This window comes from Pleurodeles waltl, chromosome 9 (genome assembly GCF_031143425.1).
Source record: "Pleurodeles waltl isolate 20211129_DDA chromosome 9, aPleWal1.hap1.20221129, whole genome shotgun sequence".
Lineage (NCBI taxonomy): Eukaryota > Metazoa > Chordata > Amphibia > Caudata > Salamandridae > Pleurodeles > Pleurodeles waltl.
Genome location: NC_090448.1, coordinates 308,271,817 through 308,343,905, shown reverse-complemented (window position 1 = coordinate 308,343,905; position 72,089 = coordinate 308,271,817). Strand labels below are relative to the sequence as shown.

The 72,089-nt window shown below is 46.9% G+C and overlaps 1 protein-coding gene across 1 annotated transcript; it reads right to left on the bottom strand.

Moving 5' to 3' along the window:
* Nucleotides 1-21,246: 21,246 nt before the first annotated feature.
* RBM15B (RNA binding motif protein 15B) lies at nt 21,247-30,963 on the bottom strand. The gene has a single exon (XM_069206788.1). It carries the CDS (start codon nt 30,782-30,784, stop codon nt 28,286-28,288), a length of 2,499 nt encoding a protein of 832 aa, XP_069062889.1. The 5' UTR covers nt 30,785-30,963; the 3' UTR covers nt 21,247-28,285.
* Between the last annotated feature and the right edge of the window lie 41,126 nt (nt 30,964-72,089).

Sequence of the window (72,089 nt, the reverse complement as noted above, 5' to 3'; positions counted from 1 at the left end):
ATCAGATGATCATTTACACTGATGGTTCAGCACAACTGGCAGTAGGCAGAAAATACCAGTACTCTGCTGCTTGCACAGCTGTGAGTGGTGTAATGAAGGAAGGCAAGTTCCACCCTCAAAACACATACACACAACTCCTAGGGAACTGCACTGCACAACTAGCTGAGCTTAAGACTTTCCTCATGGCACTGGAACATACTGATCCTGAATTAAGAACACTCATAGTTTGTGATTTGTACCACTGTGTCCAATCCTTCAATGAATACCTACATTACTGGTAACAGAATTGATTCAGAGACTCAAAAGGGACCACCATTAAACAAAGGCTCCTGTAGGGGAAAGTAGCAATCTAAAAGAGACGCTACCAAATACTCATGTAGCACACACCATGGGCCACCAGCGTATAGGAATACATTTTGTTGGAAACACTCTGGCTGATAAAGCAGCAAAGTCAGCAGTTGCTACGGCTTCTGCTGCAGCGGTCACTCATTCCATGACAAGACTGGATGATGAGACTTTGGCTGCTGTGAAAGCTTTCACTGACAGCAAGCCCTTACCAAAAGCATACCCAGCTAAATATTCCTACCATCTAAGTGCTCAAAATATTGCTTTTGTCAGTATACCAGGGGTGGGTGATCGTCTGATCCCCAACTGAGACCAAAGACAAGAATGAGTTAAAGCAGCGCATGAGAGGGTTGCATCTGCCATGCAGGTATGGCGGCAACCATTTCCCAATTGCAAAAAAACGCTACTGGTGGCCGGTTCTATACAAATAGATAAGACAGTATGGGGGTCATTCCGACCCCGGCGGGCGGCGGAGACCGCCAGAAGACCGCACCGCGGTCAAATGACCGCGGCGGTCATTCTGACTTTCCCGCTGGGCGGGCGACCGCCAAAAGGCCGCCCGCCCGCCCAGCGGGAAAGCCCCAGCAACGATGAAGCCGGCTCCGAATGGAGCCGGCGGAGTTGCTGGTGTGCGACGGGTGCAGTGGCACCCATCGCGATTTTCAGTGTCTGCTAGGCAGACACTGAAAATCATTATGGGGCCCTGTTAGGGGGCCCCTGCACTGCCCATGCCTGTGGCATGGGCAGTGCAGGGGCCCCCAGGGGCCCCACGACACCCGTTCCCGCCATCCTGTTCCTGGCGGTTTTTACCGCCAGGACCAGGATGGCGGGAAGGGGGTCGGAATCCCCATGGCGGTGCTGCGAGCAGCGCCGCCATGGAGGATTCTTTGGGGCAGGGGTAAACCGGCGGGAAAACGCCGGTTGCCCTTTTCTGACCGCGGCTTTACCGCCGTGGTCAGAATTGCCCATGAAGCACCGCCAGCCTGTTGGCGGTGCTTCAGCGGCACTCTGCCCTGGCGGTTGAAAACCGCCAGGGTCAGAATGACCGCCTATGTCCTTTGCTGTAACATCTGCCAACAAATAGGATGGTCCACACAAAATATCCACCACAGACCCCCCCCCCCCCCTCCTAATTTCCAAAAAGCCTTCACAGTGTGTGTACCTGGACCATTGCAGTCCCCTAACACCTGATGGTGCACACAAATATATTTTAGTCACTGTTGATTCTTGCTCTGGATTCCTATGGGTATGGCCACAATGATTAGCTGACGCTTGAGCTATTATTAATGACTTGCAAGTCTTCATCCGTACATATGGAGTTGCAGCGTTCCATTCGGACCAAGGCCTGTCTTTGCCTCAAAGGCATTCAGGGACACCATGGCTACGATGGGGGATCCATCACCATTTCTCGCCACCCTATCACCCGAAGGAAATTTAGTGCTGGAGCAGAAAACCTGTGTCTTAAAGCAGTCCTTAACAGCAAGAGTACTAGGTATGTTTCGTAGTTAGCTTAACCACCTGTATAGAGTCCAGAGAGCACTCAATAATCTGCCCAGAAGGCCCTGGGAGGGCGTACCCCATTTGAGGTCTATTTGGGATATCTATGTATGTCCCAGATCTTGATGGTCTTGTCTCTGTGACGGCAGACACACCCTTTGACATAAATGAACATTTCACTGTCTTGCAGGAATTACAACAGTTCTGTGATGAAAATTCATCAGCATCTGTTGCTGCTTTGGATATGAGGAACAAACAAAAAACTGCAACAGGCTGGATCCAAAGATTGGGGATCTATGCATGAAAAGACTGCTGTAAAAAACTGAATTTGGCCTATCGTATAGAGCACCGGCTCCAGTCCTGGGAATACATGGTACTAGAACTGTCATACAAGCACCGTTGTCCCGTTCCAGAGAAAATTGCTTTGTATCCATTGATAATGTCAAGTTACAACATGTGGCCAGTCCTACACAGTATACCACAAAGAATTCCGAGCAGTTCCTGGATCCCTCTCACTGCCAGTCAGGATGTGCCTCTCCAAAATTTAAGCAACAATGATGACACTTTCCCGAGCCTGGGGAGCGTGGAAAATGATCTTTCATTAGTACCTGTCTCTACACCATCAACAAGAAATGTCCAGAGTTCCGAGTTATTTTTCTCCAATTCTACAAACGGATGGAATTGTTTACTATGAACCACCATGAGATACATCTGCCAGCTCTCCTTCACCAGCACCGGCTCCAGTATTTGCACAAACTGTTCCCTGATATTTTGCAGAAATCAACGATTCTTTTACAAACTCTTCAGCATATTCTGCACCTGTATCAAGATCACGTAAGCTGGTCAATTGACTTAAAACAAACTGATTTGCCCATGGAGTTATCTGTGGATATTTCTAAATTTGCTTGCCTTACTGATTGGTTTAGTCATTGTTTTCGTTTTACTGAATGTCCTGCTGTCGAACTGGTGGATGAGGTATTAAAACTTTACCTGTCTTCTCCTAAGATCTCTAGTGAACATTTCAGCTGTTCTGATTTCTGATGGGATTGTTTGGGATAAAGTACATTTTTAACATATACAGGACCCCAGGAATGATTCAAATTTCATGCGTTTAAAGTTTCAATTCATGATGTAATCAGACCAGGGGATGTTTCTGATGATTGGGATGTGAAAACACTTGATTCTATGCTTCTGAGCTTGACTATTACACTGTATTTGAAAGTGAAGAAATTTACCAAACAACTGCCAACTATGATGCGATGGTCTGTTACCATCATTATGGACATCACTATATACATAGAGCTAGCACCCGAGAACTGTTTTTAATTACACACAAAGGGAACATTGTCCAACTCCACCGATCGGGAGCTCAAACTTATTTGGAAAGGTTTGTATATTTTACCAGGCATTATGTTAAAAAGCTGAGTCTTATAATTTTAAATTGCATCCTACAAAGTTAGACTATCATGTTAACTGACTCCAAATTGATTTATTCGGCTTCATTTGTTTCCCAGTTGACTGTTAAAGGTTACGAACATTGATTGAAGTCATTAGACTTGAAGGGTGTGTGGGGAAGTAGACACTGGCAAATAAAGGAGCGGGAAGCTTTGTTTACTGCAGGGCCCTCCTGACCTTTAATAGTGGCCCCCTGGTGAACAGCATTACTGGACTGCTGTTCACTTGGCAGACCAGGAACATTCAGAAAACTGTAAAACAGGCATAATTTATTTACATATTACCTAAAGTAACAATAATAGAGCGTTGGTGGCAGACAGAAGTCACATGAAGGCTCGGTTTGTTGTCCCATCTGCTTTGCGTCCCCCTACACCCACTTTTCATCACCATGACCCTCGCCCTGCTGGCATAGGTGCAGTCCTCGGGCATGTCACAGACAGTACTTTGTTACCCCTGAAATAGTGCAACAAACAAGTTGTTTAGACCTAGCTAATCTTAAAGAAATGAATGCACTCAGTATCCCGTCCCCAGCAAAATGTTATAAATGGCAAAACATTCTAGATCCAACTCACACCAAACATAAAGGGATGGGAGGTCTCACTCTATCCTCATCCTCCCTCTACATGAACTGCTCACACACTACACAGAGGCACTGAGGTATATCTGACAATGTGGAATTTCCAGCCTTCTTTTCCTCCTAGGGACCCTCAGGCTTGAAAAAAACTGCCCTCAGCCACTAAATAGTGGCTTGCTTCATCATTGGACACGCTACTATGCCAAGGTGCAGACCAACATCCTGGGTGGAAGGAAGTGATTCCGTCACCACAGGAGATTCCTTTAATTCTTCTGGTGCAGGCTGAAGACAGGCAATCCTCGGAGGATGCACGACCTGGAAACTGTTGCAGTTGCTGGCAGGAGCTGAAGTTACAATGTTGCAGAAGTCGTCGTTGCTTCTTTGTTGCAGTTTTGTACAGTTTATGGAGCAGTCAGCAGCTGTTCTGTCGGTAGAAGATGAAGTATAGGATTCCTCCTAGAGGCAATCTGAATCTCAAGAAACACCCAGAGGAGAGACCCTAAATAGCCCTGAAATGGGGATTTGTCACGTAACTGGGTAAGCACCTATCAGGGCAGGTCACAGATGTCACCTGCTGGCACTGGCCACTCAGATGCTCCCAGAGGGCCCCACCACCTTGGAATCCAAGATGGCAAAACCCAGGGACACTCTGGAGGAGTCTGGGCACCTCCCCTGGGGTGGTAATGGACAGGGGAGTGGTCACTCCCCTTTCCTTTGTCCAGTTTTGCACCAGATCAGGGAGTGGGGGTCCCTCAACTGGTGTAGACCGGATTATGCAAGGAGGGCACCATCTGTCTTCCTGGACTTGAGCTGCTCAAGCAACAGGAGGGCAGAAACCTATCTGTAAGGTGGCAGCAGCTGGGGCTGCCTGGAAAACCTCAGAAGGCTGGTATGGCAGTACTGGAGGCCCATAGTGGAGCCCCCAGAATGCATGGAATTGTGCAACCAATACTAAAATCAGTATTGTTGTACAATTCCCAGTTGTTAGACACCTTACATGGCCATATTCCCTGTTACGATTGTGAAACTGGACATAGGTATCGACCTATGTCCAGTGCACGTGTAAAATGGCATCCCCGCACTCACAAAGTCCAGGGAAATGGGCCTAGATGACAAGGGGGCACCTCTGCTAGTGCAGGGGTACCCTTCACACACAGGTACTTTGCACCCAGCCTTTAGAGTTGGATGGCCTGACATATAGGTGACTTATAAGTGCAGTGGTGCAGTGTAATTGGCTGTGAAATGGTGCACGCACCATTTCCCACAGGCTGTAATGGCAGTCCTGTAGAAGGCTTTGCATGTGCTCCCTATGGGTGGCAAAAGTAATGCTGCAGCATATAGGGATTCCCTTGGAACCCCAATGCCCTGGGTACCTAGGTACCAAATGCTAGGGACATATAAGAGGGTATAAGTATGCCAATTGGGGATGAAATACTGGGCTACCAGTATGTAGTGACAAATTTAGGAACAGAAAGCGCATAAGCACTGGGGTCCTGGTAAGCAGGATCCCAGTGATAGTCAAGCATACTGAGAAAAACAGTGAACAATACTGACAAGTAGGCCACAAACCATAAGCACTGGGATCCTGGCTAGCAGGACCCCAGTGACACAGTCAAACACCATGAAAACAGGCCAAAAAAAATTAGGGTAACCATGCTATGATAGAAAGAGGCTACTTTCTCACAGTAAGGCACTGAATGGCTGGGTGTGAGGCAGCGAAATCTGTCATTATGTTGGGTTGTACAATTTAATCCTGAGAGAGCACATGTTGAGTATTTTATTTGTAGAGTTGTGCCAGCACCTAGTTGACAGTAAGCTGACTGATCCCACAAAACTTGCTGAGGAGACGGACCTCTGGGCTAGCACCAGAGTGTCCAAAAAGGTATATGTGGGGGGGACACCCACAAGAGTTGTCGGTGTTCCCAACAGAAAAAAGAGGAGGGAGAAAAACATAAAAATGAGTTCTGTAAAGGCTCCTAAAACACTTCCCAAGGGAATAGTGGTAACTAGTCCCAGTCTGATCCTAAGAAGAAAGGGTTCTTTGATCATAAGACAGGGAGGTTTGTATCTCAGCATGCAGAGTGCTCCAAGTATGGTCACTCTAAGGGCGACTCAAAATGTCCAAAGAGGGCACAGCCCCCACTGGTAGGGAGACACCTGGGTTGGCTAGTGACGCGCTCGGGGAGGAATAGTCCCATATAGCTTTGGGGAGCAGACAGAGGTAACTCTAGTGTCCTTGGGGGATGCAGAAATGGTGCCAAAAGCCCAAATGCCTTCTAATACGTTTAAGTATAGGCATTGGGCCAACATTAATGGGCAAAGTGTGGAGGTTCTGCGTGACACAGGAGCCAGCATGACTACTGTCAGTTATCAACTGGTGTCAGCAGATCAGGTCCTACAGAACACATTCCACCAAGTCATAGTCACTAACAATCGCGAGAGCCATCTACCGGTGGCTCTGGTTCCCTTTGAGTTGGGGGAGGTGGGGGGAGGGATGTGGTCTGTGGTACTCTGAAAGTAGCTGTGAGTCCTGCCATGCCTGTAGAGTTTCTGTTAGGCAATGACCTAGAGCACACTACCTGGAGCAAGGTAGAGCTCAGGTCTCAGTTGGAAATGATAGGATTGCCTGAGTGGGTCTGTTTGACCACATGGCCCATGGCTACCTGGGAGGGAAGTCAAAGGCATCTGGAGCCTGGAAGAATTGGCCAGACAGCTGCCAAGGAGAGGGGCAAGGGGCGCAGAAAACCAGTCCCAGAAGTTCCCACGGTGGAGGTTGACTGGGTCCCTGAGGAGGAGGCACCTGAGCCAACTGGGGAGGACATTGCTGTCCTAGGTGACCTTCCTGAGCTTTCTGGCTGGCAAGTTGAAGGTGGGCCCAACAGGGAAGAATTCTGCAAAGTGCAGAAAGAGTGTCCCACTCTTGAGGGCTTGAGGCAACAGGCCTCAGCTCATGAAGCAGGTGAAGCCTCTAGGGATCGCCTAATTTATTGGGAGAATGATCTCCTATATAGTGAGCCTAAGGTTCTGGGTACTGGGGCAGCACGTGTGCTGGTGGTCCCCCAGTGTTACCTCGGCTTCCTACTGTTTGGCTCATGACATACCCCTGGCAGGACATCTAGGGCAAGGCAGACCTTTGCCAAGCTTGTTACCCACTTCTATTTGCCCAGAATGAAGACAGCCTCAGATACATTCTGCAGGTCCTGTCCCACCTGCCAGGCCAGTGGGAAGTCAGGGAAAAAGCTGAAGGCTCCCCTGATCCCACTCCCAGTCGTTGGCGCCCCCTTTGAAAGGGTGGGCATCAACATCATTGGTCCATTGGACTCCGAGACAGCCCTAGGCAACAGGTTCATCCTGGCCTTGGTGGACCATGTCACACGCTTCCCAGAGGGAATCCCTCTGAGGATGGTGATGGCACCTGTGGTGACCAGAACCTTAACAGGGATGTTTACCGTGTGGGGTTCCCCAAAGCGATAGTGTCTGGCAGAGGCACTAACTTCATGCCTGCGTACATGAAGTCCATGTGGGATGCGTGTGGTGTAACGGTCTAATTGAGAGATTCAACAAGACTTTGAAGAGCATGATTACAGGCCTACATGAGGGTAAGTGGGATATCCTTTTACCATGCCTTCTCTTTGTTTACAGAGAGGTGCCCCAGAAGGAGGTAGGGTTTAGCCCCTTTGAGCTTCTCTATGGCTACCCTGTGAGGGGGGCCCCTAAGCATTGTCACGGAGGGGTGGGAGAAAGCTTTCAGGAAAAAACCACCCACCCCCCCTCACAGGATGTGGTTACCTACATGTTGGTCCTCCGCAACCAGATGCACTGATTCTGAAAGAAGGCCAAAAGACCCCTAGGACCCCCCTAAGGGTGCTCCGTGTAAACAGACAAAAGCCTCACTTTGAGAGGTCTGAAGTCAGCATGCTCCTTGTGACAGATGATGGTGTGGAGGAGAAGGAGTGAACCTCTGCTTGACCTTCTCTCTGCACAAGAGTGATGGGTCAGTGGAAGGTGTCAACCTTTCTGACTCCCTGACACTAGACCAGCGAGGTGACTGTTACCAGTTACAGGAACCGTTCTCTTCTCTGTTTTTTCTCATCCCTGGAGTCACTCACCTGTGTGTCTATGATGTTGACATGGAAGACGGTCCCCCTGTAAAGAAACAAAATGTCCAGGTTGTCAGACAGGGTGAAGGCCAGCTTCAAGGAAGTGGCCAAGATGCTAGCTTGAAACCTCCAACAGTCCTTGGTCCAGCCCTGTGGTGCTGGTACCTAAGGATGCCCCACCTGGCACCAAACCAGAACTTCGGTTCTGTGTGGACTACCGAGGTCTCAACTCGGTCACTAAGACAGACGCACATCCCATCCCCAGAGCTGATGAGCTCATTGACAGGCTAGGTGCTGCCAAATCGCTCAGTGCCTTTGATTTAACATCAGGGTACTGGCAGATCACCTTTACTGAGTGGGCAAAGGAGAGGTCAGCCTTCTCAGCCCCTGAGGAACATTACCAATTCTGGGTGATGCCCTTTGGCTCGAAGAATGCCCCAGCTACCTTCGAATGGTAGGTCAAAAGGGTCCTGGCTGGTAAGGAAGCATGACATTGCCATCTACAATGCCAGCTAGGATGAACACTTGCTTCACCTCCAACAGGTGGTCCAGGCCCTGCAACAGGTAGGACTGACAATCAAGGACAGTAAGTGCCAAATTGGACAGGTTTCCGTGGTGTACTTGGGAAACCTAGTAGGAGGTAGCAAGGTTCAGCCCCTCCAAGCCAAGATTGAAACAATCATGGCCTGGCAAACACCTAAATCTAAAACTGAAGTGTGGGCCTTCCTGGGCCACACTTGTTGCTATTGCAGCCTTGTTAAGTGATATGGCACCACAGTGGCCCCCTTAACTGAGCTGACTTCCAAAAAGCAGCCACGGTTGGTGATCTGGACATAGGCTTTTCAGAAAGCCTTTGATTCTATCAAGGAAGCCATGTGCACATCACCTGTGCTCAGGGCCCCTGATTACTCCAAGAAATTCATAGTGCAGATAGATGCTTCAGAGCATGGCATAGGGGCAGTCTTAGCACAGCTGAAAGAGCAGCCCTCAAAACAATTGTGAGCAGAGCGGCATAGAGATCCATGTTTGATTTAAACAGATCAACTGGAACCCCATCAGGGCCTGGTGCCTTACTCAGGGGTGCACTTCTTTTCGCATTTGAAACCAATGTCAATTCTACAAGATTTGCCACCCAGCTATTTTCTCACTCCAAAGTGCCTGCCTTTACAGTCCCATTTCCTTTATTTTCTGGGTTAGATATTGTTGTGAAGTGCCTAACAGTCCTCTTCAGGAATATGGCACATAATCTCACTGACTTTTCCGGTCTTCGAAGAAAGGACAGTTTACAGTACTCCAAAACAACTTATCATCCTTTAGCTCTGCAGCTTTACATAAATCATCCCAAGCTCTCATCCTAATTTCAGCCTTTTTCTGTTTAAGTGCTTGCTTATATTTAGCTCCTGCTAATCTAACACCTTCCATATTACGAGGAATAATATTTGTCGTTAACTTGAGTGCAGAAGCACGATTGTGCACTCATGGGAATACCAGGAACAGACAGGACGTTCCTTTGGGGGGCTTTTCCTACTCAATCCATGTGAGATTCCCTTACACAAATCTCCAACGCTGTTTAAAATAGACAATGGATCATCTGAAGAAGAGCGGCAGCCCAGGACTTCATCATTTTTTTAAATCACATTCTTCAAAAATACTGGGGGATCAATAACCTCCCATTGAAGTCGCTCCCCCATATTTATGGACTAGGAAACTGGGACCATTTGCTACCCTGACAAACTCTTAACCCCTTGGAATGCCAGAGAAAGGAAATGGGACAATGATCACTAAAAGGAAGGGTAAGGACTTCGAAACGCGATGACTACTGGACAAAGACTTGGAATAACCATACAAAATCAATTGTTGAGCCCCTCCCCCTGCCTATAAAGGTAGGGAGATTTTGCTTATTATGGCCCTGAACTTCAAGGGGGGGGGGGGGGGGGGGTGAGAAGGGGGGCGTGGCCAAGGGTCCAACATGGCAGACGCTTAACTCCGTGACTTCGGACCCAGGCCAGAAATATCTGCCAAGATTCCTTCCCAACGGCATTAGCTGCAATGCTTTGCACAGTAAAGAGACAGCAAAGGTATAGCTGAAATCTGGGCCTGGGGTGGTGCCCGGAAAGCAGTCCAGCTGGACCAGAGAGGAGTCGTCCAGCCTATTGTTGGGCCTCCAGCCAGGGGCTCACCCTTTCCCCCTGTCGCTGCACCCACTCACTGACAGAAGACGGGGACTGTGGAGGCGTCCTGATGGAGACCTGTGGTGAGTGGGCAGGTTCAGTGGAATACCGGTCAGATGCTGGTGGATGTGGTGGGGGAGACCCGCTGGAAACAGCGGGTCTCCACAAACACTGCAGGGCGGAGGCTGCACTGCGAGTGTGTACCGGGCAGCTCTGGATGGGAGGTCCTGGCTCCATGCCACCGGAATACAGCCTAAAGAGAAGAAATGTCGGCAAGAGCCAGGAGGTCACGACAGTGAGGAGCCGCGGCCTGCGGGTGGACTTCCTGCCTGGTTCGCTGCCCTTCCCCCTTACGTAAGGCAGCCCACTGAGACCGGCTGACAGCCAGACTCGGAGGTTGTGGAGCAGGTGTGGCGGCGGCCCGGTAGGACATTGATTCCTGCTGCTAGGGGGCAACAAGACGATCGGGCCCGTGCAGCTCGGGGGCCACAATGAGACAGACCATGACACACAAGAAAACTGCTGGAAATTGCTGGTCTTCCTGAGCACTGGGACACCGCAGAAACCTTGCTTAAGGTTGACGGGTGACAACGCAGGGAGGAATCCTGCTAAAGGCCACGGAGAGGTGGCCTAGTGTGCTACATGGACGGTGGGAACTAGGAGACAATGAGAGTGAGGGATTGCGGCCTGCAAAGGGGGGGGGGGGGAGAATCTTTCACCAGGCACTCTACCCTTCTCCCCTGGTAAAGAGGCAGACTGGCCAGCAGTTTGAAAAAACACAGGGAAATATAGCGGGGAAACAGAGGACACCCTGGTGGTGCTCCGCAGTATGTTGAACTAAGGGAAGCGACCTGCCTTTGGGCCCTGACATGAGACCAGCGGCCTTATCAGGAAACTGTTGCGGCCTGGTGACTCACAATCAACCGCAGAACCGGGGAAGTGGGCTGAGCCGAACTGCTGGATTGGGTACTCATCTGGGCCGGCCCATACCAATGGGTCCCTGCCCAGCAATAAAAAAAAAAGCAGGTGTGGACCGAAAACACCCTGAGGAAACCGAGGGGGTCTGGGTGCCTGTGGCTCAACATTAAAGGCCTAGGCGACGATGCTAAGCACCCTAGGAATCTACACAGGGGGTGGGGGGACAACTGGATCAGCGGGTGGGGCCCCCCTCGCAGTACAGTGACACTTTCTTGGCAAGATGGGATGCAACAAAATCAAGACTCCCAGGATGGAGGAACATGCGCGACCACGCCCCCTGCCCTCAAAAGACTCGATTGCCTCCACACCATCTGACTATGTCCCCCCACGAAGTCAGAGACTCCAGTAGACAAACTCGATATTATCCTGCAGGAAATCCACAACTCCAGAGTCAGTATGGAGCAACGACTTGGCACCATTACCACGGATATTAATTTGCTGAAAAATGATCAACACAAATTGGCGGATAGAGTCAAGTCAAGTCAAGTCAGCAGAACAGGCACTGGCCACCCTGCACCGACATAAGAGGGGCAAAGTACTGTGATTAAACAATTATGGAAACAAGTGTAACAACTTCAGGACTGAGCCGTAGGTGCTGAGGGCAGGGCACACAAAAATAATATTTGTATAGTGGGGCTACCGGAGGGTTCCGAGGGAGATCACCCCACACAGTACATCAAAACTTGGCTGCAATAGAAGGTGGCACCTGAGGGCCTGTCTGCTCTCTTCACGGCAGAAAGAGCGCATCGAGTGCCTGCCAGGAAACCCATCCCAGGGACCCCAGTACGACCGATAGTGGTGAAAATACTGAACCATAGAGACAGAGACATGCTACTGCGGGCGGCGCAGGAAACAACGGCTGGCGGGAAAGGAATACCATCCCCACAACAGGCCTGTGAAAGTCAACTGGAAGCCAATCAATTTGCTACTATATTGCGTGATCCCGGCCGTAAGTCCAGCAGCGAGACACTACACCAGAAGCTTTAAAATTACAACATAAATGGAGGGGGCAATTGTTCCATACCTCCTTCTCAGCATATGCCTGGGGAGCAGCCATATGGGTGTGGGTGGGGATTCTGTTCCTAGTGCAAGATACAAAAATTGATACACAGGGCCGATATGTGCTGATCAGGCGACTCCTGGATGATGAACAAATAGTGTTGGGGTGTTTTTATGCACCGAACCAAGAACAAAATGTGTTCCTTGCGTGCCTCTCCACAGTGCTATCGGATTGGCACCACCTTCTGTGGGTTATTGGGGGGGGGGGGGGGGGCAGGGCTCGAATGCAGTGCTTTATGTTTTCCTTGACTGCTCACACCCACCCCTCCAGAATACAGCACCGGTTCGCCAAGCCAGAGCACCGCGACAATGGGCCAAAGGTTGGGATCTCGTAGATGTATGGTGGAGCTGTAATGTGGATGCAAAGGAATATTCCTTTTACTCCCACCCACACATGCTTCATTCCTGCCTCGACTGATTCCTGTGCACTTCCCACTTGCAGTCTCATGTAGCCCGTGCCACATACTTACGTAAAACATTGTCTGACCCTAATCCACTTGAAATCCAGCTAGCCTGCAACCCACGCTATTAGAAGACACAGCATATCAGGAAACACTAGCAACTACTATAGACACATTTTTATTAGAAATCACAACCACTGCCTCCTCCACACTGATCGAGTGGGAAACTCTGAAGGTGGTAATACGGGGATCCTCCATTTCTACAATAGTGGGAGCATGGGCGAAAATACTGAAAGACCTCACGCACCTAGAAAATAACCTGGGTATTATGGAACAAGTGGCAGCACTAGACGACACAAAATCAGCACAATTACAAATGACACGGATCCGTCTTGCGTAACTCCTAGAATGCCTGAGGGTCATAGATTACAGATCTTACACACGAAGGGTACATGCAGAGGCAAAAAAAAAACTAGCACCCTCCTTGTCAGACTGATCAGTCTACAACAATCTCCTACACCTATACTAACGATACACTCCCCACACTTGGGAATAATGGATACTCAGACTGGCATTAATTATGCCTTTTGTCAATATTACACTGACCTTTATGGCGTGCCTCCACCTCTTGACCCTGATGCCATACACAAGTTTCTGCACCAATGTGCACTCCCACAGGTGACGGCTGCGGAGAGGGAGACGATGAGGGCTCCAATCTTGACCACTGAGATCCAGAGAGATCAGAGAGATGGCCTGTAATAAGACCCCCAGATCTAGTGGATTGCCGGTGGAATTTATTCCAAGTACACCAACCGCCAACTCCCCCCTCCTTGTGAAGTTATAAAATAGATCGCTTGAAGAAGGACTACTTCCTGCCACAACACGGGAAGCAATAGTGACTTTGCTTCTTAAACCAGACAGGCCCCCCTACACAGATGTCCTCTTATAGGCCCCTGTCAATCTTAAACACGGAATACAAGCTCCTCATCAGTAAGATCCCGGCACGTAGACTCCTCCCACTTCCCCCACGGCTACTGCACACAGATCAATGTGGCTTTATTCCTTGTTATGGCACATAGATGAATATCCGCTGACTACTTCAGTTAATGGATAAGATGAAACCCAGCAATCCACATGCCGGCTGCCTTTCACTAGATATACGGCAAGCAGTTGATACTCTCAGCTGGGACTACATGTTAGCATCCCTGTGAGCTTATGGAATTATCCCCCCGCTTTTATACGCTCGTTTAAACTTCTCTACACTGGTCCAACTACTAGAACCAAGACGGGCACGCATATCTCCGCCTCCTATTCCATATATCGTGGAACTAGACAGGGCTGTCCTCTATCCCCCCCCCCCTTTTTTTTTTTTGTATTAGCATTAGAGGCCCCTCGCACAACATCTTCGACATAGTGCAGGAGATTGGGGAATCGTGCTCAGTCCCACCACACATGCTTGCTCATTATATGCCGATGTTATGATCCTCAATTATAGGGATCTTAGTCAGAGTACGGAAAGAGAAGTGCAGATCCTTTCTCAGTCTGCGCTTCTCTCAGGGGTTCAAATTAATCCCAACAAATCCTATGCCTACTCTTTCCGGGGCACTTATGTAGAACATTCCATCTGATTTGGATGTACGACCATTGCAGTAGCACCTGTGTCCTTCCTTTATCTAGGTGTCTGGGTATACCGCGATCAACTAGATTTACTGGAGGGAAATTTAAACCGGACGATTACAGCACTCCAGTCCCAGGTAGATTTTTGGATCACTTTGCCCCTCTCTGTGGCAAAAATGGTGAGGTTACCCCGTGTCTTAAATAATTTTGTAAACCTGCCGCTCATGGTACCGCCTCGTATATTTCGGACATTGAACTCTTTGCTGATTGATTTAATATGGGGGGAAAGGGCAGCGCCGAGTCAGTCTGGCAAAACTACAGTTACCTTCTGACATGGGTGGCCTGGGAGCCCCAGACTTCAAGGCCTACTGTATAGCAGGCCAACTTCAATGGCTAGCCTACTAGCTAGCTGGACATAATATGGAAGAAATATATTGTACAACTGCAATGTTGAGGAAGGGCTTTGTACACCACTGGCTATGTCCTGGGCCCTCTAAACTACCCGCTGATGGTACCCTGCTGCTGCGCATGGAGTTAGCTTACTAGAAACTGGCTACGCGCTACACAGCCTCACTATCCCCATACGTGCCCATGCTTCCCACTGTGCGGACTTCCTATCCCCTCAGGAACTATCACAGTGGCTATGCTCCAAGTTTGGAATACCAATGACCCCGTACACTGGGAGACCTGTTTGAGGATGGTATGCTAATGCCGCACTCAGACTTTGTGCAAACACATGGCCTGCCGGAAACCCTTTTTTTAACCCATGCCAAAATATTGTCCTATGTACGCAACTATTGGGCACAGGATGGTACGGAGCCGGTGAAACATGAAGCCCTGCAGGCTCTTCTTACAATGAGACGTGGGAGGCAACTTATCATATGGCTATACAGAGGGCTCTGTGCACACCTCAACACATCTCTGGATCCACTCAAAACTAAATGGCCAGCGGATATAGGAAGATACATAACACCGAAAGAAGGGACCTTCCTAATCTAATACGCTAAAACAGTATCCTGTAACTCTAAATTCAAACCGATACAATTTTACCTCTTTCACCGCACATACCTCACTCCACATAGACTTAAAATGAAAGAACCATGCGGCAACAGCTCAATGTCCGTGATGTCACACTACTGATGCTGACCTTCTCCATATGCTCAGGACGTGCCCGTCCCTTTCACAGTACTGGTCAGCAATAGGAACAACCCTGGAAGAGACCACAGAGGTGACTGTGGACCGGACAGCTGCTTCCTTTCTGTTGGGGCTGTACCCTAGACCACAAGGCTCAATAGTGACTTCACAATTCATGGATCTTGCCATACTCTTGGCGAAGCGTTAGTTGATGCGGCGCTGGAAGTCGGCCACAGCTCCTTCCATTATCTCATGGAGTGAGGAGCTACTGCGCTCGTGCCGAAAGGTTGCCATTTAGGCACGAAGAAAATAGAGGGCTGAGACGGCGACCGATATCGCTGGAATGGGATACTCTGGTGGAAGTGTTTAAGACACAGAATGAGTCATAGAAGTTAATACACCAGGCTCAGCAGCGTCCTTAAAGTAAAGTCTTGGGCTAGAGAGGACTTGGAATCTTTAGTCTTAGACACTTACAGACCCGTGTAGTTTTTATCCTTGCCTGTCCCTCATTGTCAATAAGGACATCACACACCCAGGCCCCCATTTCATAGGTGAACATTTTCTGAGAGATCTAATAGTGCTGGGGACCCATATGGTTTTAGTCATGTAGTTTATGACAGCAGCAATGGGTGTGTGTGGGGGGGGGGGGGGGGGGGTGCTGGTTTTTAACACTGTTACATAACACAAGATTGGTTTGACATACTTCCTGGTCCGATGCTTATATCGCTCATCTCCTCTGCTGTTATGTATGATGTTACACCAGATATCTACAACGCATATCGGACCATGCTAAAAAAAAAAATATATATATTAGATTCATGAATATAACTAAGAGATTGAGGGCCTCGCCATATCCAGTATGCACAAAATTTCTAATTCCTCTGACCTGAAGATCTGTGATCGTACATGTTTGCCGCCCACCCACAGAACATTTTGGGATGGTAAAAACACTACTTATTAAACATATGTAATAGCCAAGTAGTGTTAACATACATTTGTGGCATCTAAGGGACACAAATGGTGTGGTGTGGTAGAACCAAAAGAGGCAAGCGCCTCAGGGGATTGCAGTCAAACGGCACTTTTACACACATAATAGGGGAATTCCCACGACAGACGCCCTTCTGGGAGGGATTAAGGGCATGCCCAACAAGAATAGTAGAAACCCCAATTGCTAAACTGTTTAAGAATATGGAGCGAAGAGATCGCATTCAAATACATTAAACTGTTATGTAATGTGACCCCGATCGCAGGGAGGAAATAAGAGGACATATATGGGAAGAAACACCGCCTAAATAGGAAGACTGGAAAAAGAGATGTGGATCGGTGTAGCATGGCTGCAAAGTGCATATATGACGATGCCAATGGTTATACGTTAAGTCTTGGGATACTTGAGGGTCGCACAGAGGGTTGTCACAGTCATAAGGAAAAATGAGCTGATGTTAATGCTGTCCTATGTAATAGTTTTTTTTACGCATAGTCCAACAACGATGTCTGTTAAATTACACACCACCTTGCAAATAAGTATATATTAACAAATGACTGCCCACTCCAAATGTGAACTGACCTGCATTATGATCAACATAAAAATTCAAAGAACATATTTGTAGGAGGCTACATGTGGCCAAATGGTTAACTCGTCAGAGGGGTTGTAATTTAGAACATTTCTGGTGAAATTAGGTGCAAGTCTCTTTCACGCACTACAAAGTTCCTAGACGACAGATGTTGCTAGACTAAGTCTAATGTTTTTGCCATTGTTTTTTTGCTTGCCTGGTGTGTACACCTATGCTAAGTGACGTGCTACTATGCAAATTTTAAAACAGAGGAGGGGGTCGGAGTTCATCCAAATGAGTCCTGTTTTTGCACAGAATTATCTCTGGTCTATTGTTATATCACTGGAGAAGATTATGAGGAACTTTGATGATTCCCAGGGTGGAAATTAATCAGGAGTGTGATTCTGATGCTAGTGGTTCGATACAGCACATATTAGCTACGTCTCTGATGGTCCTCTGATTAAGGTAGCCATTACGTCAACTTTTTTTTTGCAAATGTGATTATTCAAATTAATCCACTGTCAAAGGGTTCAATTTGATTCAGGTGCTGAGTACTTTGGAGTATACATCCTGCACTGGCAGGCGTTCGCAACTCCCTTTTACAGGAGATCTGTTAGGAGCACATGTATATTAATTTCAGCTTTGGGTATTGCATTTTAACCTGTTGTTCATCACGGTGTGATACATCAACTCTTTATTCTAGCTTCTTTGATTCCTAGAGTGTAAAGATCTGCTACCATCTGGAGTAGGAATCACATTAATGAAGAGTTCAGTGTGGGCGGAAAGGCTTTAAATATTAGGCCTTCATAGTAGTATTTTGTACCATGTTATGATCATGTGCCTTAGGAGAGATCACGTGTTAGGGCCATCTTGGCAAATATCCAAGGATGTGGTACTATTCTTAGGCGTATGTACATAACAATTTGTTGCCCTCCATTCCTCACACAACAATATCATACATGTCTAAACTGATCAGCATGCACTAAGATGATCTTGTACTCACTAAAGCAATCAATCAACTTCCTTTTGAGCAAGTCACGTCATAAATGGAACACAGTGGTGTGGAATTTAATAAAATATCTACTTGTCTGTGGGACAGGTTGCTTCTTAAATCTACTTGCCCTATAAAAAAAAAAAATCTGCTTGTCCCTTTGGTGCCATGTAGTGAGGCAACAAATTGTGGTAGCAATCTCATTATGTAAGAGCTCTGATAACAGCATCTCTGTGTATGCCAGAGCTACTACTATAGTAGTGCTTGGATACTTTCAATTTCAATCCCTTTTTGCCACCTTTCCACAGATCTACCTGGGGCTAGAGGAAGCAGTAAGCAATAGTTCCAGAGCTGTAATGCCTTTGAGTCTGCAAAAATACTAACTTGCATGTTTTAAGGATTCTCACCAGCTCTAATCTTTTCCCATAATGAGAAAGGTTGGAAATTTACTCCTGAGAATAGCAGAAGAAGTTCTTCCAGGGTTGGGGAAAAAGTGGTTGGAGGAAAAGTGAACTTGTAAACACTCAACAGATTTTCCCATGAGGAAATCGGCACCTACATATTTGCTTGTGCTAAAATACAGTGCAAATATTTTCTAAGAGTACAATTTCCTGACCCACTTCTGTAAGTTCTTGAGTTCATGAAAGCCACCAATTCAAAGACATATACCATGGGTGCACTATTGTGACTTTATTTAAGAATTGGGTCCCTAATTAGGTCTGGCGTTAACAAAGACATTTTGTTTTTTATTAAACTTCTATTTCCCTCTCTATCGGCTGGCTTTACTGTGAGTGATCGCATTTTGCTTTTCCACAAGAAGCATATAGGCACAAAGTAATTTTGTACAGTGCCAGGAACTACTGTGGCAATCAGTGGCATAACAAAACTGGAGATTTACCCCCCCCCCACCCCCACTCCTGCGAAGAACATGGAGCCCCCTTCCCTCTCCAGACTCACTCAGGGAAGGTGCGGTGCTGTGTTGTGCTGAGGGGCCTCCTGAAGGGGGCTGCAGGGCCTTTTTTTTTTTTACATCACTGGTGGCAATGAGTGCATTTTGAGAGTAAAAACTTTTGTTTTCTTTTTGCCAGTGCTTGTTACAATGGTGAGGGCATGGCAGCTCCCACAACAATTAAGTGTTAAAAAAGCCATTTCAAAACAAGACACGCACTGACGAAACCAAAAGACTCACAAAAAATGTCAGATCGGTTGGCTTTGCCAGTACTTGTTTATTTTCATGCTTCCTATAATCTTGTTGAAAATGGTTATACTGATTTTCCATTAGGAATAGTTTTTGGAAATACTAGCATGCTTCAACACATTTTATTAAGTGGCGCTTCAAAGAAATAGCACCTAAAGTTTCATAGTAGCGAAATGTTTTTTTCCCCTACTTGCATTTTTTTCTGAACATTTTATTATGAAAGCAAAGACTCATCACTCTTGCTTACAAGCTTCTGCAAATATTTGCATCTAATTAGAGAGCATTCTGGGAGCATTGTACTTTGCCTCATACTGTTAAACTGTTTAAACATGTGTGTACACTTTTGTTTGTTTTTACTGGAAGCACTGTCAGTAGTGCAGTGTGACCTTAACGTTTATTTGCAGTTCTTACCCTAATAATGAAGGCTTTTCATTACTGAACCATAAATACAAGTTTGAACAGCATTAAGGTATGGATACACACATTACCTCAAATGCAGACAGCTCCCTTCTCTGTAAACTAGCAGGCAAAGGGTTTGTGCTGCAGTGGGTTGGGCCTACTTGTCCCAATGACAAAACAGTAAACTTGTTGCCCTTGGCCCTAAACAGTGTGTGTCAGGCAATGGGAATTCCACATCCCTTGGACAGACTACTCCATACATCAAAAAGACATTTTTCAAAATCTGCTAAGGTGGGCCTGCAACCGCAGATTAATGGAATGGACAAATGTCACCAGTAAAATATCAATTAGGGTGGATAAAAGCTAGATTAGGTTTAGAAGATAGTCCGTGTAAGTAGCGGTTGGGTGGCCACCACAGGCGAGGGAGCAAGGGAATCAAATCTCAATCACCATCCCACAACCTTCAAGTTTTATGTTACATGTTATATAAACAAAGAAAGAGTAGGTTGATTTGTTACTCCACCAGTAACAAGAGCAGAACTACAAGCTCTCCACCCTATAACTACAATCACCAGTCAGAAGAAAAGATTCAAGCCCCCAACCACTCACAACAGAAGAAATCAGTCTTTAAGGATAACACGATTCTGGAATTTCCATTGGGGAACGTTATTACTGAATAGCAAAATCCATCACAGAAGCCAGTATTCAGCTGGTGGTGTGATTCACCGAGGGAGGTACCACTGCTTCCTTTTGACCACTTTGAAAACTACAGACTACTATCTAGATGGTACAGGCAGTCAAATAAGACACCTCAGTGGCAAGCTTCTCAGAGCATGCTCTGTCCTGCTGTCCACGAGAGAAGGTGTGCAGTGAAGCCAGACCAGCATAAAAGAGTAGCGAAATTGCCATGTAGAGACTGGAGAGAGGTATGATCCATGCCCAGGTGCCGGTATTCAAATACACCTCCCCTACCCCACCCCTCCCCATGGTTGGTATAAGAGCTGTGATATTTACACCATGGAATATCTATCGGTCATCCTACTGTTAACAATATATAGAGGTCATGGGTACACGCCCTTTTAATCATTGGCTTTCTTCAACCAGCCTCTTTCAGCCATTTACTTCATACTTTGTCAAGCATGTCTCGGGTCAGCCCACTGGGGTATACATCTCAACTAATCCTTTTGACTGTTTGGATGTGTTCTTTGGCCTTCACTCGAAGACTTCCATTGAACTATATGAAGACTCTCACTGTTCACTCATGTGTTGCCTTTCAAAATGCTTAACAGTGTAATTTCAGTCAAGACAAAACTAGGGGCGCCAAGATGCCCGTGTGAATATGTCATTAATAAAGCCATTAACATTGAAACTTAAGACATATCATATTGTGCAGGTTTGGCTGCCTTTTTGTCAGGTTTTAGCTGATGTACAAAAAGACCGCAATCACAAATGGTCTTACTACCTAAACTCATTTAAAATACATTTCATTCCAAGACGTAATTTGAGAAGGCAGAATTAGCAACGGCCAATCAGATCTCTCAATTTCCCAATAGTATTTACAAATGAAAGCATGATACATGCGTTAACTAATTTCACAATAAAGTACTCCACTGTGATAGCACATTTTGTGTACATAAACCAACTGCATCACTTCTAAATAACGAAATCTTTAAAAAAAAAAAAAAAAACATAATCAACGAACATATCAGAACAGCATCACGCTCAACACTATTTAAGCATCCCAAGCAAAAAAATAAGACACGGGGAAAATACGAAGTTTTTTTTCTGCAGACATTTTATTGTCATCCAACATCTTATTAGAATGCTTAACGTTCTCAAAAAGTTTAATTTAGTGAAACGACACCTGCACCTCCCAACCCCCTCCTCGTCAAGGGCATGAACCCTATAGCCACATGTTCAAAAGAAGAGTGGCTTGAAACGACAAAGGCCTGAACGCCCCAGTCTCGATTTCACAACCTGATTTTTGTGTTTACAATGTTGATGCCCTTTCTGATCTGGCGGATTAACTCCATCTGGCTGTCCCATAAAAAGCTACAATTAAAACAACTGCAATTTTGAATAAGGGGCTCGCCAGTCAATGGCGGGGGCAATCTGTGTATTTACAGTATGCTTCTTTACTATCATATTGCAGTGTTTCGTTCCTGCCGGGGGGAAAGGAGTGAGCTGGAAGAGGTTGATGGTGGAGAGGTGTCAGTCACTGAATCCCAATGTATGACTACCCACCCTCGCTCCAGCGAAAATGCTAACTGTGACCAAGATGGAAAAGGCATTGTTTAAACGGTGTGTTTGTATTTACTCTCTCCAGGAAAAAAAAGAATCAAAGTATTCTTGTCTGTCAACAAGAACAGAGATTGGCAACGTTTACAGTGAAACAGAAAACAATAAGTTCACACTTGGTAAATTACTGCGTGCAGTTTGAGTAGTGGAGGCCGAGTGGAGAGTGACGAACCTATCTGAAGGAGCTGTGCAGAAAATAAACTGTACTATATTCAGCACTAATCCTCTTCAAATGCTTTCAATTAACAAAAGGCAACAACATCAGATGTGAGGATGCAAGCGTTTGCCACAAAGTAACTTTCTAAAAATGCCTGTGATTCTCTCCCTCACGTTTAAATAGTCCATGATCACACACAGATGTAGTTTATAAGGCTTCACTGTCGGCAGCACTTGGAACCTTCAGTGGGAGAAGGGATAGATTTTGTGCAGCATGTTTCTTGAAGCTACAATCATTAGCAGCATTGTGTCCATGAAATGGAGCTTAACAGTTGGCTTCTGAAATGATACAATAGTAACGACTGAAGATTCAGAACAACCACCCCCTAACCTCCGAAACGTTGTCTCGCACCACAGAAGTTAACTTAACAGTGGCTTTATGTCATTTAAGAAGCATAAGCCAGCTCCTTTGGGGCACCATCCGTGTGAATTATGTGCTTGCGAACGACACAATCAAAAAAACATCATTTATTTTACTCAGACTGCCGATAACCGTGCAGGCTCTACCACCACACCACTAATGTGAACTACCGAGACCTGGAGAGTGAGTGTACTTCTACATCTGTGTCCACTAACTGCATTATTTTTTTATGTATAATGTCAAATGTGACTTTAAAAAAAAAAAGAAAAATTGACGGTGGAAATGAATCACAGACAATGCGGAAAATCTTTTTCTGTAACAAACAGCCCACTCACCTTCCAAAATGGTCACATTTACATTCACTAGGGAACTTAAGGTTAATATTCATTTTTTTCCTAGTTGTACTAGCATTACTGACTTGAAGATGTAGACACAATTACAACCGGATGTAGACACATTTACAACCGTAAAAAGGCACAAGTATCATTGAAAAGAGAACAAGAAACTCATTTGTAAAACAGGTTTCATTGGACCCTCCATATTTTAGAAATTCGTTTTTAGATTCAATAACAGAACTTCATAAATGAGCTATCCTCCTAGCCTTTCCATCAGCCACAAAGCCTAAACACTTAACGGGATTGTACAGTAAACTAATTCTCCTCAAGGCATGGGAGCAACTAATGCTTTCATATGAGTTATTGACATGCTTAGGCCAGGAAGTGAGAATAAAATGCAGTCCTACTTTATTAGTAGTATTTCAAGTACTTGGGAGAAAAGGTAAAACGACTTCACACAAAAAGTTGAAAATATCCAAGCAGCAAGTGTAATCGATTTTAGTTTCTCCTTCAAAGCTCACAATGTTTACACGGAATGAGGGGCAAGTGAATTATTAGTCATAAAACAAGCTTATCCAAAGTATGAATTCTAACCAGAAAAAGAGTGGGAAAACTGCTTGAGAATGTGTTGGTAAAGGCTAGAGATACTATTCTTTCTGCCGCGTTCCTCTGTAAACTGTAAGACGAAGGTCTAGTTAAAAACAGGTGGATTCACCCTATTCATACTATTAAACACGCTCTTTGTAGGCCATCAATGTTGACAAATGCCACAACTTCCGGTTCAGAATTTCCCGACATTACTCATAAATCGGGCAGATATTTATGGAAGTACCCCCATCAAAAGGCGCATGAAAATGGAATTATGTCACAATGATCGCCATCTGAATACTTCCCTTGTCCCTAGACACCATGTATATATATTTCTTTTTTAATCGCAGTTTACCAAACCGGGCCGCCAACTGAAAGGTGCCAATCTTCAAAACTGCTGGATTATGTTAAAACTGAAAAACGAATTGGTATGATAGAAAATGAGAGCACAAACTCCCAATTATTTCAAGGCAATTATATTAGACCGTCCCTCGAAATTACATACTACCCAGGCTTTTTTGGGGACGCTATAAAATCCATCTGTTGCAATGGTTACCATCCCTTGAGGTACTAGGGCTTTGTGACTTGCTATGCGTTTCTCACCTATTCCAAGCATCTTTTCTTAAAGCTTAAGAGTTCCTTTCCGCAGTGTGAGGACACCCACAAACTCCAAGAGGTTAAAATATACAGCAAAGTTGATGTTATTTCACAACTCTGTTGATTCCTATGGAAATTCATCAGGGCACTAAAGCATTATAAAGCAAATATTACTTGAAAGACTACTCCAAATAAACAAATTGGCTTGCGCTATACATAAATAGAAATAATTTAGTGATTTATCAATGCTTAAAAACAGCACCACATAATATTTCCGTGCACGCTCCCTTGACCAGGTTTTAGAAGCCATCTGTAGAAGAACCACCAATAGATGCCCTACACAAACATTAATGCACGCTGGCTACTTTACAGCCTGTAGAAGCCTTGCACAGGAAGAAGATCACTGAGCAAGAGACATAAAAAGGTTCTCCAGTGGACTCTATTGTCCTTCCGCAGGAAAGGAATGCCAGGAGCAAGAGAATGGATCACGAAGCCCAATATAATACAAATAAAAGTAAATCTAAACTGTCCTAAGAGATTGTAACAACTGTTTGAATGTCATGCATCTCCTATCTGTACTTTGAGGGCTGCGGAGTCCTAGTGGCTACAATACCCCACACAGTTAACTTCATATGCCCACCCACCCATCTGTTCATCTTTCAGTTTCGAAGCTCAGATTCAATACCTTTGCTATAGTTTTCTTATCCTCTCCCCTACATTTTTACAGAGGTTGCTGAAAAAGCTGCTCGTCGAAGAAACTGAGGACACCCTCTATTTTGCATCGAGAGAAGACGGTGGAGGCTCAAAACGGACCAGGGAGTAAAGTCTTAAAACTCACCAAAGCTCCCACGTACAGTTTATTTCGTGTTCAGAGCGAGACCGCCGCCAGGGCGCCCGTGGGGCAGTTAAAACTATTACAAAACAAAATGCAAGTTAAAAGCATCCCAAAACGCAGAAGCAGCACGTGATATCTCCTAAACTCCAGAACACGCAGCTCTCTTTCTCTAACCAGGAAAATAGGAAAGGTAAATATGTACCAAACAATGTCAGCGGCACTACGAACATTATGCATGTGCTGGCTCCTCCGAAATAAACATGCCGTACAAGCAAAAAAAGATGGGCCTAATGTAGGCTATACAAACAGGAAAACTATTAAATAAGGCGCAGAGTTCAAATGAGACACAGACAAGCCAGGAGGGGAGTTTATTTATCAGACCAGGTGATTTACTACAGAGCACAGTGGACCGGTGGCAGGTAGGAGTGCACGTAGTCTCCGAATCGATAGTCGGAAGCCGAAGCAAGCCAACACCAGAGCAGGACGTCAAACTGAACCCCCTAAAGTGCGAGCCTCCACTCTAGCAAACTAAACAAATCCCGCGGCAATTTCTACAATGGGACTCCAAGTCATAACTAATTATCTAACCCGCTATGCGTCTGCAGGAGACCATGTAAAACGCACTCCCCACGACACGAGGAATTACCTCTCTCACCTGAAATGTGGTGATGGGGGAGAAAAATAAAAAACTCTTCTGTCGCACACCTGAGTACAATGAATATTGAGCAAAACAAAAAATAGATGGGAGGGGTGCAAACCTAAGGCGTGTGATTAGTTCGTGACAAATGCCGTTCTTTCCAGCTAGATAATGGCCATTCTAGTCATTTAATAAAAGCGATTATTCTAAAAAGCTGCCTTTCATCGCAATAATGGGACCAAGGCTGTTTCTTGAACGCAGTTTGGGTTTTTGAGACACACAAATGCGCCCCTTGGATGATGTCAACGTGCATGCTATGCTGCCCAACACTTGAAATCCTGTGCAAATTTCAAATCACAGGTATCGTATACATTTCACTAGGACCACAGGTTTTTGCAACGGATGATTTACTCCAAGTAGTACTTAAAGAAAAAAAAGTGACGGGGGGATACCATGCAGTAATAGCTCGCACAAAGAGTTATTAGTTATTGCATGTTATTTCCCAATTCATAGTGGAAAAGTCAAAAGTGGAAAGAAAAAAAACTAACAGTATTTCCATTGTGTGTCTTTGGGCCTGATATTACCATGTGGCTTGAAATAAAGTTGAGTGTAGTACTTTGAGTACCCCGTTCAGTCACGTCTAATTATACAGCAGTAAAGTACTGCTGCTGTTTCCACCTTAGCAGCAATTTTCCAGGGCCCGTTACAGAAATTAAACAAAACACAAAAGGGTTCTTTTGCATTAATATTCTGGAAAGGAAGTGCGCCACTAAGTGAAGCCGAATTGAGGGTCTGGCAAAAGAATTGTGGCAACTGGTTTTAATATGTACACAATTAAGTACTTTAATTCGGTATGGTGTGTAATTCTGCTTACGTGCCACAACATACTTTTATTTTTTAATTACCCTCTAGCTTTCTATTCCAGACAGTTTAGCGCTTAAGTTTGACACATCAATGAACACATGGGCAAGATAACATTAGGAGCCTTCAGTGCTAAACTAGTGTGGGATTTCATGATGTAAAGGCCACCCGTAAATGTGTAAACCAAATACATAGGTTAAGGTTATTTTTGCTAGCACATTTCATGATTTGTAATGACATTTGCTGGCTTTGAAAGAACATAATGATGCAGCTTTTGGCTATTGTATACCCCTTGAAAACGATGGTTCCCAAACGTGTCTGGCGGAATGTTTGGAAGATCTGTTAAAAATGGGGGGAGGGACCGGTTAGTCTTCAGCAAAAAAAAAAAAAATCCAAAAATAACGTTTTTTTGTAACACACAAAATATTCAAATAAGAGTCGATTGTTTAACACTGGAGACAAATCGGCTATAAACGTCAGTGGTATACCAATTACACCAAAACGGTATTTTCGGCACAAGAAATATAAATTGAATGGGCATATCTTGCCAAAATGTTTTCAGAAAGATGCGTCAAGCTACGCACTTAAATAAATAGAAAATGGAGATCAGTAGGACACCTAAAGAAGGAACATGTTTCTATTATCTTGTGAGACAGCCCAGGCCTTCGAATAATGGACAATAGGTTTACGTGAAAGTATATCTGGAACAGGAAGGTGTAGCTAGATGCAATTTACAACACTGATTCCTAACCTTGTAATCTACAATCTAATATAACCCCTAATTCATGTTGCTTGTGATTCTTATTTAGTTCTCTTAAATTTTTTGAAAACATTAAGTACAACCACTTTGCAATGTGAAACTATGGCAGGCACGGATCAAGCGAAGGCCAGTGGAAGCAACTCGGGGTCATAAACATACAAGGAAATCTGCCCTAGGTGTGACCCCACCCCGACCCCCCAAGCATGTATGTATCGCCTCTCGAACTTCTTTAAAAAGTGGGTCGCCCGATGTGCCATTAATGTGCATATGAGTGAAGAAGAGATGTATAAAATAATGCAGCACTGCTGTGTACAGGAAACTGTCATGGTATGTGAGAACTAACTTTATACTCATTGTAACCGAAGAACATGACTACCCCCCCCCCCCCCTTGCACACACAAAAACAGCCTGCTGCGGTACTTCTGTGCAGATTAGAAACAGTGGAAAGCCTCCACCTAAACCAGAATCGACCATGCAGCTGCCCAGTATTAAATACCAACCTGCAAAGGATAATTTTAAAGGGTGGAATTTCTACGAGCAACTTAAAAAAAAAGGCCGGGCGGTACTTAGGTGGAGGGCACCCAGCCCATCCCACAGAGCTGCCAGCTGAATCATCTTTACTCTAGTGAAGGAATTCTCAAACTTTCATTGACTTGACCTCACTTATCTTTATTAACTCAGGCTCGACATTTGCATAATCACGTTGCCTCCATTTTCTTACATAACTTCGTTATGAATTTGTTGACTGGTCTGGCAGCCCCTGGTGCTCTGCCATCAGTCTTCTTTCGACCCGACTGGGCCCTAACCCCTGAGAAAGACGGCACCAATGTCCACAAACGCACTCAACATAAACATTCAGAAGTTTTGTAAACTCAACAGTTTCACGTCTACGAATACCCACAACATGTCCTCCTCTAATCACCCTGGGATCTACAGAAACACGTTTGGAATGGCCACGAACGACCATGACGTCCGCCGAGGTGCGTGCAATGAAAATGACGTGCGAGGTCAAACCATAAAAACTAGAAGACTAGGTTCATTTTAAAAACTCTTCAGTGACCCATGGTTTTACTGACAACGTTCCAGACAACTGGTTAAAAAAAGTGAACAAAAATATATATATGTATATATTACTGGACACATCCGAAAAGTCATATATATATTAAAAACAGATTGAACGAGCTCCATTCGCACGGTCAGAAGTTTAGTTAAGAGCTAAAAGTAATAACATTGGTTGGATGTCTGTTCTGCGTTTGGTTGGCAGCCGAATCTGCTTCAGAAATGGCTTGAGGAGTCATGGAATTATGTAGGTCCATAAGGTGTTAGGGTTATGCAGAGTCTTTGACAATAACCATTACCATATGTTCATCTTCTAAGCTGCCCAGTGTTCTTATGGCTGCCTGGAGGTACTGTTGAGAGAATTCGCATGGAGGGAAGGCATACAGCATACCTGTGCCCTCCCTGCTCTTTGCTCCACCTACGGGTAGGCTGATGACTCCAGCAGCCTGCTTTTGTTTTAAATACGAGACAAGGTTCCTAAGAAGACGACGCTGTAACCCACTATCGGCAATCGAGACCCCCACTGCACCTGTTCCTATAAAACTCTGGACTGCGAGGAGCACGGCATAGCCTCCAGGCGTGCCTTGTTTAATCCTACGGGTGACCTCGTCAAGCTTGGGTTGGTCAAGTCGAAGCCTCTGGGCGATCTTCAGCTGAGTGAGGTCAACGCCAGATGTATGGTCTTTCAGCAGAGTGGTGGGGAGACCTGCGTCTCCCTCAAGAAAGTGCATGGAGGTGTGGAAGCAACTGTTCTTCAGCACAAGGTGCCCGACCCAAGCAAGCGGTAGTGACAAAGCGTACTCCAATAAAGTTTTAGGCTTTTTGGTCTCCGATTTCAGTTCAGGTGCCGATTTGGGCGAAGCCTCTACAGTTCGATGATTGCGTTCACTTTCTTTCTTTTTGTGCTGGGAGGACTCGGGTGTGGGTAGGCGCTTTCTCTCCTCGAGGACATGTTTATTGTTCTGCAATGGGCTCTTTTGGTCTCTTTCGGGTACAGCATTGCCAACATGATTCTCTTTGCGGGCCCTATCAGGGCTACGTTCAGCAGTTTGCACAACTGCTTTGGTCCTTGTCTTATCGTCAAATGGTAAAAGAGGGGCCTTGCCACGGTCACCCGAGAGGCTCCGGCGTTTGCGCCTCTCTTCCCATGGCTTGGACACATTCCTTTCACCATCGCTCCCCCAGTGCTCCCCACTGCGACTGCGTGCCACCCGGCTGTAATTCTCCAGGTTGTTCCTACGTTCTAAAGTTTTTGTAGGGCTGGTCCAAACTCCCTCAGTAAAAATTCTGTCTCGGTCAGAATACAACAAGTGTGGGGGAGTTCTATCACGTACCCGCAAGTCTTGTTCGAGATTTCTGTGTCGGCTGTAACTCTCGGGTAACAACTCGTAGTGCGCCGGCAACAAGGCCGGCTGGTATTGTTGGGGATATCTTGTTTCCTCTGTTTTGGCGAAATCCACCCGAAGTCGGCGATCGGGCCCTCCAAGGGGGTAGCCTCGCATCTGTGAACATGCCGCCTGTGCAGCATCCAAGCTCTCGTACTGGATGTATGCGAAGTTATCTCCTTTTACGTAGTCAATGGTTTTGATGCTCCCAAATCGGTCAAATTCTCTTGCTAGAGCAGCCAATGACGTACTGGGACCAAGACCGCCGACCCACAGGCGGGTGGTGGGATTGACTTTACCATAACCAATTTTTATTGCGTTCCTGCCGATGATTTGGCCTGACATGGCAACCTTGGCACGATGGGCCATGTCTAAGTTCTGAAATTTGAGGAAAGCATACATCCCTCCCGCACCCTGAGGATGCTTAATAACCACCTCCTCAATTATGCCATACTTTTCAAAAGCACGTCGCAGTTCGAGCTCTGTGATTGCAGGGTCTAAGTTGCCAATGAACAAGTTCCTGGTTGCGCGACGGTCGTCTTCAGGCATGAGCTCCTCTTCGGGCACTGTGATGCTGTATGTGCGACCCCGCTCGTCGTGAGTGCCATAGTACTCCAGCGCTCTTTCCCGCTCCCTTGAAAGCCCAACCACCTCCAGAGCGAAGGCGGTGTGCCGTGGCAGCCTAGGCGAGACGGAGCGCGGCTTATATTGGTAGCCATGAGTGGGTACGTAGGCAGGCTCGGGGGGTGTGCGGCTCCGGCTCTGGAGGAAGACGGGTTCCACATTGACTGGGCGGTCGTAGAGCATCAGACGACCCCCCTTGGAGTGCCGAGCTTCCTTAGCATCCTGCGGGTGGCGAAAGTTCACGTAAGCAACGCGGCCCAGCTCGGGTGTGTGGGAGATCTTTACGCTGATGTCTCCATACTTGCCGAACTGTCGCAGAATAGCATCCTCTAGTTGAGCGTCGGCCAGCACCTGCGCTCCCAGCCCGCTTAACAGCAGTGTCTTATACTCGCCGGCCGGAGTAGTTGTGAGAGGGGTGTCTGGCTTAGTTGGCTTGGCGAGACGACCCTGAGATCGGCTAGGGAGCTGCTCTGGCTGGTGCTGTGATCTGTGGTTGGAAGAGTCGCCCCCGCCTGCAGCGCGCTCGTCGCGGCGAGAGGTGAAGCGGTCTCTGCTGCCGCTGCGGGTCGCGCCTCCTGTCCGGTTCTTACCCCGCTCCTCGGAGTTCTTGCGATACCTGCTGCGGTTGTTGTTGTCGGCGGGCACCTCCTCTCGGCGGCTGCTTACGTCACGCTCCCGGCCCCGTTCACGGTCTCGGTCCCGCGGCCGCTTGCCACTGGTCCGGGCCGGACTGCCGTCGCGCTCACTCTGCCGCTTCATGATGCCAATAGCCCGGCCCGTGGCTCTCACAGGCCCCAATCAGCCGCCATATTGGACAAAAGGAGAGAGCAGAGCAAGCGGTAGGACTAGCTCCAATCACAGGAAGTGACGCGAAACAACGCTTACCCTACAATCTAAAACGTCATCGCGCAGTCACGACGCAATGTCTGTCAACTCTCGAGTCTCAGAGTCTGGAAGCCGGTTCCGTGTTCTCTACGACCAGTAAAAATCAAGCCTACCACAGCGCATGCATGAGGAGGACGAACTTGCTCCACCCATGTCTACTTGTGTTGATCTATCTCACTGTTTCACTATAGAAGGCGGTGGAGAGGGGGACCGCAGAGCACGGCAAGTTGCCAGCTGTGCCCCAAGGCTAGCAACCACTGCACCGGGCCTGGTAACAGGGCATAGCTGGCCCAGAGCGCATTCACCCAGGAGAGGAAAACATCGAGCCTGGTGGAGTAACTACTTCACAGTAAACACCTACATGTTTTCAAGCAACTGAACTCGAATACGGCCCCTTCCGCGGTAGGTCCTCCTCACCCAGGCACATACATGACAGCATCTGGGAAGTCCTCATACAGACCGATTCTGTGGCAGAGAGGATGTTTTGTTTGTTACTTGTGTTAAAGCAATTGCCTATTTTTTTTATATTGTGTTTCATACGTACATTTTTTCCAAATTCTCACAATTGTTAGCATATGCAGTGCGCGGGGAAAATTAAGTAAATAGCTCAGGAGAAGATGGGCACGCTTAGACCCCATGTATACTGAACCAAGGTGCCGACCAATCAAAGATATATCAATAAACGAGTCTCCGGGGACACATATATATATTTTGGTGCAAGACGACTGTAGTGATACAGTCATTGTTAGTGCAGTGGCGGAACACTTCACAGACCCAGGTCACTTGTTAAATATTTTTAGAAGCTCTAAGAGACAACTATTTGCTCATGGGATCTGTCATGAATGTTACAAGAAAGAGAAGGTAGCTGACAGATATATATTATGTCCAACTAGTAGTCCGAGCTTCAGTGACCGAGGACTTTCCGAAAATGTAGACCTTTTACTTATAAATAAGTACACAGTGAGGGGTAGGTCTGATAACACAGAGGTTTTAAAACTTTTTTGCTCTGAGCCCACCTAAGCAAAATGTTTTGAAACCGGGCCCCACTCAAAAACTTTATGGCAAGGATTGGGGGAGCAGGAGGGACATGGCCGAGTGCAGGGGTCGGGGTATGAGATCATTTCAGGAGTACTTTTTCTGTAGCTCATGCACCACACTAAACATGAGACTTATAAAACAGCAAATTCATCAAACAAAAAACATTATTCACCCCAAAATACTGCTCCCCATAATTGGGGTGCTGTGAGCCCCTCAAACTTCTAGACCCCACTGCAAGTTCACCTGCTGCACTAATGATAACTGCAGTCCTGAGTAGCAGGCTACCTCCTCTACTTCTTCAACCCATTCCCTACCATGCCTGACCATCTCTCCAATCTTGTAACAGGCAATCTATCCATTTCAGGAAACGAGAGTTCCCACATTTGGTCTCCCTTTTTCTTCACGGTTGTCCTCAGTTCTAGTACTAGAAAGGAAACATACCTCCTATGCCCCCTTTTAAAAGTGAGACAGTCATAATTGTGATGGAGTGGGCCCCTCAGTCCCTTGGTCCCAAGTGCTGCTGCATCTGCTTCAATAATACTAATAACTACTGTTTTGCCAAGAAGCCTGTCTCATGTGTCCTTTGTTAAATACATGGACTGCTGTCTTTTCACACCCAACCTCTTTGCCATCTCTCTGAGGCCAAATGAAGATGCTTCTGCTTTAATTTTCCCCTTCCATTCGCCGTTGCTCCGAGGCCAAAATCAACACTGGTAAGTGTGCATTGGGCCGTAATGCAAGCAACAAAGGATAGTAGAACAGCCACAATTGAGGTTTAGTTGGTACTTCATAACACTGGGCACAGGTGCAACTGTACCTACAGCACCAATTATACTTTCTGTCCTTTTGTGTTAAAAAGCACAAAGGGTGGCCTAGGCTCTAATGCTTGCAAGGAAAATGCCCCCACTTACTTTTGCATGGTAAGACTGCCATAATTAAGCAGCAGTGGCCACTGGCAGCAGTACCTGCTGCACTAATGAATGGCCCTTTAAATTAAAAGCCACTTACATCATCCCCTTCCTTGGAGTATCTCCTTGAGGAAGCTGTCTCAGGCCATTCGTAAACATAAAAATTAGCCCCACACAATGCTCCAAAATGTGGGACATCTCGTTGACAATATCCATGACCGTTGCTCCTTTCCTCTTTCTCCTGGACCATTTGAGGCCAAGGAGTTACGAGGATTGGGGCTCTTTATCTGAATGCAACCCTGTTGGCCTTCTCCCTACCAGAGTCAGCGTTCCCCAAAACTGCCCTAGAACAGATAACTCTGGCTTAGAGGTACCTCTGCCTGAACGGTAAGAGTGGGGTGGTAGTGCAGAGAGTTAAAGAAGAAACAAGCCTGTAGGAAGCTGGCTCTGTATATACTATCTCAAAGTAAGAGATAGTGTGCACATAGTCCAAGGGTTCCCATGTGCAGACAGGGCAGAGGGGGGCTTCTCGGGCCAGCCACCAACTGGGCTAGGCAGGGGGTCGCCTGGGGGTCACTCCGGCACTGAAGTTCGGTTCCTTCTGGTACTGGGGGCTGCGGGTGCAGTGCTTGGTCCAGGCGTCGGGTCCCTTGTTACAGGCAGTCGCGGTCAGGGGGAGCCTCTGGATTCTTTCTGCATGTGTCGTCATAGGAGTCCAGGGGGGTCGTCTCGGGCTACGTACGTGGTCGCAGTCACCTGGGAGTTCTCCCTGTAGTGTTGGTTCTCTGGATCTCAAGCCGGGGACGTCAGGTGCAGAGGGTGAAGTCTCACACTTCCGGTGGGAAGAGTGAAGTCTTTAAAAGTTGCAAGAAAATTGCAAAGTTGTTGCTGGTTGTTGAGCAGAGCCGCTGCTCACAGGAGTTTCTTGGTCCTTAGATTCAGGGCAGTCCTCTGAGGCTTCAGAGGTCGCTGGTCCCTGTTGGATGCGCGCTGTTGCAGGTTTTCGAGTCAGGAGACAGGCCGGTAGGGCTGGGGCCAAAGCAGTTGTCGTCTTCCGTAGTCTCTGCAGGACTTTCAGGTCAGCAGTCCTTCTTCTTGTTTCAGGTTGCAGGAATCTAATTTCCTGGGTTCTGGGGGGCCCCTAAATACTAAATTTAGGGGTGTGTTTAGGTTTGGGAGGGCAGTTGCCAATGGCTACTGTCCTGGAGGGTGGCTACACCCTCTTTGTGCCTCCTCCCTGAGGGGAGGAGGATACATCCCTAATTCTATTGGGGGAATCCTCCAAACTTAAGATGGAGGATTTCTAAAGGCAGGGGTCACTTCAGCTCAGGACACCTTAGGGGCTGTCCTGAATGGTGGGTGACTCCTCCTTGTTTTTCTCATTATCTCCTCCAGCCTTGCTGCCAAAAGTGGGGGCAGTGGCCTTAGGGGCGGGCATCTCCACTAGCCTGGATGCCCTGTGGCACTGTTACAAAGGGGGTGAGCCTTTGAGGCTCACCACCAGGTGTTTCAGTTCCTGCAGGGGGAGGTGAGAAGCACCTCCACCCAGTGCAGGCTTTGTTCCTGGCCACAGAGTGACAAAGGCACTCTCCCCATGTGGCCAGCAACTCGTCTGGTTCTGGCAGACTGGCAGAAACTGGTAAGTCCAACACTAAAAGTCGGATTGGTATTCAGGGGGCATATCTAATATGCCCTCTGGGTGCATTTTACAATAAATTCCACACTGGCATCAGTGTGCATTTATTGTGCTGAGAAGTTTGATACCAAACTTCCCAAATTTCAGTGTAGCCATTATGGAACTGTGGAGTTCGTGTTTGACAATCTCCCAGACCATATACTCTTATGGCTACCCTGCCCTTACAATGTCTAAGGTTTTGCTTATTCACTGTAGGGGCATAGTGCTCATGCACACATGCCCTCACCTGTGGTATAGTGCACCCTGCCTTAGGGATGTAAGGCCTGCAAGAGGGGTGACTTACCTATGCCGCAGGCAGTGTGAGGTAGGTTGGCATGGCACTTGGGGGGATGGGGGTGTCATGTCGACTTAGTAATTTTCTCCCCACCAGCACACACAAGCTATGAGGCAGTGTGCATGTGCTGAGTCAGGAGTCCCTAGGGTGGCATAAGACATGTAGCAGCCCTTAGAGATCTTCCCTGGCATCAGGGCCCTTGGTACTTGGGATACCATTTACAAGTGACTTATCTGAGTGCCATGGCTGTGCCAATTGTGGAAGCAATGGTACAGTTTAGGGAAAGAACACTGGTGCTGGGGCCTGGTTAGCAGGGGCCTAGCACACTTTCAATCTCAACTTGGCATCAGCAAAAGGAAAAAAGTCAGGGGGTAACCATGCGCAGGAGGCATTTCCTTACAAAGCCTTCTTAATAGACTTAATTGATTGAGTCACTTAAATCCACGGCCTCTTGAATTATGAGTTTCTGCAACAGCAACGTTTACGGCATAATTGCAGGTTTATCGCATTTGATACATAATCCACAATTTGCTGCATCATCTGCAGATTTTACGAAAAAAAAATGGTTTTTGCTCAGAAGGAGCAAAACTGGCTTAAAATGTAGCCAAGTGGTCCGGAGCAGTGGAAATCCCACTTATCCCCACGCTGATGGCCGCCTACTTACAGCGGAGGCGGCTGATTACCGTTCACCATATTCTGACACACACACACACACCAATCCGACAGAATTCAGCCACAGACAGAAATCTGCCAATCCAGAGGTCAGTGATAAACTGGCGGTCCCAAAACCCACACCGTTACGCCAACAGAACAACGCCAATCAGATTATGACCCACTAATTTCTGTGGCGGACATTCAACGGCTGTAAACCATTGGAGGTACATACAGCCACGCTCACAATGGACACCCACATTCAAAACAACACTACATTGGACAATTCAAACAACACACACCGGACACCCATACACACACCACACCCACACCACTATAATACACACACCAACAGTACCCACAACCCTTTATGAGTACAAAGCATTGCTACCAGACAGATACCAAGACCACTGAAACAACTAGAGCCACATACTACTCACACCTATGCACCACTCACGCACTCCACATTACACACCCTAACACATTACCCAACACACCTTCACCAACACACCACACATAGCACCCATGACACCCCTGTTTCACAGAGGAGGAGCTAAGGGTCATGGTGGAGGAAATTGTCAGGGTAGAGCCACAGCTATTTGGAGCACAGGTGCAGCAGATATCAATAGCCAGGAAGATGGAGCTTTGGCGGAGAATCGTGGATAGGGTCAACGCCGTGGGACAGCACCCCAGAACTAGGGATGACATTGAGAAGAGGTGGAACGACTTACGGGGGAAGGTACTTTCCATAGCAGCAAGACACTAGCTTGCTATCCAGGGGACTGGCGGTGGGCCCCCACCTCCTCCCCCACAACTCACAGCATGGGAGGAGCAAGTCTTGGCAATACTGCATCCTGAGGACCTGGCCGGAGTTGGAGGAGGACTGGAATCTGGTAAGTCAACTCTCTACTATTATCACCCCCCCATACCTGCATGCCATCACACACCCTCACCTTCACTCCCATCACTCCACCACATCCCACACACTCCACCATCACATTTCACTTATCCCAAGCCCAGCCCTGCATGCTGTACCAATGCATGGACACCCATCACAGCCACTCATTACTAAAGCAGGCACACTATAGAGAACTAACAATCTCACCATACACTAACATATACAAGTGAAAGCTGGCATGGCAAATCTAACCATAGAGGGGAAGCCATTGATGTACAATATGTCAGACACATAAACCATAACACATCGTTTACATCCCCACAGGTACCCCAGCCAATGTCAGCGGAGAGGAGGTGCCAGCACTATCCAGCCCCCCAACAGAAGAAGCCCACAGTGATTACAGTAACTCTGGTCTTCAGGATCTGGACGATCTACCTGCCCATCAGGGACCACTGAACAGCCAGTTACCCAAGCCCAGTCACACCACCACAGAGCCTCCCCCATCTGGAAACACCACCACAGCACCCACCCAGCATACGCACACCTCTGTCCCCAGGACACGTCAATCAGCAGTGTGCACTCCTCTACAGGGAACCCAGGCCACACCTCACCCCCAAGACAATCAGGGACCTGTGGTCAGTGGCAGTGGGCACACCGTTTGGGGGACAGAGGCACAGGCTAACAGAGGAACTGGGAGGACTGCTGTACACCAGGGGGAGGACAGGGCCAGGGAATCGATTCTCCAGGAGGCACTCTCCGAGGTCCTGGGAGCCTATTAACATTCCCAGGACACGATGGGCCATATCCTGGACAACGTGCAGGAGAACAGGCAGCTGCAGGAGGGACAGTACCAGGGGATCAGGGAGGACATGCAGGCCATCTACAACACCTTGATCTCCATAGCAGGGGTGCTGGCAGACATGGTCAACATTTTGAGGCAGACAGTCTCACACCAGAGGGCCCCTGCCACTAGCCAGACATCTGAACAGCCTTCCACTTCTGCTGCCGCTAGTGGCCAGGAGGCCCCACCTCAGGACTCACAGGCCACCACCACCCCTCCTCTTGCAGACGGTGAACCACAACCGCAAATGTTCCCTGCGATTCAGAGAGAAGCCAGAGACACTTGTCAAGACTCCCGCCAGGAAATTAGACTCTCCTGATTGTCACCCTTGTGTCCCACTCAGGGAGGGGGAGGGGGTACGGGGGCAAATGCAATATGTGTACCATCAATCTCCCCAATTATGTTGTGGATTTGTCCCATAGCATAAAACTTGGCCTTCACTGTGTCCAAATCTTCAACCTGGGGGAAAACAATGTAGCTGCACATGTGTTTTATCAGGGTAGACAACACTCTTGTCAGCACTATTGAGAACATTGGCTGTGACATTCCTGCTGCCAAGCCCACTGTCACTTGGAAAGAACCAGTTGCCTGGAAATGGAGTACTGATAGCACTTGCCAAGAGGGGGGATCCCAGTGGGGTGACGAATAGCAGATATCTGGTCATGCTCCAATTGGGCACAAAGCTCTGTGATTGTGGGCCTGTCAAGTCTATAGGTGAGGATAATGTGCCTGTCCTCCAGTGTTGCCAAGTCCACCAGGGGTCTGTACACAGGGGTATGTCTCCATCTCCTATTCATCTGCAGCGGTAGGTATCTAAGGGACACAAGAGTGAGGAGGCTGTCACAAACTAAACATTGGAGCCACAATAGGAGTTTGCAATCTGTGAACTTGTAGTGGATCAGTGTGATTTGTCCAGTATGTGCCTATTTCTCCTGTGACGCAGCATGAATCCATAGGGCTGCCCCCCCCATGAAATGTCATCCGCCCATCCTGTGTGGAAAGGACAGGTGGAAGTGAGATAATTCCGGTGACATGCGCCGTGGCGGGAGTCGGTCAGAAACCACAGTGCAACTCCTCATTGGTTAATATTGGGCCCTGTGTGTTACAATGGCCAATGGTGATCTACGCCGGCGGTGACGGTATGCACTGCTGCAGACGTGACTGTCATTTTCTATCTGATTCCTCACTTGCTACCTGACCTTCCATAGGAGAGGACCTACACTGCATGTGCTGCTGTGACCAGGGTCTGGAACCTAACATGGCCCGTGTGACCGGGGAAAGGGACCCAGCCTTCACTTCGGAGGAGTTGGAGAGACTGGTGGATAGGGTCCTACCCCAGTATGGACTGCTGTATGGGCCTCCAGACCAACAGTTGAGTACATTGTGGGCACGATGCATGTGCCATGAATGCATGGAGTGTGAGTGTGTGTGTGTGTGTGAAGGCCTCGAGTAAGGGGGGTGGGTGGACGTCCTCTTTGCGGTGTACACGTTGTGTGCTGGGCTGTGTGTGTGCCAATGGTGATGGAAACGGGTATGGTGGGCCATATGTGTAATTGGCTGGACTGTTTGTCTAATGGTGTTTTCCTGTGTGTATTGCCTCTGCAGGTCAGTGCCCATCAAAAGAAGGGTATATGATGTGCCATCACCAAGGACGTGCGGACCCTGGGGGTCTATGGCAGGTGGAGCACCCACTGTTGGAAACAAGTGGGAGGACCTGAGACGCTGGGCACAGAAGATGGCAGAGGCCCATATGGGGATGGCCTTCCAACAAGGAAGGGGTGCCCCTCGAACCCTGACCACCCTGATGGCCCGCATACTGGCGGTGGCCTATCCAGAGCTCGATGGGAGCTTGAGGGCTTCACAACAGCCACAAGGGGGTGAATAAGGTGGTTATCATTACAACTTACTGCTGGCGGGGTGGTATCTGGGTGGTGGATGTGTGTTAGTGGGTGTTCCTAGGCCAGGCCAGACATAGCAGCGTAGGTCCTAAGGGATAATCCTGCCTACCTAGCTTGTAAGCACCCACTATGGTCAGGGCTGCGTGGGTCCCAGGTGTGCTGCAGTTGGCGGTGTGTGCCCCTCCTTTTGCCTTGGTGGCTAGCAATATCAGTGGTGGTGCAATGCATAGTGCGTAGGCCTGTTTCCTGTGTGTGAGGGTGCTGTGTACGCCATTGGTGGTGTTGGTGCAGCCATTGATCCAGTGTATCCTTTGTCTCTCTACCCCCTTTCTTGTTTTGTCATCCTGTCCTTATGTGCATTAGCATCATCTGGTGGAGGAGCAGAGGTACTGGCGACGGAGGGAGCTGCATCCCACAGGATCCAGGCGGCAGAGTCCACAGACGCTGAGGGCACAGTGGGACGGAGGGCGAGGGGAGCACCACAGCGGAGACTGGAGGGGACAATTCAGACACAGATACCTCCTCCGATGGAAGCTCCCTGGTGGTGGTGGACACGTCTGTGACCACCCCAGCTACCGGTACATCTGCCACCACCCGTACCAGCACCACCCTCCCAGCAGCCCCTCATCGAGTTGTCTGTGCCCTCTTACCCAGGAGAGTGGGCATCTCCTTTGCCCCAGGCACCTCAGGCCCTGCCCGAGTTAGCCTAGCTGCCCTGAGTGAAGAGGCTATTGACCTCCTGAGATCCATCTCTGTAGGGCAGTCAACCATTGTGAATGCCATCCTGGGGCTGGCAGCCCAGATGCAACAATCTAATGCATTCCTGGAGGGCATTCACAGTGGATTGGCGGCCCAACAGAGATCGATCCAGGCTCTGGCCTCCTCTATGATGGCAGCCATTGTCCCTGTTTCTACCATCCTCCCCTCCAACTACCACTTCCCAGCCCCATTCCCCTCAACCCCAACCCATCCCAAGCACGCAGCCAGACAAGCATGCACACAGGGCAACACCCAAGAGTGTCACAGGCAAACACAAGCACCACACTTCATCCCACAGGCACTCACACAAACACCATCCAGTTGCAGACACAACAACATCCACAATTTCCACTGTGTCCCTCTCCTCTGCCTCCCACCCAGTTACGTCCACACTCACACCTGCATGCACGACATCATCATCCACTACCTGCATCATCACAACACCAAGCAGAACACACACCTCACTGGCAGACCCCTCCACAACAGCCATGCACACGTCCCCTGTGTCCTCTCCAACTGTGTCTGTCTCCCCCTTCCTAAAGTACACAAACACATGCACTCAGACACCCAACAGCCATCCGCCTCACAACAGCACACAGCCCATGCACCTGCACCCAAATCCAGCAGACAAACACCTCCAACAACCACTCCCTCATCCTCCACTCCCATTCCTTCCCCCTCTTCCCGCCCCAGTGTCCTAAGAAACTTTTCCTTTCCACCACTGACCTCTTCCCTACCCCTCCCCCCGTCCTGCACGTATGGCCAGGGTATCACGAATCCAGCCAAGCATCTCAGCCACACAGTCACCGGGCCCATTTCCATCCGCACCTACTCGTGTTCGAAAGGATTCCATGCCACATATCCTGAAGGAGAAGGAGCCTGCACCAGCAGGCAAGAAGGGCAAGAAGGGCAAGGAGCCTGCACCAGCAGGCAAGAAGGGCAAGGAGCCTGCACCAGCAGGTAAGAAGGGTAAGGAGCCTGCACCAGCAGCTGTTACGGAGCCCCCACCACCAACCATGGTTGTGCAGTCATCTGAGGGTGCAGGGGCTGTGCAGGAGCCTCCAACCACCAGCACCACCACAGTGCAGCCATCCGAGGGTGCAGGGGCTGTGCAGGAGCCTCCCACCAGCACCACCACAGTGCAGCCATCCAAGGGTACAGGGCCTGTGCAGGAGCCTCCCACCACCAGCACCACCACAGTGCAGCCATCCAAGGGTGCAGGGCCTGTGCAGGAGCCTCCCACCACCAGCACCACCACAGTGCAGCCGTCTCCGTCGGCGGACGCATTGTGTTCTTGCCTCCATGGGCTGCTGTGCGGCCTGTCCACTCCAGAACCAGTGGTCAAGACACCCACTCAAGAGACTGTGGCCTTGCACTTGATGCAGGTGACAAGTGGGCCCTTGGACTTTGCCCTGTGGCCATGTGGCCCACACGAACTGAGGACTGGGCAGTGTCCCTTCTTCTGTACATTTGTAGATATCTGTTACATTGGCTATATTATTTTTATAATGTGTTGATCTTATTACAATCACTTTAGTAAATTTGTTTTGTCCTTGCATTATTCAGCCGCTTTAGGGCAATTGACTTGTTTTCTTGTGCAGCTGGTTGTGTGTGTGTGGTGTGTGTGTGGTGCATGTGTGTGTCACTCTCTTTTTCCTTCCCCCCTCCCTTGTGTGCTAGGCGTTCACCGGCGTTGGTGTTCGTGGTGGAGCAGAACGTAGAATATCCTCAGAAATACATGCAGTTCGGGTTCCATGGCGGCCTGGTTCTTCCCTGTGTCTCCATTGGTGAGTCCTTTCGCTTCTGAGCTCTGTTTCTGCCAGGCTTTTGATGCCGTTGGTACCGCCCCGGAAAAGGTGGCAGATTGTGCAGTCATAATATGGTGGGTGGAACTTTGACTTTCACCTGGCTGTAGGCGGCTACCGCTGTGGTGCCTGTTGTTTCCGCCCTGGTGGTCGGTGTGGTACATTGTCTGTCTTTCGGAGATCTTTCTGCCATGGTCATAATTTGGCGGTAGTTACCGCCGGCCTGTTGGCGGTATTACCACCACTTTATCACCGACCGCCAAGGTCGCAATGAGGGCCTATATTTTGTAAGAACTTTTTTTATTTCAAACACTGAATCATTTAGCAGCACCCTAGCTTAGACTGTGTGAAATACTATTTTAAAACAATGACTTACATAGTCACAGTGCTTTTTTTTTCCACAGACTGGGACCTCATAGCGCCATAAACAGGACCACTGGCATTACGTGACAGGCGGCCAAATTATGCATCAGGGTTGACTAAATTATGCGGCAAGAAAAGGCAAATTATGCAGCATAATGCAGCACATTTTTTGATAGTATTACTGTATTAATTTGTCTTCTTAACACTTGTTAACCCTGTCCTGGCACTTTCTGCTGCCCTTAATTACCATTTTAACACTCACTCACCAATAGCAATAAGCAACATAATGGTGGTCAGTCACGCTTTGCAAAAGGCCTTCCACTGCGCAGCAAAACATGTTACTGCTTTTTTAGTAACTTTTGAATTGTTTGAGCTAGAAACATTTTTTGCTAACATCTGCAAAATACGCAGCAGATGATAAGATTATGTGGCAAATGCAGCAAATCTGTAATTATGCGGAAAATGCCACAGCTGCACAATCGCATAGTTCCAGTAGCCTTGACTATGAATACAAAGGTCACTATAACTCAGTTCACCAACTAGGGTTCAATTATGTGTCGCTCAGCTTTAACACACACAGACATCTGCAGTGATGGTAGTTGCTAACAGAGGTTTCATAACTTAAAAGAGTACATTTATCACCTGTTAGTTTAGCCTGCATTTATTTTTCAATTTAGCTCTTAGTGCATTTTCTATATACCCAATTACTTGACAGTGAAAAACAAAACAAGACTATTTTGTTCCTTTTTTTTTTTTAGCCCTCTCCTCGGCCCCTTTTACCACACTCACTGAACCCTGCACCCACGGCAGTCCGATCACACTTCTCATTGTTTTTAAACCACTTCAAGGGCTCAGTGTAAACTAAGACAGCCTGGAAATAAACAAGACCGCACTTCCTGGTCATCTTCATTTAAATGTACTTGCAGAGACATTTGCTCCCCCGGGGCCCCATCCACAGGCCCCCAGGGGAGTGTGCCCCACAGTTCGAAGACCTCTGCCCTAATGGTATCTTATCACTGGCTGGTGTAGTAATATTAACAGTGTTTTGAAGAAGTTTGAACACCCAACTTACCCACATAAACAAGCATCCTACCCTCCCGTTCCCTTCTGTTATTCTAATCAAGGAAGATAGTTGCACCTATATACATGCCAACAACTATGGAAAATATATTGTACACTGAGGCCTTTGGGTCAGTTGTGTTAAGGATGAATTATGTGACGCTGTTGCAGACATGATTTGTGTTGTGTTATTGCATAAGGCAAAGCACCCTCAGGTGCTTAGGGAATGTAAGCTCCATGAACTCCTGCGAAGGAAAGCTATCCAGGACCCCAAGTGTTTTCAAATAAGACCTCCTGTTCTTTCCAGCCAAGATGAGTTTCTTCATTCCCAGAAGTTCCCATAATGTGTTTCTCCATGTACTATTCTCTGTGGCCTTGACTCCCCCATAAGGCTGGCATTGCCTGTCTGGCAGAGCAGAGGGCGAAGGTGATCACTCTGCTCCTTACTGAGTACAGTAGATAGGTTTGCCTGTTAGGTAGACTTAGAAGAATACATGCTGGGAATTGCAGGTTGTCAGTCAAAATAGTATTTGTATTAATTATTACTTCTTGCAAGTATTATTGGAGTTTGAGGCAAAACCATTATAGTTGTGTTATTCTCTATTCATGCATGGTGCACTGGTGGTCTCCTTTCCCAAACCCGGGACGTACCTCCTTGAAGTCACCTCTTACAGTCCACTGGCCATGTTGGGAAGCAAATGCCAGATCCTTAGCAAAATACTGGCAACAAGATTGCTGGAACACATGCCCAGGCTGGTTCCATCCGACCAAAACATGTTCATACCTGGCAGATCTACAACCCTCACTATTCGTAAGTTGCACAAACTTCTTGAAGAAGCCCTGCCACATTCTGCCTGCCTGGTTTTGATACTCTGGGTACACTGGGCTGTGTGTACATGTTTGTGATTCTACAAAAAATTGTCCTAGGCAACAAGATGTTGCAACTGATCAATTTCATATACACAGAAACAATGGCCAGAGTGAAACTAGGCCAACTGATTTCTGATTCATTCCTGGTTGGTAACGGTACGCACCAGGGGTGTCCAGTCTCGCCATTACTCTTTGCGCTGGAGCTGCTGGCATAGAGTTTCTGTCAGTTTGGGGGAACCTGTGGCATACACATCAATGGTGAGAAATATACTGTACAGCTCTCTATCAGGCCTCGTAAAATCTACTCACCCACTTGCTATGTCTAGTCAGATTTTATCAGGTCGAGCTATTTTTAGCACCTACTCTTCTGTTCTGGCGAGTAAACTTAATCTGGAAGGAATGGGTGTCCTGTTCATTCAAAAAGTGAAGGAGCAATAAAAATGTCTTTAAATCTTCTTTTTATCCTGACCCATTTGCTGGCTGTTCAAGGACAGAGGTCAAACATCAGTTTGTCTTTTTAATAATTGTTGCTTATCTTATCCTGGAAAATAGTGTTTACTTTTCTTTCTCTTGTTACAGTTAGAGGTTTTTGTCAAGTGTGCTGTCTGACAATCATTGTGAAACAAATGTCTGTACAACGTCAGTTTTTTTTGTAACACACAAGATTTAAACAGCTTGTAAATGAATAGTACACGTATTCCTGACTATGTCAGGAATTACAAAAGAACATTTGAATAATTCCTGAACACAATTCAGAAGTGTGATGCAAACAAAGATTTATATAGGAGTAAAACAAATCAGAACTCTTTACTTGGTGATGTGAAAATGACAAATATTTGCAGAAACTAGATTTCCAAACATTATACAATATACAGTTTTATCAGTAAAACCACATGTCAGTGAGAAATATTGGGCCATTTGAATCGAAAAATCTGCTTATTGCAAATAATTGTGCTACCACTTCATGCTCCAGGTATGTATTTATAAAAAAAATGTAAACATTATTTGAGATACTTTCCTGCTCTCGCACTGATGACAGTGCAGTTAATCCATTGAGGCAAGTCGGCGGTCAAGTGCATCCTATATGTGTCTAGATCTGTATAATATATGGAGCAAAAGTTTAGTCTGTTAAATCAAACAAAATTGCTTTTTGTACAGCAGACATGCTGAACTAGCATATTTGAAGTTGCTCTCATGTGTGGTAAAGGTGGCTCAGTGAATTAAAATATTTTTCCAGGATCACATAATTTGAAACCAATTTATGGGTCAGGAGCATTATAATTAGGTCAAGTATATTATTAAGTCAGTATACCTGCAGGTCTAGAAACATTTTTATGATTTTTCGAGGCCTGTTTATGCGTATGATTTCCTCATTTATGTCAGACATATGGGCCAGCATAGATGCCATAGCTCAAATCTTAAGTGCTTTCAAGCCCCGTTTTGGGGGTCAATTGGACAAAAACCTGCCACTACATCTGATTTTCCCAACACGTGACATAACAGTTGACACCTGCCAAGTCAAGTGGGAGCCTCTCATGTTACCATATCTGGGTGTCAACATCTAGCACACTGCTCGAGATTTACTAGACAGTAGCCTCATGAAGACAGTCTCCTCTCTCCGACCCCAAATTGCCTTCTGGCGCTCCAATCCCCAAGCAGTGTAGGGCTGACTTGCATTCTCCCAAGATGGTAATGTTGTAGCAGTTGTTGTACTTCTTTGCCAACCTGCCAATCCCCATTCACCAAAGCATATTCTGATGACTGAACAGTATGCTAGGGGATTTGATCTTGAATAAGGAGAAGTGTAGAGTATCCTTAGCCAAACTACAACTTCCCATGGACAAACATTACTACCTGGCAGCACAGCCCATTGGTTATATAGCCACAACCTAGTAGAGGTGGGTGCAAGAGAGGGGCAAAATACCCTGAGTCTCGTGCAAGAGTTATTCCTCCCTAAGTCGACATTGCCTATGTCCCCTAACAATCTGCTTTATGTAGCATATAGCAGTGATCAACGCACCCTGTAATCCTTCCCAAATGAGACACCATATTTAGCGGAGATTCCCTTGCGCTTGATACATATCTTCAGGGCAGCCGTGACCCGGAAGGGGATGAATACTTGGGAGTTTTTGGGGGTGGGAACGCTTGGGGACCTGTTTCGGGAGGGTACCTTGATCCCATTTGACATGTTGTCTGAACAGACCAGCCTCTCGGCGGGACAGCTCCTGACTGAAAGGTGCCTGATTTCCAAATTAGGGCGACTTTGAGAGATCACAATTTCTGAACCCACTTGCCAAACGCTAAACCAAGTATTATATTCAATGGGCTCTGGGTGGAGACTCTTCTCCTGAATTGCTAGGGCCATACTAGACAGGACTCTAAATCCACTATTTCCTCTCCAGCAGAAGTGGGGACTAGACAAAGGCATTCCGCTAACCCAAATGGAACAGAGCACTCACATACCCGCTTAAGGTCTCATGCAATGCACAATTTCAATACATACACAGTACCATAAAATCTACCTTACAGCGTCACCTTGCTGCCTCTGCTGTCACACCTCCTGTTTTGCTTCACTAATGACCGAGCTGAAACACTCATGCACTGACAAAAACTTTGGCTTCTTAGTACAAAGAAGACATTTATTATTTCACTTCGCAAGGTTCGTAAAAGAAGATTAGCATGCTGAGAGCACACGTTTAAAAATGGTCACAGCAATGAAGTGAAAACATGTACAAATTATTCCCCACTGCAATATACGCAGCAAATATATGTATCTATATTATAATGCAAAGCAAATAATGAATTAAAAAATATGCATCACCACAGCAAGGGCGCAACTGCTTAATCTCCCTCCTATTCAGCATTAGATCGCCAGATCCCAGAATCGATCGAGTAGAGAGAGATCAATTATCCTCACAGGAAGGATGACACACCCCAGTATCCTGGGCGTGCCTGAGATCTGAAAACACTCTTAGTCCCCAGTCCATCTGGTCTCTGCCTCTTATACTTTGAACAAACAAGAGAGGAACATTCTAGATCCTCACTCTCACTGCGGAAGTTTATTTATTAAATAAAATGCCGATTGCTTTAGGCCAGCTTTGAAAATAACACGCCAGGACTTGGCCACAATCCCAAGGTGCCACTTCAAAACAAGACAGTTCCCTGCCATCTTAGTACATTCTTATCAGCCTAAGCACTTGGTGGAAAAGATCACGCAAAATGAAAACATGAGCACAGTGTACAACGTGGCAAACTTTTTGCAGCTTTTAACTTGGCGGTGGCTAATGCTAAAATAAAGTCAATAGGCATAATGAATCTGGTGGTCATTAATGTGACGGTGTGCTGCTAGGCTAAATGCAACGTGGAGTCAGTGGTCAAAACACACATATCATTACACCCCCACAGCGGATTTCCTTCATATGTTTTGGGATTACTCAGTTGCCCACTTCTTCTGGGGCGAGGACTACACAGCTGTTACGCAGACTGTGGGTCACCAGGACCTCATCCATGCTGACAGCTGTTTACTGGGCCTATATAAACCCATAAAGGAAGGGTAGCAGCCACCAGCTTTATCAAGCTGGTCTAAATATTAGCTAGATGCACAATTATGATGCAATAGACAGCCCCATTGCTACCAGGGGTGTTACAGTGGGGCAACGGGGCGGTTTATTAGGCCACTGCAGAGTCCATGGCACATATGCAACACTACACTCCCTCCGCACACCTCTCATCTTAGATAGCATGTTACACTACTTATTCTTGACCCCACCGCACCTACATGACTGCCAGGGGAAAGCAGCCCCGTGCCTCAATGCACCACCCATGGGGATTACCTTACTATACCCGCCTAGCTTATTGCATAGAATCAGGCTCACAGTTGTGTTTTGTTATGTAGTTTGGATTTAATAATGCCATACTTGAGTTCTGCCCAATGGTTGTATATCCACATGCAAAGTCGTAAGCATGTTATGCCCCTGTGTTATAGCTATTGTAAAAAAAAACCAAAAATCTCATTAAAAACGTTTTTTAAAAAAAAGAGTCAGCGTTCCTGTATTCCACTCTCCCTACGTAGTCTGTGGATTTTGTAGGACACCAACTGCGTATGTGGGCTGGGATGTAGTATCAGTACAATGATGTTTTTGTCTGGTCCTTCGTTCCTGAATTGCTTGACCCTGAAGTGTGATGTCACCCCATTCTTTATCCGTAAATGACTGTTCTAGTTCCTCTGCCTTGTCACTGGATGGGGGCTGCTTTCCTGAGGAATTTGTAAATGTCATATAATGTGTTTGCCATCATGTTTGGTGATAAAAAAATTCCAAATGGTGTGAGTGGTCGGTTGGCTTGGGTCCTAATACATGGTTTGATCACCCAGAGTCTGATTTGTAGGTACTACGTTACCCTTTCTCTGGAACGCCATACTTGGACTTTAATCGCCCATCGTCTTGCAGTTTGCAATTTGCCACTCTATGTAGCCTTTTCCAATTAATGTCTAGGAGAAGCCCGGAATAGTGTCATTGTTGTGATGCTGTATTGAAAATAGGTAGGTGTGATCACTGACTTAGTGTTTCACCACTGTACTTATTAGTTGTTCAGTGTTCACAAGTTGCAGATTACATTTTGTATTCAGTTTAGCTGCCTATTGGCTTTATCGTGGCATTAGATATTGCAGTTGAGACATTGCAGATGAGCTGTGTTTTTCCACATGGCAAACTAAGCTTTTTTCTTTGTATTTCTGTCACCGAACACGAACAGTTCAAGATAAGAGAGCACATATTTTTTGTTTTTCTTCAGTGCAGGGAACAGTTCGGCCTTGGAAGGGGTGCCTTGAAAGGTTGGCCAGTTTTTAACATTTTTCTTCCAACTCTGACCTACAGTAGCCAGCATGTTTGAATATTTCCATCTGAGAGAGGAGGGCCTTTCAGAAGGGCCTTTCCCTGACTGTTTAAGCTATAAAAGAGATGGCCCTGCTCAGTAGCGAGGGAATTTCCGAGACCTCGGTCAGGATTGGACATCAGATGCCTGACATTTTCCCGTGAGGGTGGATATCTCTTTCTCGCAGTTGAACAGGGGTCTTCTTCTTGCTGGCATGAGAAAGATGAAGAGCTTGGCAGGCCCTATGGTGATTAATTTTTACTTTATCCTTTGCTTTGCAATTATGCTTTAAAATAATCACATATATTTGCTGTGTACATTGCAGTTGAGAATCAATTTGATATATTTTCCTTTTATTGCTGTGACTATTTTTAAACGTGTGCCTTCGACCTACTAATCGCCTTCATGTTTTTAGGAACCTCGTGGTGAAGTAATAATAAATGTCTTCTTTAAACTAAGAAGTGCATTCCAGAGATTTTTGTCAGCTCGGTCATTAGGGAAAGCAAAACAGATGCCCTTATACGCGTACATCCTGTCCCATCCTTCAAGTGTGGCTCAGGTGACTGGGGAAGAATACATCCCCCATAGTCTGTTCTTCCTGCCGAACCTGGGGTTCTTTCACAGATGGATACATGAGATGTATTGGTCTATAGAGCACCAGTGTTTCTCAGGGTTGGTATGTGACATTTCACCAGATTGCAGAGTGGTCAGTTAGTGTTATCATCACATTGCACATAGAGCAATCTTGGTACTCCCAAGAGCAATGGGTTTGAGCATTTGGTCTCCTCTAGTGGCTCCATTTAAAGGGCAAAGAGCAGCGGGGATACCGGGCAGCCCTGTTTTGTGCCTCTGCTCACCCCCCATTTACTCTAGGTCTTGCTATGGGGTGGGCCTACCCACTTAATGTCCAATTTTTGAACTTGGGGTGAAAGCCCACTTTATTCAATGCATCCCAGAGGAAAGGCCAGTGGACCTGATCAAATTACTTTTCAGGGTTGATTAAAAGTAGGAAGGTTGGTGTCCTGGCCTGGAAGCTTTGTTAAGGCTACACAATATCCTTTCAATGTTCTTGCTACATCGTTTTTCAGGTATAAAAAACGGTTTGATCCAGGTCTACTAGCCCCTGCATGTAGGGTCAAAGTCTGCATGCCAGTATGCCTGTAAAAATATTGAGTCCAAGTTGATAAGGGAGGTGCACTTGTATGAGGTGCAATGCATCAGGTCTTTATCCGGTTTATGAATAACGCAGTGACTGCCTGACGCATAGTGGGTGTAAAAAAGCCAGTCTAAGTGAATGAATTATACAGCCTGGTCAAGAGCGGTGCTAGGAGAGGGCAAAGTGTTTTTATAAAATATCACAAAGAAGCCATGAGGGCTGGGGCCTGGACGATGCATAGCTTGGCTAACCCTAAGGTGACCTCCTCCACTGCAATATCCTTCTCTGAAATTGAGGCCTGTTGAGTTGTATGGGATGAAGTCTGTACTCTGTTAATAGGTGGGATCTATTGAAGTTAATTGACCTGACGACTACATATAATGGTCCTCAGTGTAGAAATCCACATGAAACTGGTAGAAAGCTTCCACTATTGCTTCTTTTCCGTTTGTCGTGCCCCCCTGTTCGTTGATAATTTGTTCTATGGTTTTCTTCTCTATCCTGGCCCTTAAGTTAAAAAGAAGTATTGTAACAGCCTTGTTTCCTTTTCTATTATACCACTGAGACTGTAGGGTAGTAGAGTGTACTCTGCTCCATTTATATACAGTGTTTTGACTTGCTGTCTGGCCTGAGACAGCTGTTGCTTGACTTTACATGAGGCTGAGCACTTATGGTTAACTTCTAATTCTTTCACCCTGCTCCCCATTTCTAGCCTTTTGTCTTTCCCATCAGCATTAAATTTGGCTGCCAGTGAAAATAATTCTTCCCTCACCACCGCATTGAGTGTGTCTTAGCGGACTGAGACATAAGATACTGAGTGTTCTTTTTTATATGAGAAAGTCAAAAATTCTCTGTCTGACTTCTGTGGGAACTAGTTCATTTTTCATGAGGTTGCCATTCAATCTGAATGTTCAGCCAAGTGCAAGTTGCTAGTGCATCTGATGTGCAAGGAGAATTGGTGAATGATTGGACAGTGCAGAGACTCCATCGCTACATGTTGTGTATTTGCCACAACCTGCACTGTGCTAAGGAAGTGATCAAGCCTGTCATAAGTCTGGTGTAACATGGAAAAAAGTATGTGGTCCATGCTTGTAGGACAGCGTACCCTCCAAATGTCTGCTAAGCCTAGGTATCCTAGTCATTCTATCCCTGTCTTGGGTAAGGGCCTCGTCTGACCCCTCCTCTGTGTCGAACGATCTAGACTTGGGTCCATCACTATGTTTAGTTTACTTCCACCAATATATCAGGATCTGAGAAGGTCATCATTTGCAAACATGCTTTCATCAGAAACTTCTCTTGGAGTTCCCATTTCTTTCGAAATTACATTTTGTACCAGTCTCACTGGTCCATGGTTGGCCCAAGCATTCCATTTATGCTCATCATTCCTCCCTCCGCCCAACTCCACCATGCTACCTAGAGCGCTCTGCGTAGTCCTCAGGCCTTTTTCCTCAACAGTGGCATGCCGAGAGCTGTGCAGATAACCCCACCTCGCCCAAGCAACAGTAGACACGACGGGTATCCCTCAGTAGCAAGATTGTGTTCCTCAGGTCTCCCGCCTCCACATAGTCCAGTTGTAGTTTGTCTTTTAGCAGTTTATCTGCTCTTATGACAGCTTAAGCATTGATTTTTTTTTTTTATGGGGATGGTGGTCCATCTCCTTTGGCAATGACTTGGCGCCCTGGTCTCAGTTCTTGTCTGGGTAGGTGGGGATGACATCTGAGGCTCCTACAGGTCTAGCAAAGTCTGGGCTTCAGAGCGGGTGCGGATACTATGTGTCTCTCCCTGCCAAGTAAACATTAGTCAGAAAAGATGTCCTAAACAGTAGGACATCCCCTTCTCCCTCTGAAATGTTGTTGCTGGGCAAAGTAACCATCTCCATTGAAGGGTGATGGTGACAGGTCGTAGAATAGGTATAAATTTTCACCTTCAAAGGTAATTGGGTCCTCCTTGCATACAGCTGTCAGGATGGTCTGTTTTTGTCAATAGCAATGCACACATTAAGATGTCTGTTGTGCTGTCTTGCGACCGCACTGCCTGACCCACCTGGTGTGTCTTGTCTAGCTGTATATCTTCTTTTGAGAGTTTGGGTAGAATGTAATGATATAGCTTCCACAACTCCCTTTCCTGCTTCGCAGGTGCTCCCCATGTCCTTATAATAGAGTGCGGCTCCTCTTCCCTCGCATCATTGGCATCTTCCAAGGAAGAGACATGTTGTCTCAGTTCACCTAGGTCTCATTGCATCTCCTTCAGATCCTTTTGAATATCTTCCATTATGGCAGCAATGTCATAGCAGAGTTTACCAAATAGGTCATTCACAAATGTGTGTGCGAGAGGGTTCTTGGCAGAGCCCTGTGGTTGTCTTTGAGTCGAAGGATTGCAACTATCACCTCCATTGATATTCTGCTCCTTCTGCATTTCTTGATTTTTGCTGGCTGCCCTGGTCAGCATATCTTTCAAACTGATGTCTTTCTTATGCTGGTGGAAAGCCATAATTTTGTTGTGCAGTTTATCTAATATGGGCAGCAAGGTACCCTACCCTAACCTCGGGCGTCTGGCTGCGTCTGTGAGGGTGGCCATCAAGGTGCTGTAATGTCTTTATGATTATAACTCTAATGGCAGAGGGGGAAGCGCTGCTGCTGTCAATTTGTTCCAGGTCACCTTTTCACAGGTCCTATGCCTTCGCCCCCACACCCAGTCCTGGCTCATTAGAAAGAGGGGTAATGATCCTCGCTGAGTTTGTGAGTGTTCATTTACTTTAAGCCATGCAGGGGTCCCCACCTCCATACATGTTTTCTGGGACACTCTAAGCTTGGCTTCCAGTCTGGTGTTAGTTGCAATGGAGGTCTGCCTCTGTCTCTGGGTCAGCTGCAGGGATACACTTCCGAGTCATTCCATAGCCAGATGCTGGGAGCTCAGTCTTTGATACCTCATGCCACCTGAGCACGACTGTGTGTTGTGTTAACACAGGGTAGGTCTCTCTGTAGCAGCACTATATTTGTGTGGGAGTCTCAATGTTGAACCAGAGATAGAAAGGAAATACTCAGAGTGCTTAGCTGGATTTATATGGCTGCCAGTTGGCCCCAGTGTAGTACGCATTCATGTGTGCCTGCCGGTGGAGTACACAGGGTGCACTCTTCCTTAAAGTATTGGTCCGGTACTGCAACAGTAGGTGTAAGGATGGCTCTGCTTCTGCCTTCATGCAGGTCCCACCTCCCTTCCCCCCCGTATTTCTACCTGGCAGGCATCATCTTATCTCACCTCCACTTGGTTCAGCCCCAATGAAATGCATACTTTAGTACGCCTGCCAGTGCAGCGAGTAGGTAGGAAGCTTTTTACAGTATTAATCCAAGCACCCGAGGGAACGCAGCAGCACCTGCGTTTGCGTCTGCAGGGGTGATTCGGTTCCTACCATAACACAGATCCCATGAGCCTTCCCCTCTGCTTTGCTATGAGATGACCACCATCTTGCAGGGTCGGCTTCTCCATTAAGGTGGGAGAAGGGGTGGGGCTGGAGGGAGGGGGCCAGAGGAGGGCTATGTGCACACAAAGTGCGCATGTCTGTTTGGCTGGCCGTGTTGGGCCAGCCAAAAAGACATGCACACTTTGCATGTTCTCTATCCGGCTGTACAGCACAGCTGAGTGGAGAACATGTCCAAGCTTCCATTCCTAGTCTGAGTGGTGAAGCAGGCCGCTCAGAACAATCATAATGCTGCTGTTGCTGGTGATAGCAGCATCGTGATTGGCTGGAAGCCTGGGAAGAGGACAAGGACAGAGGGGAGATGAACGCGTCTCCCCCACAGGTAAGCTTTTTTTAAATTTATTTTCACCCCCCCCAAAACACCACTACCCCCACCACCCTCTGTTGCGTGGCAGCCACCACAGCTATCTTGTCTTACTCCATTGCCATCTTAGCACGCTCCATCTGAAAAACAATTGCATTTTAAAAAATATTGAACGAACACAATAGAAATCGAACAAATTTGTGCATGCCAGGTATCATTTATAAAGAGAGACTTTAATATAGGTATGCTCAAGCATGGGGAATGTGCATAGAAGTTTTCACCATTAATAACATTTTAAAACCTTTTCAAAATGGCTATTTGTGCACAGTCTTCAAAGCAGTCAGGACTAGAAAGGTATGCCACTATCCAATAATTTTCTTGTTTGCAAAATATTAAAATGTGTGGTTTGGGTACATTTCCCCAGAGTCCTGTACTACAGTATACTGCTGCAATACTAGACATTAGAATTGGTAGGAGTCTAGCTGACTGGACTTGGGAAGTGGAGATTCAGCGGGCTCATAGGTTCCCCTTTAAGCAAAACACCTGGTCCAAGCAGGATGGGGCAAAACCCAGGGCAATATTAATATATTTGGGTGATTTCTTTGCTCCGTTAGGCAATCTCTGACCTGGCACGTCCGGATTGAGAAAGATCCTTTGAAAGGGAGGGGGCATTTTTTGTAGGATCGGATTTTTGCAATTACAATCGAGAGGAGGTGGTGCCTCCAACAACTGATACAATATTTTCAAAATAAGGGGGTGCAGACTTACCTAATGAAGCCGGCTAAGCTTAAGATAGTTTATGAGGATAAGTTCTACTTTTTTACTTCTGAGGTTAAGGCAAGGGAGTTTTTAGAAAGTCTGAGCTCAGGCTAAGGTATTTTAAGTATGGTTGAATTTCAGGATATTCCCTTGAAGCTGTTTGCAGCTGTTTGCGTAATCATGTATATTTGATGTATTTCTATATATGTGTTGAATAATTCATGGTTGTTGGGGGGGGGGGTGAGGTTTTGAATGGTGGTGGTGGGGCTTCTTTTCTGTTCTTATTTTTTGGGAAGGGAGCGATTTTGAGTATATTAGTGAGGGGTAATTGAGGTTCGGGTGGGGGGGGGGGCAGGCTACCATCAACGGACCTGCTGGTCCATCTGCCTCCAGGAAGTGGCAAGGGTGGGGGCTGGATGAGGGGCTAGGTCAGTGGGGTGGTGGTGGGGAGGAGGAGTGGTAGGGGACATGGGTGAAGGTGGTAGAATGAACGGTTGAGTGTCACAGCAGACATGAGTATGTAAATAATAAAGATGTTGGAAATGTGAAACAGATAGTCCATTTTTACCAGCAGAGGAAAGAGATTCATGTTGCTAATTTTCCTCTTGGGTAGTTCATCCTTCATCTTGTTGCAAGATTAAACCAATATTTTGGTGATTATGAGAAGGCAGTGATGTTTTTTTGATGATGTTTCATGAATGGGCTTTCACGTGAAATGAAATGGTAGAGTCTACACCGCGTATTTGTCCCGTTAACATCTGTGGTCTTCTTGATAAGACTAAGAGAGGGAGGGTTGCTTTGGGATTAAGAGTTATGAAACCGGATCTGGTTTGTATTCGAGGCCCACATTCCTTGGAACAAACGTGGGCTTTTTAAGGATCTGGGCTTTTCACTTTTGGCTTTCATGCATATAGGAAGCTAGCTCTGTATATACTAAATCAAAATGAGATATAGGGGGTCATTATGAACACGGCGGTAAACACCGCCGTGTTCATGCTGGCGGCCTTTCTGTAGACCGCCAGCCCCCTTGAGACTTCGCCGGCCGCATAAAGGACATTCTGCTCAGCCGGGACATTGCCGACGGGTCCACATGGAGCCGTTGTCAATGCCTCAGTGCGGTGGGTGCAGCAGTACACGTCGCGCAGATCACTGCCCTTAAATCGGGCAGTGACCTGTGCGAGGGGGCACTGCATGGGGGCCCCTGCACTGCCCATGCCAAGTGCATGGGCAGTGCAGGGGTCCCCAGAGGGGCCCCGGAGCACCCCTACCGCAAGCCTTTCGCTGGCGGGGGAACCTGCCAGGGAAAGGCTGGGGGAAATAGGGTACGTTATCTGAGGTGGCAGCGCTGCCCTGTCGGATAATGTAATCCGCCATCGTCAGGTCTTTTCACCCACCGCCGGCATAGCAGTCTGAACCACCAAGTACATAATGACCGCTATAATGTGCACAGAGTCCAGGAGTTCCCCAAGAGGCTTGACAGAGGCAATAATAGATAATGCTAATCCTCTATTTGTGGTAGTTTGGTCGAGCAGTTAGGCTTATCAGAGGGTCGTTTGTTGTACACACCCAAGCAATAATTATAAAAACACACACACACAATGACTTAACTCCAGACCAATAGGTTTTTCTATAGAAAAATATTCTTTTGTTGGTGAAAGAAGCAGCACGGGGTGGGTGGAGGGGTGATGCAAAATTTGGGCTTCAGTTCCAAGTAGATGGAAGGGTCGATATGACAGGAATGAATTATGGGGGAAGGGAATTGTGGTAAACCAAGTGGACGTTTTTGCCTGTGAGGCCATTGGTAGAGAACGCTCTTCTCCCCGGGGTATTTTTTTCAGCAGAGTACAAGTATCATTTTCAGCTACTGCCTCTCATATCTTCATGCCCGAGGATAATGTATATGGTATGCTGCTATTTTCTTCTAGTGAGCTTATGCTGTTGGCAGGTATTAATGTGCTGCAGTAAAAAACTGCGATATATATTATTGGCTGGACGTACAGTACATATTCATGCACTTGAACTTTATGGATTAGAGGCTTGGAGAGAGGTTTGAAAATGCTACTTTTTCAGAAATATATTGATTGCTGCTATGCTTTTTGCACTCTGTGTTTCAGGGGCACCCACCCACAAAACCTTTTTACTACAGATTTTAACATATGCATAGGGATGTTAAATGTGATATAGTGTGTTACAGTCATCAAATATTAATCATTTACATGGATGCCTTGGGTCAATATTCTCAAATTTAGTTGGGTTTATTTTCTGCTGCTGTTTTTGTTGATTTCATGAATTAACTTTGTTCTGTGTAATAATGTGATAGCTGGGAGGAAAAAAAAAAGGTCAGAGCCTAGAGATATTATCATAAAGAGATATGAACTTCAACATAGAATACTTCTCAGCTTTTCTTTTTAAATTATATGCCTGTGCTGCATTCAGAGGAGCACCAATGTGTCGTAAGGACTCTTGTATCACAATGAGACTTTTGGATTTGGGGTGGCAGCACCTCTGGGTGTAGGCAACGAAGTCAGTCAGTCAGTCAAAATAACTTTATTCGGCGTGTTGCCATAAAAACTGAGTCACTTCCACACCAGTAGGCAGCTGTCGGGCCAACCGTCCCGGCTCTCTAGTAGCATCTCACCCAAACCCAAATGGTAAAGGTGATTTGTGGTAGCCTACTTTTCCTACCCTTTTCCCTCCACATACAGGTCTCTTACACACACAGGCAAGAAAAGAGATGCATCAAAGTTTTCAATACATTTATTGAAAAGACTGCAATCTACGAAAAAATGCATGAGCTGCAATGATTAGGATAATGAGGAATAACAAAATCAGGTTTGTGAAAATCAGAGATGTGAATATAAGCAACCTCGGCATATTGTACTGACATGAATATACAATTCCTACCTAGAACTTATCTATAACTGCTAGCGATAGCATGGCGGTGTAAGCCAAATTCTGTCAGTGCAATGTCCATGAGAAGCACACCCCTATTACTTTGGTACAAAGTCAGGCTACCAGTCTCTAGATCAGGCTCCGTAGAGACACAAAGGCTGAGGTTAGTTGCAAACCGACATGCAGTATGGATGGAAAATCCTGGCTGGAACCCCCTCTAATGCCTTTTGTCCTAAGATTTTTATATAGGGGACATGTTTTGTTCTTGCACAGAAGCCTGACGGGGGTATGTAACTAAGCAATGGAGTGTTTATGCAGTCTTGTGGTGGCAATACAAAATATTACCCTTTGTGCCTTGCATTCTGTTCCTGTTAACCCGGGGTAAAAGAGCACCATGTAAAATATGTCATCCATAACACTGATAGTGACTCTCTTGCAGAATAGTGACTGATTATGAAAATAAAAACATTGTTGCTAAAACAAGATGAGCTCAAATGAATAAAATCTAATAAATGAAAACAGACCATATTTTCTGAGTAAAAGGGCACAGGCTGTAAGTCTAAGCTAAGCTAAATACTGTGCCCAAGCAAGGACCTAAAATGGACCCAAGACAAATGGGCACCATGTGCCCAGTGAAAACCAATAAATGTTGCGTTTTACCACAAACAGGAGGTGTAACAAAGAACCTCTTTCAGTGACAGTTTTCTATGTGAAGGTTCTAGATGAGACATGCCACCTTTATTCAATTGAACATTATATTGAGTTGGAATAAAACAATTACATCATCCTATGCTCGAACAGCCCCGTCACACTTCACATTCAGTAACGTGTTCACATGAATTTACAAACCAGAGCATAAACTAATACCAGAGTGCTTCATCCCAGAGTGGTATTGAACTGAAGAAGTCAAAATCTTACAAAGTAACCTATCCATCTGGGCCTTATCCTTTGTCACTTTCTCTAGAGTAATCTTTTGGCAATGGCCCTCATTACGACCCTGGAGGTCCGAAGACCACCAGGGCCGCTGTGGTGGTGAATACTGCCAAATTAGGAGTTTGGCCCAAGCCAAACCTCCAAGCCTCCACCCGTCCCGCCACATTACCACGTTCCGCCGGTCTTGAGGTGAGCACCTCTAGCACAGCGGATGACGTGATACAGCCAGCATTTTTCTACCAGTTGCACTGCCAGAAAAAGCATTTCTGTCGCCAGGATGCACTCGCACACATACCCGCACACATACCCGCACACATGCCCTCACATACTCCCACACACAAACGCACCCCCACTCCCCCCACGCACATGCGTCATACACCCAATTCACACTAACATACATACACAAACACCGCACTCCTGCATGCATTCAATTCCGCCTCCCCAGCACATACATACATTCACACCCCCTCCCCCTCAGCACATACATACATTCACGTCCCCTCCACCGCATATACGCATCTCCTGCCCTCCATGTTCACTGACACAAACACTCACCCCCTCCCCGTCCACTTACATACACATGCACATGCATACACGCACTCACCCCTTCCATCTGCTCAATCGCACTCACCACTCAATCGCTCACACACGCATGCACATCCCCCTCCCCATCCACAAACCCTCACTCACCCTCTCCCCCCGCATTCACACACACACACACACTCATGCAGACACGCACACATACACCCCTCCCCTTTCAGACAGTCCATTTACCTCGTCTGTCTAGGAGGTTGTCCGGGAGGGGACGGGTCCTGGTGCTTCCACCGCTGGCAGCGCCTCACCAACTGGACACCACCACACCGTATTACAGGTTGTAATACAGTGTGCAGTCTCTTTTTGACTTGGCGGTACCGCCTATGCACCGCCAGCACAACTGGTCTCAGAATTCCACCCAATTTTGGGCAGAAGTCAGAGATCAGTCGTATTAGGGCAGTCTTAAGACGCCAGCACTGGCGGTATTTCGGCCCCGGCTTCTTCGGCGGTCTTTGGAAAAGACCGCTGTAGTCATGATGAGGGCCATAGTCTGTGAAACCACTACATAATATTCTGACCTTCCTGGTTCTTCCAGTGTGGGGCTATAAGACTATGGGTCTTATTTAAAGTTTGGCAGATATCTTACTTCACCACACACATGATGGATATCACGTCGGCCGAATTACGATCTCCATAGGATATAATGGGATCGTAATACGGCGGGCAGGATATCGTCACATTTATGACAGAGTAACCCAATCCACCAAACTCTAAATCAAGCCCTATGTAATTTCCAGTTCAAACAAAGTAGAAGGAATATTGTTCACTCAACAGTTAGTTTTTTTGGGGCATACGTGATTAGAAAATATATAGTTTGTATAGTTTCCAAACACTCCTGGAAATACTATACACATGGCCACTTGAATAATGTGATTCCGTGGCTGCTGCGTTTTCTGCATCATTATGGATTTGCTGCACTTAAAACATAATCCATCATCTTCTCTATAATTTGCAGATTTTAACAAAATAATATTTCTAGCTCTAAAACATTGGCAAAGTCGAGAACTGCTGGCTTTGCCAGTGCTTTTTTTTTTTTTTTTTACAGCCTTAGCCTAGCCATAACTTTGCACTCCAGTATTACCGTGCCTTTATTTATAAAAGGTTACACATCTAACTGTTTACCTAACCATTTTGAGTGTATGCAGTGCACCTTCACTATACCCAATCAACATGTAATGCCAATTGTCTTATAATACATAGTGCCTGATTATGATCTTGGTGGACGGGGTTACTCTGTCATAAATTGACAAATATCCCGACCGCCTTACTATGATGCCATTAGTCTTAATCAGGCTCCTAGCTTCCAATACTGTATTTTTTTTTCTCTATATGCAATGTGTGCATCACAGTAATCATCTACTGATTGTAAAACTATATCTTGTTTTGACAACATCACAATTGTGCTTGTAAATTGATTAAGAATAGCAACAGCATTAAGCAGCCAGGATGTTTTCAACCATCATTTATTTGGGTCAGATTTATAATCATGCAGGTGACCTGTTTTTCTGCCAGGGCGACAGAGTAAATTACTTCGTCTCCCTGGCAAAGACACAGTCCACCAGATTGTGAAGTGACCGCCAAGCAGACGGCCAGTTCCTTAAAGCATTCAGCAGCATCTGTTGTGACGGAGCTTCCTATCAATACTTTTTGCAGTTTGCAGCAGGGCTCTGTCAACATGACAGAGCCCGGCACCAAACTGTTTTTTTTCGAGAAAAAAAATCCCATAGGAGGATTTTCTTTTTTTTAATAAAAAATAAAATGCTTTTCTTGCCATGGGAGAACTCTCTCATGGCCAATGGAATACTTAGCAGTTTTCACTGCTCCTTACTGCCAGGGTTTTCCAGGCGGTGATGAGTAGTGAAAACTGTCTCTAATTCCACCCATCTAAATTAGATGGGTGAATTTAGAGGTCTGCCTCTAATTTTTATTGTTTTCAGATTACAACGGCAAACCAAGGTCCACTCATTGGCCAGAGAAAAGAAATATAGTGAGATTATACATAGGAATTTAGGCCCGGAGGCTGCCTGCCAAAGTCCTGCGTCGGGATGAAAGCATATGCAGCCGCCCCTCCGCGGTACCTATTAAGAGTTTCCTTCTGGGCCGGTGGACGGAAACATAGTTTCCGTCTGCTGGCCCAGCGGTAAACACACCACAACATTGACGTTGGCTCGATTACGAGCCGACGGCAATGCTGCGGTGCATCGGGTGCAACACCACCCGTCGCGCTTTTCACTGCCTGTAAATCAGGCAGTGTAAAGCGCGACGGGGCTGTCCATGGGGTCCCCTGCACTACCCATGCAAAGTGCCCCCATGGAGCCCCCAGCACCCCCTTTCCACCATCCTTTGCATGATGGTGAGACCGCCATGAAAAGGCTGGCAGAAAGGGGACTTATAATCCGGAGGGCAGCGCTGCTATTTGGGCGCTGAAAGGGCAACGGTGTACTGGTCCATTTTACTGAGCTTTGTTGGCAATGGGCCACGACTGCCCACCATGGCTGTCTTCACCCTTTATAGCACCATATGTCTCAGTGATTTTTCACTGGGACGTGTTTTGCAGGCAGTTTCTTGAGCAATGTTGGAAACAGATTGGGGAGGGGTGTAGGCAAAGCAGTCGCCGGGCTGTTGGGCCTGGTCTGTAGATATGTAGTCGGGGGAGTTCCCAAAGATCAGGAAGAGACACTTAGGAGGTTCTGTCCCTCCAAAATTCCCCTTGTTCCACCAGAGGAGCCGGATGTGTTGCTCCCCTCCTAAATGGCCTAGAATGGGACCCCGCACTCATCCTCAGTGCCTCGCCTTCCAAGCCCTGCTGTGCCACTAGTCCAGACGCTCTGCCTAGAGGCTGTGAGACCCCACCTTACCAGTACTTCAAGCTGATATGTAGAAAAGAACGTCACTGTGGTCATAGGCCTCTCAGCGCCTTCTCTTGTAGGCCCAGTCGGGTCCTCCCGTGTGACCAGGGCTGCATTTACTGCATTAGAACTCACTGCGCTTGTGGTCCCACCTCAGCTCCCTCCGTGGCTGTCTCAGGGTCAGGTGCAGATCTCGGTGGGAGCACTCTAGTCGTCATCACAGGTGCGGCCTGGCTCCAAGTACTTCTGCAGCCTTAATTTTCAAAATGAACCTCTAGGGCTCTGTCATGTGTGTTTCTTCCCAGCCCTTTTTTCTCACTGCATTTACCTTTTGCGCTCCGCAGCACAGCTGTCGCCTCTCAGCTCCTCCTCACTCCCACGATTGTGCTCTTGTGCCTGGCAGGGGGAAGGGCTGGACTGGTCTCCACGTGGCCAAGGCATGTCCTAGCTACCAGCCTCGTACTCTCAAGTGGATCGTCCAGGACCATGCTGGAATTCGGCTCCAGCACTAATTGACAGGGCCTCTGACATTCAGCACACCTCCTCCACTTTGGGAGATAATTTATGTTTCTGTTGTAAGCGGGTTCATGGACAGATGGGGGGGGGGAGGGGATACGAGTTTCAGAGGCGGAGCTGGCTTAGAATGCAGCGATTTTGCTTGTCAACAAGCCACACCCCCGGTGGTGAGCATGCTCCGTTACTGTTGCGACGGAGTATGCTTACTGCCAGTATAGAAATCGGGCCCTGTATCTTAAACTTAATTGGCATCAGCAGGTTCTTGCATTTTTTGTTTTACAAATAGATGACTATTTAGAGTTTCACATTTAATATTTGGGGGTCAGATTTACTTGAATCTCAGCCATCGAGTGCTCTTTAAAGACAGATAATTTTGAAATGCTTGACTGCCAGCATAGTGTCCTTTTCACTCAGCTCCAGGGTCATTTCAGGATAATAATTTGCTATCCATTCACATTTAGTTTCTATATTCGCATATTCCACAGGTTTAATTAATGAAATGCAGACAGTTTCTAACTTTCTAAAGTAAAATGCTGCCTTTTACTACAAATTCAACTGTATTCTGAATGGCTACCTCTTTACCACCTCCTTGATTAAGCTTTGGCTGCTTGGCCCTTTTACCTTCTGAGTGACAAGTGCCAACATGAAACACTCGATCATCCAGTTACAGTGCAACAGTAATCTGGACCCAGTAGCAGTGGTAAACAACCTCAATTAATAAAACTGTTATCCTCTGTCCCGGCACCCCCAGTAAGGGGCTTCACAGTTACAGATAGTGTGAAAGCATGTATGAATGAGTTACCTTTGGTAACGCTCTTTTTGGTGGATACTATTTCAAACTGCAGATTCTTCAAATTAAGAATATTTCCCAGTGGCAGACTGGATCCAGAAATTTTCACGGCAGTGCTCCTGTGTTCCAGTGGGTGGCATCATGCCGCTCTGTGTTGTTCTCATTTGGGGCGGAGCTGCATAAAAGCGCCACCCCTGAGTACCAACATCAGTTTCTTGTTTGACTCTTTCTGCACCCTCAGATGCAGATCACCACAAAAACAATGCGAGATACCAGTGTGGAGATGTCTAATTTGAGATATTTTTAGATGACAAAAGAAGACCACTCACGTAACAGGCAGGTGAAGAGTAGTGAGGACCCTCTGGTTGGATAGAGTATCCACCAGAAAGAGTGAAGGTAATTATTTGTTCTTCTGCTTGATACTTCTAACTGCAAATGTTTCACCTTTAGAATAGGTATCAAAGTAGTTCCTCACAAAGGTGAAGGGTCTGTGGAGTGTAGTCACATCAAAAACTCCTGCAGGATCGAACAGGGAAAGTGTCCCTGCAACCAGCCCGGATTATCAAAGCAGTAGTGCTTCACGAATAAATGAACTCACACCACTGTTGCAGTCTGACAGATGCCTAGGACAGGCACTCCGCATGCCAGTGCATTGGCGGCAGCCGTGGCTTTAGTGTAATGCTCCCTCAAATCCTCTAGGGACTTCTTAGCCTCTGTGTAGCAGATTTTAATGAATGAGACTATCCACCTTAAGATTGTTCTCTTCTGCACTACTTCTCTTCTTCGATCCTGCGAATCCCACTAAGAGCTGATCATGCACCGGACGATCTCTGTGAGTTCATCATAAAAGCTCTGGGCTCTTTTTAGGTCTAAACAATGTAGTCTCTCTTCCTCTCTATCCAGAGGCATGGTAGGGAAAGATTTAGGGTTAAACCTGCTAATTGATGCTTGTACCACTTTCAAACATGTTTTAAGTGGGGAGCTGGAGAAAGAAAATTGTTCCCCGGGGTTGCTTTGCAATTTTCCTGTTTACGGGTAGGCAAGAACGAGGTTATGCCCAAGTGCTTATTAAGGTATTGCGAGGGCTTCGTTGAATGGGAGGAGAGGCTCTGAAGAAGTCTGCCTCAGTTGCAGGACATTTTTCTTAGGACATTTGTTTTCACTTCCACTGAAGGCAGTTGTAGGGTGATGACCTCCACAGCTCTCCTAACAACCATGGCCAATGATGCCGACTCCTCCATGAATGGCCCAGGAGGAGAGTTTAGGCTGGCATCAGGGGATATATGAGGCCACTAATGTCTTGAAGATTTAACATATTTTCTCCTCCTTATACCATTGAGATTCATTGTCCCATCCCCATCCCCATCACCATGGTGGCCAGGGTAAGAAACCTGCTGTGGCAAAGGAAGTGTTCCAAGTCTTAATGAGCCTGGTTGGGTTATTTTTGAGATTGAGATTGGTGATTCTTTTTCTGCAGCTGGTAGAAATGTCTTATGGGGTTCTGGTGAGAATCTCTGTGCTGGGTGACTAGTCAAAACAGAATTCGGCCCCACATTTGGTGCAGACCCAGGGATCAAGAAGCACAGTTGGGATCAATGATGGATCTGCCAGCAGTAGCCCAATCAGAGGCCTCCTCAGATCTTTGGAGCACAAAGGCATGTCAGAGGGAGTTGGAAGGATGCCGACGTTGTGCAACATGGCCTGTTTGAAAGCTTTGATCTGTCAACAATGGACACGGGAATTCAGGCTTAATCGAGATGAATTGTGGAACAGGTTTGAGATCAGGTATTGAAAGGGGAGACACCCTGATCTCAGCCTGATTTTCCTTCATGCAAGTGACAGGATGAAGGGAAATTGTATTTTGGTTTATTTAGCTTTTTATGACTTTGACTTACCTGATGACTTGGATTGAGAAGAGTACATCTGCTGAGAGCTACCTTGAGAAAGCATCCTTCACTTTGAATAAAGCATTTATTTCCTCACGTTTTTGGTAATGTTTGGTGATGTAGAGCTTGCCCTCATTGTCTCAGATGGCTTTCAGGTGCATCTAAGGAGTCATCACACGACTTTGAGACTTGTGAAGGGCTTAGACACCAGAGACAGCCTTTGTGGTTGACTGTCACCAGTACCTACTCCTGGCAGTCTTTACAGGGTTTGAAGACTGTCCTTTTTGGGGGAGGCATTTCCCTTGCACACTGTGAAAAATGTTTGGGAAAGAATATTCTGTCACTGACAGAAAAACAAGGAAGCAAGCTCCAAATCAGTGTCAGAAGGCTCGGAAAGAAAGGTCCTGATGTCAGCGCACAGAGTTGGTGGTTATTCTGGTTGGCTAGGGTATGCACCTCAGCCAGGCAGAACTTACCCACTCTAGCCAGGTCAAGGGAGTTACACGTCCAAGATAACCCCTGCTCACCCCCTTGGTAGCTTGGCACGAGCAGTCAGGCTTAACCTGGAGGCAATGTGTAAAGCGTTTGCACAACACACACGTGACGCAATATCCCACCACAAAGGAAACACAACACCAGATTATATGAAAATATACTGTATTGTACACAAGGCAATTATCAGACCAAACATCACATATCAGTACTATCCTGTTACCTTAACAGTTGTCAGAACGTTACACATTAGTTACTCTGCAACCTAGCAGTAGTCACACATAACACACAGGTTACTCAGTATTCTGCAACATAAGCAGTAGTCAGGGAAACACGTTATTACCTCACAGCACTTGTCATAAGAATATCATAAAATGCCCATAGTAGGAACATTAGAAAACATATGGCAAGTTAGAAAAACATATTAGCAAGCATGTCCATAAAAGGAACATTTGCATACACAAATGTAAAAACATCAAACGCAGGTAGGTAATATATGAATCAAACAAAAGTCTGTAGAAAGAACTTTGGATTGCAACTATATTGGTCCTTTAAACGGTACCTGGTTGGATGAAGGCACCTCCAGTGCCTAGAAGGCGACCAATGGGGCCCCGGCGCTCCTATGTGCAAAACGGGGGCCTCCCTTATACTCTGGGGTCAGAGGAGGGCGACATGCACCTCCTCTCTTTTATAGACAGGCCCCTCCGGGCACTGTGATTACTGGGGGTCCCCAGGGCCTCAACCGGCCCTCACGAAGGGGGCCAAAGCCAGCAAAAACAACTTAGGGCAGGAGGGGGGCACCACGCACCCCCTCTGGTTTAATGACAGGCCCCTCCCGGGACCCGCGATCTCTGGGGGCCCCCCAGGCCTCCACTGGCCCTTCCACCAAGGGGGGGGGGCCCACAATAATGCCCTTTTTACCTAACAGCAGAAAATGAGCGTCCTGCTCCTAACACAGAGGCCAGGGGGAAGGGGGCACTCTCCGCGCCTTCCCCTTGTCCTGCTGTGAAGCCACAAGAAGATCAGACCCCTCCTGGGGCCAGAGCAGACACTCACCTGCACCCGATGCGGTGCGTGAGTGTTCTTCCAGCTTCCCGGGCCGCTGCGGTGATCTTATTTAAAGGGGCACAATGCAGCAAAGAGCCTACGAGCTCCCAAGGCTCCATAAGCACGCTGCAATCAGCGCTATGGCATCCGCAACCACGGAGAAGCACCCCTCGTGAAGAAATGGATGTAGGGGTCAGGGGCCACAGCACCCTGCCCCTGGGGAGCAGAATCTTAAGACAAGGTCCTCAGGTGGAGGGCCCAGCTACAGGCCAGCACAAGGGAAAGGCAGCAAGTGGCAAGTCCTTCACAGTGACCAGGCAGGTCACAGGTCAGCACAGCAGCAGCAGTCCATGGCGGTTCCTGGTGAGTCCTTTCAGCCTTTGGTGTCCAGTTCCAAGATGATTCCAAGAGTCTCCAAATTGTGGGGAAAATTCCCCTGTACTTATAGTCAGTTCTTACAGTGTTTTACAATGGTAGGGAGAGGAGGTTCCAGCCAGTTACAACTGGTTCTGGCAGTGCCCCCTCTCTCCTTTCAGCACAGGCTCCAAACATCATTGGGGGGTTAACGACCCTATTGTGTGAGGCCAGGGCACAGTCTTTACAAATGCAGGTGTGCCCCGCCTCTCCCTTCTCTCAGCCCAGGAAGACTATTCAGTATGCAAATGCACCTCTGTGACACCTCCACCCTCCCTGTGTACAGGCTGTCTGAAAAGTATGCACAAAGCCCCAACTGTCACTCTGCCCAGACGTGGATTGGAGTCAAGCTGCAAAACACCAGAGTCATAAGCACAGATAAATGTGCACTTTCTAGAAGTGGCATTTATGTGATAGTAATAAAAAATACACCCACACCAGTAAGCAGCGTTTATTATCACCATCACAACCATACCAAACACGCCTACGCTACCCCTCATAAATCAGAAAATACCCCTTACACATAAGGCAGGGCATTTCTAATGCAATCCTATGAGAAGGCAGCACTCACAGCAGTGAGACACCAAGTTAGGCTGTTTGTCACTAGTAGGACAGGTCATGCAGTATGGCACATGTCCTGCCTTTCTACATACATAGGGCTAGCCACGGCGTACCTTAGGGGTCACTTACATGTAGTAAAAGGGGAGTTCTGGGCCTGGCAAGTAAATTTAGATGCTGGGTCCCTGTGGCAGAAAACTGCGCACACAGGCCCTGCGCTAGCAGGCCTGAGACAGGTTTGCAAGTCTACTTCAGTGGGATGCTACTGGTTGGTTTACACACTTTTTGTGGAAAACAAATCACATGTTTAGGACCCTGCAAACATCAGGAGCAAGAGTATTTTCAGAATCTTAAGGCATTATTAAGTTTTGTCTTTTATAAGCAATGTTAGAGGCCACCTGCAACCCTGCACCCTCTTCTGGTGGTACTCAGAGGCATCTACATAGTGTCCCCTTATTGTGCAGTTACGGCTGCATTCAGAAACATAATTCCTTCCTCTTTCCTTCTTACAGTCACTGTAACCAGGGCGGGTAAATTCCATAGATAGACAATAAGTTGTAAAATTACAATTTAATTTACTAGGGCTTTATTTATGTAAAAAGAGACTACACATATAATCTTAAATATATTGGAACTATCCTTGGTAAAATGAGGAGAAATAGTTCCATATCACTTTGAAGAGAGATGTCATCAGTTATATCTTGCTGCATCCCAGTTGTGCTCAACGCTTTATCCTGTTTCCTTTACTCCTAATTTGCATTAAATGGTCTGTCGGCGAGGCTGCTTTTTCTCTCTGATCCTCCAGTACACGTAATACAGACACAATTGTTCATGTGGTCTGTAGTCTGCCATGTCCTGAAATAGAACAAGGAGAAAACAGAGGACGATCGTGACTTAAAGGGCCAAACAAGGTAAACTCCAGGACGATAGAGATGTGGACAGCAACAGGGCAAATTATATGAGAAAAGAATAACAATCAGGAAAAGAGTAAACTATGGGAGTAAAGGCAATGGGAGAAAGGCACAACAGAGAGGAGCTGGTGAAACTATAGGAGAAATAAAAAATAGCGAGAGACAGATGTTATGTGACATCCACAATGGAGTTTAGGCACATTGATATGAACGAAATGAAAAGCTGAAGGCTAGCAATCCTAGCAAAAAGTGGCAGGGTATTAAGGCACATTTTCTAAGGGGAAACAGGCAGAGCAACTACTCTGAAAGATAACAAACAGAAATGGTACAAAGAAGAGGACAAAGGAAAACAGAGAGGAACATGATGCATGTTAGAGGTAAAATGTGGAAAACCAAGCCAAACTATGGTGGTCATTCCAACCCTGGCGGTCCATGACCGCCGGGTTGGAGGACCGCGGGAGCACCGCCGACAGGCCGGCGGTGCTCCAATGGGCATTCCGACCGCGGCGGTAAAGCCGCGGTCGGACCGGCAACACTGGCGGTCACCCGCCAGTGTACCGCCGCCCATTGGAATCCTCCAAGGCGGCGCAACTAGCTGCGCCGCCGAGGGGATTCCGACCCCCCCCTACCGCCATCCAGTTCCCGGCGGTCCGCCCGCCGGGAACCGGATGGCGGTAGGGGGGGGTCGCGGGGCCCCTGGGGGCCCCTGCAGTGCCCATGCCACTGGCATGGGCACTGCAGGGGCCCCCGTAAGAGGGCCCCTAAATGTATTTCACTGTCTGCTGCGCAGACAGTGAAATACGCGACGGGTGCAACTGCACCCGTCGCACAGCTTTCACTCCGCCGGCTCGATTCCGAGCCGGCTTCATCGTGGAAGCCTCTTTCCCGCTGGGCTGGCGGGCGGCCTGAAGGCGGCCGCCCGCCAGCCCAGCGGGAATGTCAGAATTACCGCCGCGGTCTTTCGACCGCGGAACGGTAACCTGACGGCGGGACTTTGGCGGGCGGCCTCCGCCGCCCGCCAAGGTCAGAATGAGGGCCTATGAAACAGATTTGTGGTCGAGGGGGCATGCCCAAAATACAGAGAAAATAGGTGAAAGCCATCAGAGAAGATGTGAGACAAGGGTAAGGCATACCAACAGGAAACATTATTTGTACACAGTAAATAATATAATGTGTGTGCCAAGATAAGACTAGGGGGCATGACACAACGCTGTGCCACAGCGTGGTGATTTGAGTGACATTTACCAACCATTAGTACGGAATCAAAGCAAATGTGTTGAAGGATGGACTGGTCGAAAGGAACAGCATTAATTGTAGTAGAATCACTTTATGCTCAAAGCCAACGAGAGTTCCGACTGAAATCCATCGCCGAGTGGATGAGCAACAGCCGCCTGAAACTAAACTCCGACAAGACGGAAGTCCTCATCCTCGGCCGCTCCCCCTCGGCCTGGAACGACTCTTGGTGGCCCACTGCCCTGGGCCCCCCACCCACCCCAGCCAGCCACGCACGAAACCTCGGCTTCATCCTCGACTCCGCTCTCACCATGTCCAAACAGGTCAACGCAGTCTCCTCCTCCTGTTTCAACACCCTCCGCATGCTCCGCAGAATCTTCAAGTGGATTCCAACAGGAACCAGAAAGACGGTGACCCAAGCCCTCGTCAGTAGCAGACTCGACTACGGCAACGCACTCTACACAGGCATCCCAACTAAAGACATCCAACGACTCCAACACATCCAGAACGCATCCGCCCGCCTGATCCTCAACATACCCCGCCGATGTCACATCTCCCACCACCTGAAGGACCTCCACTGGCTCCCCGTGGACAAGAGGATCACCTTTAAACTCCTCACGCACGCACACAAGGCACTACACGACACCGGACCCACCTACCTGAACACCAGACTCAACTTCTACGTTCCCTCACGCCAACTACGCTCTGCCAACCTTGCCCTCGCCATCGTCCCCCGAATCCAGCGCAAGACCTCTGGCGGCAGATCCTTCTCCTACCTCGCCGCCAAGACCTGGAACTCACTCCCGACCTCACTACGCCAGACCCAGGACCTCCTCACCTTCAGGAGACTCCTCAAGACATGGCTCTTCGAACGATAGCAGCTACCCCCCCCCCCCCAGCGCCTCAAAACCCTAACGGGTACATAGCGCGCTTTATCAATCTAATGATTGATTGATTGCAATATTCCTGGGTCCATCCCATTTTTGCATTAGTTCCTTCAAGTGAACCACTAGCCTCAGGCCATGCGCTTAGAGTCCACACAAAAAAGGCTCTTCATATCATTCTGGATACCATGAACACTTAATACACAAAACACCACCAGGCAAATAAACAAGACATACCTTTCTCAGGCAGCTTCATCGCATCAGCCTGTTAGGGGTAGCTGGGACAATTGTTTTATAATTGTTAAAGGCTTTGCTGCTACGCTTTCCCTGGTGGATCCTGGAAAGCTATACATATCTGGAAAAGTAGACAAAATACTGAATTCAGCAAAGGGTCATTTGTGTAGATCCTTAATTGTTTTCTGATAGAAAGTAACAGTTGAAATAAAAAAATACTGAGATTGAGTAAAAAACAGCCATTTTTATCTAAGTTTTCATCTGTAACTTTTTCCAACTATGGCAGATATTTGAAAGCAATAGACTGTTACGTCTGCTGGCTCCTTCTGGTTGTGGGGATATATAGGGCTTGTAGGTTCACCAAGAACCCAAGGTACCAGTGAGTTTTCATTGTGTACCGGGTATACAGCAATTCATTTGTTAAAATAAAAAGAACGAAAAATAGGTATCAAGAAAACCTATGTATTTCTGAAATAGGCACAAGATATGGAGTTTAGAAGCAATGGTTACCTGCACATCTCAGATTGTGGGGGTACCCATGCTAGCATGGGACTTGCAGGGCATTTCTCCAAATGACTTCTTTCTTACACACTGTCTTACATTTGGAAGGTGCACATGGAGAGAAAGGCAATTGGTAATAACACTTGTTCTACTATTCTGTGTTCCCCCAAGTCTCCCAATAAAAATGGTACCTCCCATATGTGGGTAGGCCTAGTGCCCACAACAGGAAACACCACAAAACGCAATGTGTACACATCACATTTTTCCAGTAAAAACAGACTTGTTTTTTTTGCAAAGTGCCTAGCGGTGGATTTTGGGCTCTAGCTCAGCCACACTAAGGGAAATCTAGCAAACCTGTACGTTTTGTACACCTAGACACCAAGAGGAATCCAGGATGGGGTGACTAGTGGGGGCTCTCACCAGGTTCTGTCACCGAGAATCCTTTGCAAACCTCAAAATCTGTCTTAAAAACAAATTTCAGTGATGCAAAGTTCTGGAATCTGAGGAGAGCCACAAACTTCCTTCCACCCAGCATTCCCCCAATTCTCCTGATAAAAATGGTACTTCACTTGTGTGGGTAGGCCTAGTGCCTGCAATAGGAAATGCCCCAAAATGCAACATAGACACATCACATTTTTCCACTGATGTGTTTTTTGTAAAGTGTCTAGGTGTGGATTTTGGGATCTAGCTCAGCTGACACCTAGGGAAACCTAGCAAACCTGTTCAGTTTTGAAAACAAAACATCTAAGGGAATTCAAGATGGGGTGACTTGTTGGGCTGTCACCAGGTTCTGTCACCCAGAATCCTTTGCAAACTTCA

Coding starts and splice junctions, on each gene's coding strand:
- RBM15B (XM_069206788.1), bottom strand. CDS start 30,784: ATGAAGCGGCAGAGTGAGCGCGACGGCAGTCCGGCCCGGACCAGTGGC.